This window comes from Coffea arabica, chromosome 5c (genome assembly GCF_036785885.1).
Source record: "Coffea arabica cultivar ET-39 chromosome 5c, Coffea Arabica ET-39 HiFi, whole genome shotgun sequence".
NCBI lineage: Eukaryota > Viridiplantae > Streptophyta > Magnoliopsida > Gentianales > Rubiaceae > Coffea > Coffea arabica.
In genome coordinates, this window is record NC_092319.1 from 42,052,575 (window position 1) to 42,122,752 (window position 70,178).

At 37.4% G+C, this 70,178-nt stretch overlaps 8 protein-coding genes and 1 long non-coding RNA gene across 13 annotated transcripts; 3 read left to right on the forward strand and 6 right to left on the reverse strand.

Moving 5' to 3' along the window:
- Positions 1–5,610: 5,610 nt before the first annotated feature.
- On the forward strand, positions 5,611–8,089 carry LOC113690223 (pentatricopeptide repeat-containing protein At1g03540-like). The gene has a single exon (XM_027208056.2). The coding sequence runs from the start codon at positions 5,709–5,711 to the stop codon at positions 7,632–7,634; it is 1,926 nt and encodes a 641-aa protein (XP_027063857.1). The 5' UTR covers positions 5,611–5,708; the 3' UTR covers positions 7,635–8,089.
- A 438-nt stretch (positions 8,090–8,527) lies between these two features.
- On the reverse strand, positions 8,528–14,231 carry LOC113689484 (pentatricopeptide repeat-containing protein At1g73710-like). Of its 2 annotated transcripts, none has more exons than XM_072050957.1 (2): positions 10,415–14,231; positions 8,528–8,805 (listed from the first exon to the last, which is right to left on the reverse strand). In XM_072050957.1, exon 1 carries the CDS (start codon positions 14,103–14,105, stop codon positions 10,977–10,979), a length of 3,129 nt encoding a protein of 1,042 aa, XP_071907058.1. In that variant the 5' UTR covers positions 14,106–14,231; the 3' UTR covers positions 8,528–8,805; positions 10,415–10,976. The 2 variants fall into 2 exon arrangements, with proteins under 2 accessions (XP_071907058.1, XP_071907057.1); XM_072050956.1 differs by having other exon boundaries at positions 10,263–14,231.
- Positions 14,232–15,189: 958 nt separating this feature from the next.
- Positions 15,190–18,650, reverse strand: LOC113689485 (secretory carrier-associated membrane protein 1-like). Its single transcript, XM_072050958.1, has 9 exons — positions 18,528–18,650; positions 18,302–18,424; positions 17,064–17,126; positions 16,875–16,968; positions 16,371–16,416; positions 16,212–16,279; positions 15,927–15,975; positions 15,652–15,717; positions 15,190–15,565 (listed from the first exon to the last, which is right to left on the reverse strand). The coding sequence occupies exons 3-9, from the start codon at positions 17,095–17,097 to the stop codon at positions 15,479–15,481; spliced, it is 444 nt and encodes a 147-aa protein (XP_071907059.1). The 5' UTR covers positions 17,098–17,126; positions 18,302–18,424; positions 18,528–18,650; the 3' UTR covers positions 15,190–15,478.
- Positions 18,651–19,793: 1,143 nt separating this feature from the next.
- Positions 19,794–20,775, reverse strand: LOC140007758 (uncharacterized). Its single transcript, XR_011815155.1, has 2 exons — positions 20,444–20,775; positions 19,794–20,303 (listed from the first exon to the last, which is right to left on the reverse strand). It is a non-coding gene; the product is annotated as an uncharacterized lncRNA (long non-coding RNA).
- A 1,712-nt stretch (positions 20,776–22,487) lies between these two features.
- Positions 22,488–23,132, reverse strand: LOC113689486 (putative F-box/LRR-repeat protein At3g58880). Its single transcript, XM_027207256.2, has one exon. The coding sequence runs from the start codon at positions 23,130–23,132 to the stop codon at positions 22,488–22,490; it is 645 nt and encodes a 214-aa protein (XP_027063057.2).
- Positions 23,133–26,071: 2,939 nt separating this feature from the next.
- Positions 26,072–31,239, reverse strand: LOC113690402 (putative disease resistance protein RGA3). Of its 2 annotated transcripts, XR_003448434.2 has the most exons (3): positions 27,173–31,239; positions 26,849–26,938; positions 26,072–26,358 (listed from the first exon to the last, which is right to left on the reverse strand). XR_003448434.2 is itself a non-coding variant. In XM_027208284.2 (2 exons), exon 1 carries the CDS (start codon positions 30,985–30,987, stop codon positions 27,175–27,177), a length of 3,813 nt encoding a protein of 1,270 aa, XP_027064085.1. In that variant the 5' UTR covers positions 30,988–31,234; the 3' UTR covers positions 26,072–26,358; positions 27,173–27,174. The 2 variants fall into 2 exon arrangements, 1 of the variants encoding a protein (XP_027064085.1); XM_027208284.2 differs by lacking the exon at positions 26,849–26,938 and having other exon boundaries at positions 27,173–31,234.
- A 3,582-nt stretch (positions 31,240–34,821) lies between these two features.
- LOC113690404 (protein STRUBBELIG-RECEPTOR FAMILY 3-like) lies at positions 34,822–45,095 on the reverse strand. 3 transcript variants are annotated; one of them, XM_027208286.2, is made up of 17 exons: positions 44,919–45,095; positions 44,313–44,506; positions 43,622–43,754; positions 43,473–43,544; positions 43,305–43,370; positions 43,098–43,169; positions 42,943–43,014; positions 42,776–42,847; positions 42,634–42,702; positions 42,466–42,531; positions 41,534–41,952; positions 40,975–41,438; positions 39,611–39,882; positions 38,948–39,086; positions 37,243–37,379; positions 37,000–37,156; positions 34,822–35,423 (listed from the first exon to the last, which is right to left on the reverse strand). In XM_027208286.2, the coding sequence occupies exons 2-17, from the start codon at positions 44,419–44,421 to the stop codon at positions 35,328–35,330; spliced, it is 2,415 nt and encodes an 804-aa protein (XP_027064087.2). In that variant the 5' UTR covers positions 44,422–44,506; positions 44,919–45,095; the 3' UTR covers positions 34,822–35,327. The 3 variants fall into 3 exon arrangements, with proteins under 3 accessions (XP_027064087.2, XP_027064088.2, XP_071907060.1); XM_027208287.2 differs by having other exon boundaries at positions 43,098–43,158; positions 44,919–45,030; XM_072050959.1 differs by lacking the exons at positions 43,622–43,754; positions 44,919–45,095 and having other exon boundaries at positions 44,313–44,448.
- Positions 45,096–53,483: 8,388 nt separating this feature from the next.
- LOC113688985 (lipoyl synthase, mitochondrial-like) lies at positions 53,484–56,782 on the forward strand. Its single transcript, XM_027206814.2, has 4 exons — positions 53,484–54,057; positions 54,352–54,563; positions 54,834–55,213; positions 56,235–56,782. The coding sequence occupies exons 1-4, from the start codon at positions 53,624–53,626 to the stop codon at positions 56,340–56,342; spliced, it is 1,134 nt and encodes a 377-aa protein (XP_027062615.1). The 5' UTR covers positions 53,484–53,623; the 3' UTR covers positions 56,343–56,782.
- A 3,937-nt stretch (positions 56,783–60,719) lies between these two features.
- On the forward strand, positions 60,720–62,249 carry LOC113689850 (small ribosomal subunit protein eS30z/eS30y/eS30x). The gene is made up of 3 exons (XM_027207642.2): positions 60,720–60,854; positions 60,990–61,127; positions 61,978–62,249. Exons 1-3 carry the CDS (start codon positions 60,851–60,853, stop codon positions 62,022–62,024), a joined length of 189 nt encoding a protein of 62 aa, XP_027063443.1. The 5' UTR covers positions 60,720–60,850; the 3' UTR covers positions 62,025–62,249.
- The last annotated feature ends 7,929 nt before the right edge of the window (positions 62,250–70,178 follow it).

A 70,178-nucleotide genomic window follows, 5' to 3' on the forward strand; every position in this document is an offset into this window, starting at 1 on the left:
ATCCAGGGCCATTTGCGAGAGGTTTGGAGGAGGAACACCAGAAGAGACCATAGAAGAATTCAACAAGCTGGCTCAGACTGGTAGTGTGATTGACTACCTGGAAAAATTTGAACTACTCAAATCCCTGGTAATGCCTCTACTACCCAACCAACCTGACTCTTATTATAAATCCTATTTTCTGAGTGGCTTGAAGGGGGAAATTGTAAACATGGTGAGGATGGCTAGACCCCGCGCTTTGGCAGATACTATAGAAGCTGCTAAGCTGCAAGAGAAGAATTTAGAAGTTATAAGGAAGGCACAGAGGGCACTACCCCACGGGGCCCCATACCATTCCAACTCCCTAGGAGGCAACAGGCCAAACCCTGTCCCACAAATGAGGAACAAATGGCACCATGAAGGCTCTAGGGTACTCAGGGACAATGACCACAGGGGGCCCAAGGCAGGGGGAAACACAACAGACAATTTCAAGAAAATCTCTCCCACAGAATTCAACTACAGGAGGGAGAAGGGATTATGCTACAAGTGTGCAGAACCTTACACTCTAGGCCACATCTGCAAGCAAGCTAATTGAAGATGAACCAACTGAGCTAATTGAAGTAGCTGAAGGGGAAGTGGATGAAGGAGAAGAGTTTTGTGACTGTATTGAGGGAGGAATCAGTAATGAAAGGATAGAGGTTTCAATCCACACATTGTCTGGAGGAAATGGACACAGCACCTTTAAGCTAAAGGGGGTACTGGCAGGAAGGGAACTCTTAATTCTGGTTGACAGTGGCAGCACCCATTGTTTTTTGGATGAAAGGGTGGCTTCCCACCTACAACTGCAGGTCCCCTGGTAGTTAGAGTGGCTAATGGGGAAAGGTTGGAGTCCAGACAGCTCAGCAGACCACTAAACTGGAAGGTACAGGGACATGAGTTTCAGCACCACTTCAACACTTTGCAACTAGGGAGTTGTGATATGGTGCTGGGGGTGGACTGGCTGGCCAGATATAGCCCCATCGAATTTAACTTCAACCAGTTGAGCATGAAGTTCACAAGAGGGAAGGAGGAAGTGGAGCTGAAGGGTGAATCTAATAAGCTTAAGCTGACAGCCATTAAAGGAAGCAAGTTGATGAAGTGGAGGAGGAAGCAAGAGTATGGAGTAACTGCACTTCTCACCATACTGGAGGAAGGACAGGAAGAGGTGCCAACAGGAGTGAAACAGATGCTAAACCAGTACCAGGATATATTTGCTGAACCACAGGGCCTACCTCCTCCTAGGAGCCATGACCATGGGATACCACTCAAAGAAGGTGCCAGACCATTCCAAATCAGACCCCACAGATGTCTTTATGTGCAGAAGTCAGAAATAGAAAGGCTGGTCAGGGAAATGCTACAAATGGGAATTATACAGCCTAGCAACAGCTCCTTTGCCTCTCCAGTCCTGTTAGTCAAAAAGAAGGATGGGAGCTGGAGGTTTTGTATGGACTACAGGCAACTCAATGAGCTCACAGTGAAGGATAAATTCCCAATGCCTCTGATTGATGAGCTGATTGAGGAATTACATGGATCCAGGTACTTCACTAAAATTGATCTAAGGGCAGGTTACCATCAGATCAGGGTCAAGCTGGAGGACAGACATAAGACTGCATTCAGGACTCATCAGGGACTATACGAATTCAAGGTGATGCCATTTGGCCTAACTAATGCCCCTGCTACTTTTCAGAGCTTAATGAACCAGGTTTTCAAGGAGCAACTGAGGAAATTTGTGATAGTGTTCTTTGATGACATCTTGGTGTACAGCCCCACACTGGAAACTCATCTCCAACACGTGACAGTAGTTTTGGACCTGTTAAGACAGCACCAACTGTTTGCAAAGCAGAGCAAATACTGCTTTCCACAGACTCAAATGGAGTACTTGGGCCATATAATCACTGCTGAAGGAGTGCAGGCAGACCCTAAGAAAATTGAAGGGATGATGAACTGGCCACGGCCTGGAAATGTGAAACAACTAAATGGATTTCTAGGATTGACAGGCTACTACAGGAAATTTGTAAGGGGTTATGGTTCCATTGCCAAACCTCTAACAACACTGCTGAAAAAGGGGGGATTCCAATGGAATGAGGAGGCTGAGGAGGCATTCCAGAGGCTTAAGATGGCAATGTGCAGCACACCTGTGCTAGCCTTGCCAGATTTCAATAAGACATTCATCATAGAAACAGATGCATGCTATGGAGGAATTGGAGTAGTGCTCATGCAAGACAGGAGGCCTATTGCTTATTTGAGTCAGAGCTTAGGAGCAAAGAACTTAGGACTATCCATTTATGAGAAAGAGCTTTTGGCACTGGTTATTGCAGTTACCAAGTGGAAACATTACTTGGAAGGACGTCACTTCACCATCAGGACAGATCACCAGAGCCTCAAATATTTGCTTGATCAAAGGGTCACTACTCCACTCCAACAGAAGTGGCTTACTAAGCTATTGGGATTACACTATGACATTCAATACAAAAAGGGCAGGGAGAATGTTGTTGCAGATGCACTATCCAGAAGAAGCAGCAAGGAGGAAGGGGAGATTGCAGAAACGACATGTGTCATTCCTGAGTGGGTCAAAGAGGTGGAGGAAAGCTATCAAGGAGATGCAGAAGTTCAGGAGATGATCAGGAGTCTGATCCTCACACCAGGGTCTCTACAGGACTACTCCTGTCAAAATGGGATACTCAAATACAAGGGAAGGGTGGTAGTAGGAAATGGAGGTCAAATCAGGAGGAAAATCATCACTGCCCTCCATGATTCACAGCTAGGAGGCCACTCTGGTGTACAAGCTAGCTATCTGAGAGCCAAGCAGTTCTTCCACTGGCCAGGGATGTATAAGGAGGTCAAGGATACAATGTTGCAGTGTAACACCTGTAGGAGATGCAAGGACGAACATGTTGCCTATCCTGATCTCCTGCAACCACTACCCATACCTCAGTACTCCTGGAGTCATGTCACCATGGATTTTATTGAGGGGTTGCCTACTTCAGAAAGGAAAGATACAATCCTGGTCACAGTGGATAGGTTCACTAAGTATGCTCACTTCACCAATCTAACTTATCCTTTTGATGCCCCAACAGTGGCCAGAGTCTTCCTGGATCAGGTCTGTAGGCTACATGGCATGCCACTAAGCATGCTGTCAGACAGAGATAAGATATTTACCAGTCAGTTCTGGACAGAATTATTCTCACTAATGGGGACTGAACTATGCTTAAGTACAGTTTATCACCCTCAGACCGATGGTCAGTCTGAGAGGGTGAATCAGGTACTGGAAATGTACCTACGATGCATGACACACTAGGAGCCCAAGAGGTGGAATGCCTGGCTATCAATGGCAGAATGGTGGTATAACACCACTTATTACACTGCCATACAGATGAGCCCCTTTGAAGCACTATATGGAATGAAACCACCTCAACTAGCTTTGGGTGTATACTCACATTCTAAGGTAGCCACAGTGGCAGAACACCTACAGGAAAGGGAGAGAATTGAAGGATTAATTAAGAAGAACCTAGAGGAGGCCAAAAACAGAATGAAGGTCTATGCTGATAGAAGGAGGACTGAAAGGGAATTTGAGGTTGGAAATTGGGTATATCTTAGGTTGCAACCCTACAGGCAAAATTCTGTGGAGATGAGAAGCAACACCAAACTATCAGCAAGGTACTTTTGGCCTTATCAAGTAATCCAAAAGATAGGAAAGGTAGCCTACAAACTTCAGCTCCCAGCTTCATCACGAATACACCCAGTTTTTCATGTTTCACTGCTAAAGAGGAAGATAGGACAGAAGGTGGTTCCAGTACTACAATTACCAGACACAAATGAGAAGGGTCACTTCAGGATAGAGCCAATAGCTGTGCTAGATCGAAGGATTGTTAAGAAAAAGAATGCAGCAGCAGTCCAATGGTTGATTCAGTGGTAGGGAACCTCTCCTGCAGAAGCAAAGTGGGAAGATGCAGAAGAGATAGAACGCAAATTTCCAGAATTCCAATCTTGAGGTCAAGATTGAATTGCAGGGGAAGCTATTGTCATGAAGCCAAACTGAAGGCGTGAAGACAGAGTAAGGGAAGGCGCAAAATAGGTAGAAGGAGCAAAGGAAAGCGTGGTTTCAAGACCACGCCTTTAGATGGAAGATGATTCTGCAACAGACGCACATGAAGAAATAACAAACTTTCAAATCAGCTGCAACGGTCTCTCAGCCACTTGGTCACGCCAATTGGAAGCTACGAAGTTAGTTATCAGCTGATTATCTATAAATAGGATAGATGGAATGTATTAGGCAAGAAAATCTTTCGTGTAATAGCAACAGAGATTGGGCTGAGCCTTTTCTGTTCCTTTTCCCCAATTCCTGCAATCTTGTTCATCTTCTTAACTTTTCCCGCCCTTTCTGTATCTCTTAATCCTTACACCAATTGCAGCTATCTGAGTTAATTCCACATCTTAGCTTTTCAATTGATTGATTATTATCCAGTCGAATTGTTCATTTCTGTTATTGGATTCAAGGTTTCCACATAGCTCAGTCTGGTACCATTACAGAGATCACTTTGGAATGGATTTAGATTGATCCCATCCAATACTCAAATCTATTTCATGCATTCTTTTTTATTGAATTCTTCTTTTAGGCTTTGATTGAATTAAGAAATTTGATGAAGGATTTAAACTCCATCCAAGTTGCTTTAGTTGCATAGATTATTTAAGAGACATTTGAGTTTATAATTAATCAATTATTAAAATATATTGTAAACACTATAATAATTTACAATTTACAAAATTCAAATATCTCGTAAATAATCTAAATAATTAAAGGAATTTGAGAGAGTTTCAAATCATTCGTCAAATCTCTCAGTCCAAATGCAACGTTATTGTTTTTCATATATAACTTATAATACATATATATATTTTTTATTTTTGATTTCCAATGTTTCTAAATTTTAGTTGAGAAAAAAAATTCCTATGAAACTGTAAAAAGACTTGTACTTATGATTATTATAGATATTATCAGATTTCTTAATTTCTTAAATATTATGAGACAAAAATACTAGTACTTATGAAAATTGTAGCTGTGCATTCTTCTTCTATTAGGTCTCTAGAGGTGTATTTTTGGTTTGCAAATTGTTTAGATAGGAGTTTTTTTGGACAAGAATTAAATTTCTCATGAGATGTTTGGATCCCAATGAGAACTCAAGTATTTTTCCAAAAATTTTCATTAATTGATAGGTATAGATGGGATTAGTCCCATGTTAGGCCAAGTTTCAAAATCACTAAACCCGTCCCACTCAAAGTTCAGGTGGACATGGGTAGCCCATTGAGACTTAGGACAAGTTACCATCTCCACAACTGATATTTTATTAACATTAATAATTTATATAATACTTCAAGAACTAGTTCACTATGATGTTTGGATAGGAGATCATTTAGAAAAATTATTTGAATGACACTTTAACATTTTTTATGATATGATATATTTGAGATAAAAAGGTGGCCGATAATATAAGAAATTGATTGAAAAATATACTTATAATGCAAGCTAAATAATATTTGGAAATAAAATCCATATCCAAACAGACCATAATGTTCTATGTTATTTTTGTGATTCTCAGAGCCTTTGATCTCAACCAGCCAAAGAGCCGCCAAATTTTCAAAAATTAGTTAGTATCACACTAGCTTGCAATTACCTTTCCTTCCTCCCATGACTATTGATGAAGAAATTCTTGCAACGACATTACAGCTCCTTTCTTCTCCCCAAGTCCCCCAGACCTACCTCAATCCCACCTCCTACAACCTCCCAAATCATCCATCTCTGCAGGTCTGGTTATCTTTCTGATGCAATTCACCTCCTAAACTGCACACATTCAGACTTCTGCAAAGTCTCCTCACGACCCCCAATACTCTACGCAACTTTAATTCAAGCATGCACCAAGTTATCTTCCTTCGCACAGGGCCTTCAATTCCATGCCCATGTCATCAAATCAGGCCTGGAAACAGACCGTTTCGTAGGAAACAGTCTGCTGGCTCTGTACTTCAAACTGTGTCCGAATTTCCGGGACACCCGGAAGGTGTTTGATGGATTGTTTTACAAGGATGTTGTGTCTTGGAGTTCAATAATATCAGGGTATATTCGCATGGGAAAGCCCGGGTTTTCGATTGATTTGTATATGGAAATGGTGGGTTGTGGAGTTGAGCCAAACGGGTTTACGTTGTCTGCTGTTATTAAAGCGTGTGCAGAACTTGGAGAGTTGAGATTGGGGAAATGCTTTCATGGGGTTGTGATAAAGTGTGGGTTTCAGTTTAATCATGTCATTGCTAGTGCTTTGATTGATATGTATGGGAGAAATTATGAGTCAGGTGATTCGCGGAAATTGTTTGATGAGTTGATTGAACCGGATGCAATCTGTTGGACTTCGGTGATTTCTGCTTATACAAGGAATGACTTGTATGAGAAAGCTCTTGGATTTTTTTACAGGATGCATAGGAAGGGTGGGTTATTTCCCGATGGCTTTACGTTTGGGAGCCTTTTGACTGCTTTGGGAAATTTAGGATGGTTGAAGCATAGTAGACAAGTTCATGCTAAGGCAATTGCAGCTGGATTCTCTGGAAATGTGTTCATTGAGAGTAGTTTGGTGGATACGTATGCGAAGTGTGGATTGGTTAATGAATCTCAGCTTGTTTTTGATAGAATGATAGAGAAGAATGCAGTTTCATGGTGTGCATTGCTTGGAGGTTATTGCCAAAAGGGTGATTTTGAAAAGGTTGTCGAGCTTTTTAGGCACATGGAAGAGGTTGACCTTTATAGTTTTGGAACAGTTCTCCGTGCCTGTGCAGGTTTGGCTGCTGTCCGCCCAGGGAAGGAAGTCCATTGCCAGTATCTAAGAAGGGGTGGCTGGAGAGATGTTATTGTAGAATCAGCCTTGGTTGATTTGTATGCAAAATGTGGCTGTGTTGATTTTGCTTTCAGAATTTTTTCACAGATGCCAGTCAGGAATTTGATAACGTGGAACTCAATGATCTCTGGATTTGCTCAGAATGGAAGGGGAGGAGAAGCTATTAAAATGTTTAATGAGATGATTAAACTGGGGGTCAAGCCTGATCGTATTAGTTTTGTAAGTGTTCTTTTTGCTTGTAGTCATAGTGGGTTGTTAGATCAAGGTCGTCAATACTTTGTATCGATGAAAGATAATTACGGAATCAAAGCTGAAATTTCACACTATAGTTGCATGGTAGACCTTTTAGGTAGGGCAGGCAAGATAGAAGATGCTGAAGATTTGATAAATAGTTCAGAATTTAGAAATGATTCATCTTTGTGGGCAGCTCTTCTTGGTTCTTGTACTACAGGTACAGATCCTACTGTTGCAGAACGTATTGCTAAGAAAATGATGGAACTGAAACCTGATTATCATTTAAGTTATGTTCTTTTGGCCAACGTCTATAGAGAAATTGGCCGGTGGAACGATGCTCTTGAGCTCAGGAGGCAAATGCAGGATAAAAAGGTTAACAAGATGCCTGGGATGAGTTGGGTTGAAACTAACTCCGGCATCAGTTTTTTGTCTTATGAGAATCCTTTGGAAATGCCTGCAAGAGATCTTGTTGAAGAGGAAAGGGGTTCAATTTTGTCGGTGGAATCATAGAATTAGTCATGAAATATTATTTTATCTCTTTCAACCTTCATGAAGCCAAGATATAGTGATTCAAGATATATGGTGATATCAATCATCGCAGTCTTGACTTTCTTGTATTTGTATGACATTACGATCAAGGTGATAGTCTTGCTCCTCAAGGTGATTTAGAGCAACTGCCTGAATAGCTACTTTAAGCATCCTCCGCACCCAGATTGAGCAGCAAGGTGGGAATGTTCTCCCATGCTGTGAAGTTTGCCGAGATTGTTTACTCATAACTGAACAAATGTTAAGCTAATCTAATCTGATGCTGTTTTAACATAGCAACCTTTGTTAGAATTACACTAATGTAATATGGCAACCGGCTTCCTTTTTTTTTTTTTTTTTTGGCAATTTGTATTCTTAATACACGTGCTGATTCCGCTGCTACATATGATGATAATAAAATATACAAAGTTTATGCTGGCTCTTCCAGGTCTCAAATATGCAGAAATGCACCTCTTGTATGCATGTTGATGCAAATCTGCTTACCACGCTTGCCCTGATTTAACTAAGAATGCAAAAGCCAAGTCGCCAAATCATTCAAATATCTTTCTTCTTTTAGTTTTTCCGGTCTAATTATGGAAATTCGTTTTAGAATTGTGTAGATACTCTACATCAAAACTCGGCCTTCTTTCAATTCATGCTGTTGCTGGCACCGTATATAAAGATTACACAACCATTTCGGGGCCCTAAATAACTGGTTTTTGTTTTCCTATTGCCTCGTGCATACATATTTTCATTTCATTAAGATCTTCGTCACAATTCTTGATATTAGAAGTCCATTTTTTTATCCATTTCTCAAGGAGAAATACAACTACACAACATGGATTTTTCTTTCCGGTGCAATCAAGCCAAGTACCTGATTAGGAACTGAACTAATCTTCTGATTGAGAACCTTGGAAGTGTCATTTCGCCATCCCATTCTTGAATTATCAAGTCAGAACACATATATTTCAAATTACAAAGCCTGAAATATCGGTGAGCTGTGAGTGATCCACCAGCCGGTGAGAGAAAATCATAGTCTATGTCACGCAGCTTCGAAGAGCAACCTCAGAAATAGCAGTTTACTTGGCCATGATTTCCAAATGCTGCCAGCATGAAGCACAGTCCATCTCACAGTCTCTGTCTCCATCTTTGTTGCCTGCCAAGGTAAAGCATCAAAGACTGTTCAGACGAGACCTATATACAATGAGAAGCTGTAGGACAGTAGAAAGGAGTGCACAAGCACAACCAACCCGAATAATCCATAAGAATTAAAACTGTATCAAGCACATTCAAGCTTCTCTTGAAATGACTGTACATTTATCGTTCTGAAGTGAACTATCAGACAACAAACAAGCAAATCATGAATCAGGCATATCCATTCTCCGTTTATCATTCTGATCATTTTGCTTTCTATCTGCTTGACACGAACAAGAATTCATACCGGTCAGATTTCACATGCTAGTTCAAAATCGATGGATGATGTTATTAAACTTCTTTGAACGAATAATGGAGAGTTCTATCTCTTGCTCTCATATCCCCATGAAAGCAGTAGCAATATAATCTAACATTCTTACCCTCAGTAAAGAATTAAGACATAGAAGATCAATAGTAAGGCGAAATTTTTCTGTACCATAAACATGAGGCCACACATGCCCTTTAGTAGAAAGCAAGCTTACAAGGCAAATCATCAGGCATGTGCATCATTTATCTAACTGGTTTGTGGCATCATGCTTAGAAACGTTTCATTCAAAGTTCAAAGTTCTCTGAAAATGGAAAATGGTATCCCATCATTAAAGAAACTATACTCGTGGAGCTATCTTTTCTGGAAGCACATGCACAAACAAATATATTGGGCTATTATATTGCTATTTTTGTTCTGAATTATATAAAGATCTATAGTATTATCCATGGATTACTCAAAAACTAACTTCGAATTCCAACATATCTCACTTTAAAGTCAAGAAATCAAAATCACATATGAGATCAAACACACATTGCATTCATGTTGGAAACCAGAAATCCACCATATGTGATCCCAAAGAGTAATTATTGACACCAATGTTTTCCAGCAAAATTCCAACACAAACAGTTCAGAAAACTTCAGACATTTCATTAGAATTGGTTGTTGTGAAGAATATGAGGTAAGAAGTGTATGTTTATTTCATGCAGGCGCACTTGAATTACTGTAGGTGTCATTGCCATGCACAGGTTGGTCCAAAACCATGAATTCGGATTAAAAAAGGTTTGCAGGTGGAAAAGGCTTTGGGTTTCGCACCCCAAAAGTGCATTTGGTTTGACTGTCAGTTGTTTATTATGTAAAAGGTTAAACTGACAATGGAGATGCATCATTGAATCTTCATATGCATTTGAAATATAGTGTCTGACGATGCTGATGATGTCTTGATGCGTCTGAGAGTGTATTGGTGTGACTTGGAAAAAGAAGAGGAACAAAAGTAACGAGATAATCAGAGAAAGAGAAGTCCATTTCTTGAAATCTCTACATTTACAGAAACCTAATAAAAGCATCAGTATTTTTAATTTTAATTTCAAATTCAGAGTAAATATAGCAATGTTATTGAAACTAACCCCACATAACTTTACCACTTAAGTTACCTGCCAATATATTTCTTTGGTTCTTTTATTCTTTCTGCTTCATAGTTACCTCACTGAATGGAAACATATTCTACAAAGGAAGATAGCAAGATCCAGAAGATAGCTTGCTGTCAAATTCAATTAGGATTAGATTGTACGGAAGCTGTACTAACACTGATATCTTGTCTGACTCAGGTCTATGAATTTTTTGCTAAAGAGGTAAGTACAACTGTTCTGTCCAGTCATCCAAGCATGTTTGCATCCTCTCTAGGTTTAAAACAGCTTCATATCCCAATGTCAGACAGTTACAGCAATGAATCCTCAAAAAGCTTTTTTCGGCCTCAGCTTTAACTTACAACATGGTGAACTTAAATTGTTGTTGCCGACAACAGCTCCTTCAAAAATATTTGGAAGAGAAGGGCATATAGTACAGCAATTCATGCATCAAACAACTTGAAACCTATGTAATTTTTTCCTTTTGCTTTTCCTTGTAGCCTTCTCTTTCAGCTCTTACACCACCACATAATGCAGCAATTGATGCCGTTCCAGGTTAATTAAAGACGGTCAAACCAATCCTCTTATATTCAAACTCTCCAAACAAAAAGCCCCATGACTCATAATCACACTGGTCATATGTTGAAGTATACTAACATTAATAGTAGCAAAAATGCTTTACTAATTGTATAGCTTTAAGAGCCAGCATATGAAGTATTCACTTTCTGTATCCATAACAGATTATGCGTGGCCAAAATTACTATATGCATCTCTGGCTTCCTCTTCTGACGCTTGTGGACTGAAAGAACTTTCTTCAGAGACATCCTCAGTGTCAAAATCAAAGCATGGTTTTACATCAAAAGCAAATTTAATCTCTTGATTCACCAGCTCAGCAAGGTCATTCCTGTTGGTGTTTCTGTATGCACTTATAATAGCCTCATATAGTGATTCACTGGGCTCAATGTCTCCATATTTCAATTGGCTGTGAATTCGTTTTATGCCTTCAACCATGCCAGTCTTCCCATAACAACTTACAAGATGAATGAGGGTGACAACGTCAGGTTCTACTCCCTTATCTTGCATTCTCATGAACACATTCAATGCCTCATCAGTGTTCCCTGAAGCCCCATAAGCATATATTGCTGCATTATAAGCAAAGGAACCAAGGGCTATCTCTGCTTTCACAAGGATTTGACAGGATTCAAGTGCAAAAGCATGCAAACCAACTACAGAAAAAACGCAGGTTATCACAGCTTGCCTTGCAAAAGGTTTTCCTTCCTGATAAGATGACTCAAGTTGTCTAACCGCTTCAGTTGGAAGACCTCCCTTCTTCATTACTGTAAATAATACTTTGAAGGTCCCTGTGTCTGGCAAAAGCTTTTGCTCACCCATTTCATGCAACAACTGGCCGCAGGCAACTAGCTGGCCATTTGTAGCATAACATGCCATCACCTTATTAAATGCAGCACAATCCCTCAACAAACCAGAAGCTTTCATCTCCTCAGCAACAGCAATAGCTTCATCAAGCATGCCCATGTTCTTATAAACATACATCATGGTAGCAAATGTGACTCCATCTGCCCAACCTTTTTCTTTCAAATGATCAAACATCAGTTTTGCTTCAGAGACCATTCCTAATTCGGCATAAAGATTAAGCATACTGTTGGATGCCACTATATCAGGACCACCTTCCATGTTCTTCATCTTCTCATACAGTCGTTTTGCTCCTTCAGCACATCCAACTTTACTAAATGCCTTAATCATGGAGGTTAAAATTATTTGGTTTGCTGGAAACCCAGATGCTTCCATATCGTGGAAATGGTAAACTGCTTCTTCAAATTTTCCAGCTTCTGCAAACCCATTTATCAAAGATCCATAAACAACTTCATTTGGTCTTACACCTGCTTTTGACATCTCTTGGAAGACACTAATTGCATCAGAAAATCTCCCAATTCGGGCATAATTTGCAATCACTGATGAGAAAGTCAGACAGGATGGTTTAAATCCTGCTTCTCTCATGTCAGCCAGTAAGTCCCTTGCTTGGTCCACTAGATCACTCCCAGCAAACATTTGGATAAGAGAATTAAAAGTACATTCATCTGGCCATGTCCCATGATTTTTCATTCCCTTGAAAAGTGAAAAAGCTTTGTCATACAGCCTTGCCTTACCATAAGCCTTGACCATGACATTGTACTCTAGAACTTCCTTCTTTTGTCCAGATATGTCCCTCTTACTGAAGAACACAGCCTCAGCTTCAGCCCAAAGTCCCTTTTCAGCATAAACATCCATAATTGCAGCATATGACCTTGATGTCAGTCTACCAGTCAATTGTCCCTTCTCAAACAGTGCATTTGCCATTTCATTCAATCCTTCATCGACATACATCTTCATAACAACAGGAAGAGAGTGTTCATCAATATGCTTGCCTGATTTCTCCATTTCTTCAATGACAGCCTCTACCTCTTGAACCATATTCCTCTTGCATAGTAGCTGAAGAACTGCCCTAAAGGTTACTTCATCGGGAAAAAGACCAACCTCCCTTATCTTGCGATAATACTGAAGAGCAGTATCTACATTTCCCTGATCTGCATACAAAGATAAGAAAATATTGTAGGTCTTTGTATCAGGATTTATTCCCTTCTTTTCCATCTCATCAAGCAAAGCCTCTGCCTCTGACAAATGACCATGACTTCCACAAATGAAAATCATGGTGTTAAAAGTAATTGTATCCATAGCCACCCCAGAACTTAACATGTCTGCAAACACATCTCCAGCATCTTTCAACCGCCCTGCCTTTCCATACAAATCAATCAAAGTATTATAAGTAGCTGTAAGCCTTGGTTTTTGAACAGACATTTCTCCATCAGTTGAACCCCAATCACCAGAAAGACTGTTTCTACTGCCTGTCCTGAAAAGTTCAGTTAATAGAAAATGCTTCAAACTAACAGGTCCCAACCCATCCTTGGATTGCACATCATCCATCGAATCAAGATCATCCAGTTCAATTTTCCCAGCACACCAATCCTTATAAAACCTATCCCCTCTATCATATTCCCCTGCATCCTTCAATACCCTCACCACGGTATTCATTGTCACCTCATCTGGGAATAGCCCCCTCAACTTCATATGCCTAATCCACAGCAGTGCCTCTTTCACGAGACCTGCTTTCCCATACACATCAACCAGCATCCCATACGTATTATTTGTTGGCAAAACACCTTTTTTTGCCATTTCAATCCAACAAAGCCTCAATTGATCCCATTTTTTCGCCCTCCCCAACGACCTAAGCACAACATTATAATGAATCACATTAGGGACATACTCTTTCTGTGACTTCATCCACTCAAACACCCTCAAAACCTTCTCCCACCTACCTTGCTCTTTGAGAATAACAGTCAACTCCTTAGCATTAAGCTTCCCATAATGCAGCTCAAGAACCTTTTCAACATCATTTTCGCTTTCTAGAGACCGTAAAATTGAAGGCAAAATGCCCCCGTACCTTCTTTTCTTAGTACTACCTACACTTCTTGTTGGTAAAGTTGCAGCCTTTGAACAGCACTGCAGCTTAAACCCTACTAAAACCCCATTTTCTTTAAAGTTTTGCTTCTGGGCTTGTGGGATTTTCACTGTTCTGTAAAGGGTCTGATTAGTTCGCGAATTTGAGCTTAGTTCCCATCTTTGCTTTTTGGATGAAAAGTTTTTTGTTTGGAAGCTAAACCCCATAAAAACCCTGAAACTGAAAGGAGAATTGAAGTTTTGAAGCTTACTTGGTGGGGAAAAGATGTGGCTTTGGATTGAGTTTTGGAGATTTTCTTGATTTCCCACTGGTGAAAGCTCTATGCATCTGCAAGTATTCGTCAGGAGCATCATAATTTTTCTTACTTTTCTTGCATAAATTGTTCTCTGTTCCTTGAAACGTGGAAGTTGTTTTCAGTTTTTGGCAATAGGAGGCATAAAAAGCATTTTATACATACAAGTGAAGGCAAAATGGGGAAACCGGGGGAGGGGGGGGGGGGGGGAAACAAGAAGAAAAATGCCGTGTCCTAAATAATTTCAATTGCACACTATTGCTGTATGTCCATCTTTTAAATAAAAAATTTTAGTTATATCGTTTTTCAAAAATTGAAAAATATAAAAAAAGTATAAAGCTCTATATAATAAATCATTAATTGCCAAAAAGGATTATTAATTGGTTGTTGGTTTATAACCTTTTTGTGTTTTTGCTTATCAAGCAAGTTTTCTTAAACCAGTAATTGCTCTAATTCTATAATTTTTCCTATTGGCATATGTTTTAGTACCATACTAGAAACAAGAAAGAAACCAGACTGAATCTGTTACTCCTACTGGCATATAATGAATCGACTGGAAAATATCTAATTGGAAAAGTTGTAATTGGAATATCTAATTGCAATCCACATTCAAGTCATTCGGCTCCCCCACTTTCCATTTCCTTGACGATTTAACACAGTTTAAACAAGATATATTTCACGATAAATTGCATGTACAATTTTAGAACAAAGATATTATATTTTGTTACTTTTTATATGAGTTCGTCTATAATAGTTGTGTCACAATTACATAACATTCTCTATATCTTATATTTTAAAACTATGCTTTATTGACATATTTTGGACCGTGTTAACGGTTAAGAACAGTTTTCTTACCCAAAATTGAAAGGAAAAATGTTACTACTTGTACAATTTGATAAGAAATATTTTATATTTTGTTATTGTTGTATGAAAATTGTGTAACATTCTCTAAATTGTACATTTTAAAATTATTCTTTGTTAGCATATTTTGGGCCATAAACAGTAAAAGCGGTTTTCCTTACCAAAAATCAGAAGGGGGAAACAAAAAAAACTGCCTTTGTCTTCTCTATCCTTACCCTTTGTGTAATGTCAAAACAGTTTTAAAAAGTTTCCTGTATAGAGACTCTCCAAAATATATCATTAAACAGGAGGATATGTAGTAGAACTGAACCAAGTTACAGAAACACAGAAAAACAGAAGTTACTGCATCAGTAATACAGGTACTAAGAAATGTTTGTTCCTCACCTACTCTAAATTTTGAGCATCAACTACTATGTGTCAATATATCTAAGAAATTACATTTGAATCGGTAAAACAAGCCATCCAATCGATGATGATGCGAACAAATATCGATCAAAAAATTTTCAGAACTCTGTCAAAAATTCTGGAATGGCAAAACATGAAACACAGGGACCTCCCTAGACATGAGGAGTATCATAATGCTGCCATCACGGTTGACCTTGCAGCTTCCTTCCTCATCTCCGCAGCTTTGCCACTTCCTCGGAAATACTCGTACACTTGCTGTATTTCATATTAAAGCAACAAAACAATTCCTCAGATGATACCAACCTACACAGAGAAGCTGCAAACAGGAGCAATCAACTAACCTGAATGACCCATATGCTGATCAGTGATTCAATTGCGAAAAAGGCAAATCCAATAAAGTAAAATATCTGCACGGAAATCTCAGAAGGCGTCAAATAATCTCTCTAGATGGTCAGCTCTTTCTACTTCATCAAAGCTCAGCATCTAACAACAGCAAACTCAATTTGATGAATGCATGGAACAAAAATCTATCAACTAATAATGATTTTTATTGTTCTTTCCTTCAGATATGATGACCATTTTCTGCACTCAAGACAAATGAAATCAGAATACATACCCCCACCAACACATTCGAACTTAAAACTTCAATAGCAGGCAAGATTCCACTGTATACACAAAGCAAACAGGAGACAAGAGCATTAGTAGCGGAATAGAAACTGTTAACCAACATGTATAAACAAAGAAAATAGCTAGAAAAGAATTTATGCAGTTTCTGCCCATTGGTCAAATCACGTACACAGATATCTTAATCCGACTCCCCCATCAGCCAAATAATGTGTTTGCTAATGAAATATAATGATGATAAAAATGTAATTCAAACCAAATAAGATGAGAAACTTACGTCAGAGATTTCCCCTTAAAAAAAAGTGGAGGCGCAACAGCAGCAACAATGCAGAAGCCAATGTGGAACTGATTTAAAGAAAACAAAGCTTAAAATGAGAATATATGAGATAAAGCCAAAGTAGAATACATAAGATGAAGTCAAATTGAGGATACATACCGCGTAACACAAGAAAAACCATCCAAACTTCAGTGCACTATCTGTCCTGCAAAGACAAACAAATGAAATTCCGTAGAGCATGTCACATGGAAAAAACATAAAAAGACAGCAGAAAAAAATTGATCACAGAAGAACATAAACCGTGCACATGCATTTTCTAAATACAAAACCAAACAAAATATGCATATCTGTTTAAATCAGCTCCTCTACAAGAGCTTAGACAAAATAATGGACCATATTTAGGACACATGTTACTATAACCACATAATCAATATTATTATATTTTTATTTTGACAAATCCATGCACCACTTTGCTCAAGGAGGACAAGATAGAACCATAAAAAAAAATTGAAAAAAAATCAATACTTAATCAGTAATCTTCAAATGAAAATGCTTGTTTGTGGTGCTAAGATTATATTGTCTAACTAAGCAGTTGTACCAGATTCTGTCATTGAGTAAAAACCACTGGGCAGTGCAGATTAGAGAAAAAAGAGTGCAGAGTACCTCATTGCACGATAGAGAGGACGATACCACAACACATAGGCTCCTGGAACGCCGGAGATAAAATATATAATAGCAAGAAACCAGATTGTCGGACCTAATACAGAAAGAGGATAAAAAGTAAGAAAGGTGATATAGTATTGAAAAGATTTACTAAGGTATGAGGCTGCAAAATTTTTTTTAAGCACCAACCTTCGCCTTTGATCCAAGCTAAGGTAACTGCCATGATGTTCCATAGAAGACAGCCAACCAAACCTGCAAATGATAAATTCCAACAATTTTATCCATCAAAAACTATTACAAATACGTCCACATCATGCTATTCAATTGGCATAAGACAAAGAACAAATTTCTTTAAACAATCTTTATACAAATAATCTAGAAAATGTATTCTTTATTCAAATTAAAAAGTGATCATCAATACCCTGTAATAACTTTGTAGTGTGCAAAAAATAAAATCCTGACCAACTTTCAATTTCGTACTCTTTCTTGAGCAAAAACTATCATGACAACTGCAGTAACCTTTACTCCAAGAGGAAAATGGGGGATGATTGATGCAAAAAGGGGAAAAAAAAGTTTCTGTAAGTGTTGGCGCGTTAATCACAATACTCCTCTAACTGGTAACACAAAGCTATGAAGTTTCACATGCAAAAGCGAACTTTATTTCTAAAGATGAATATCCAAGCAAATTTAAAGAGGCTATTCACTAAGGTAAAATATCATCTGAGAGACATCTACAGTTGGTATTCCCTTTGAAGTATATCCTACTAATGACTTATATAAAACCTTAACATTCTAGCTGGATAATTATTATACTGCCCAATAAGCAATGGCTTGAGGACAAACTAATTTCCAAGTAAACAGAACCACAACAATTTTACAGTTCAGTTATTTGCATAGATGGGGATAGAAGATTTACTTTTGGGGGCCATAATATTTTTGTCTAGCATGCTACAAAATTTTTAATGAATATTTGAGGGGCGGGGGCACCTTTATATTCTCAATGACTTCTTTAAGAATTTTCAACAATTAAGCGAGAAAGTATAATTTTCTGCATCTTGGGGAGCCTGGGTGGAGAGGTCTGTATGTCAGTTTTCCAGCATCCAAACGGATCTTGAGCATCGAAGTCTTTAATTCTGATGTTGGTGACCAACAAAATGCACAGAAATTTACTCAATATTCAGAGAACCCTGCTGAGCTTTCTAAGAACACCACTACAAAATTACAATATGAGCATACCTATATGGTCTAAAACTGCAGATATAATAGTGAAATAATCTATCAAAAGCAGAGCTATAAGTGCGACAAGTATAGAATACAACATTTGGAAATAAAAACATAAAATCCTAATATAGGAGGAGCAATCCCAGAGGTTTGAATCAGAAGAAGGCATGAGTGAAAAGCCAAAAATTTGGACCCTGTGGACATACCCAGGAATGTTGTAAATGCAACATATTGCAATTTCTGAAGATGGATAGGAATTTCATTTGCAATGTCATGATGAATAATAGGAAAAAATGGTGGCCAGTTCTTTTCTTCTATAACCACTCCGGCTGCCAAAAGCAAATTTAGACATTGTCAAATGCTTGCTGTCTGGTACAGAATAAATCAATCATTCTGCTGCTAAAGAAGAAAAATATGAATGATGAGAAGTACCTCGAGCTACAGCATCTTCCCTCCTTTTCAATTCCTACAAATGATAAAAAATACTAAATTTTAATGTATTAAAATGATGAAATGCCAGAAAGCATGCAGAGTTAACCACATTTCCGAAACAGAGTTGGACGGGAATATGGAATTAATCAATGCTACTAATAATGTCTAAAATCCACCAAATAGAGTTGGGGAATGTTTAGATCTTCCACATAAGTTACAAGTAGGTGCTGCAATGCTATAGTACAAAATAGAGATGTTCCAATTTCTCTTCAGCACATGCAAATATTATCACATACAAGAAGCTAGTGTTGAATATAGGGCCAGGAGTTTGCTTCAATCCAATTGAAAGCAATCGGGCTCAACGAACCATCAGGAACGCCAAGAGAGCTGACCAAGAAAAGTGCACGTGGTCTCAGTTGCCCTCAAAGCTTGCAACTTCTTTTCCCACAGCTGCAGCATTTTCTATTGAAAGGTAGCCGTATTGGAGGAAATCTGAGTCTTCTTCCAAATTCCAAGGTAGACCTAATGTGCTCTGCAAGAAGATTCATAACCAACTAGTCATGCGCTGTAAGTTGACATTTAACCGACTGTGGAAATTGTTCATTTTATTTGTCAACAATCAATTATCAAGATATGAACACTCTCTGCTCCTCATGTTTTTCATATACAAAGGGTCACCCTGGAAATTTATCAGCAATGGGTATCATTAGTTGCTTCTAACTTCTGGTCCTGCAAGATCTACACCAAAGAGTCAGATAACAGCGAAGTCTGTAGCCCACGATGAAAGCCAACATCACAACTAAGTTACTTTATTTTTGTGACTCTTCTATGCCTAGATTTCTCAAGAATGCATCACCATGCATCAAACATCCCGCTTCAACACCTTCTACACATTTCCCTCGGCCTCTGTATCCTCCAAACTCATTTAGTACAAAGCATTCAAGAGGATACTTCATCAACCTCAAGTAGTGCATGAAGAGCCAATACTTGGGTATTTCTTTGTTAGATATGAAGTACCCCGAGAAAAAAGAAGAACGCACCCATGATGCCTGCAATCAAAGACATTCCTGATATGAATGCAGCTGCAAAAGAATTTCCCTTTGAGAGAACCATCCAAGCCACCAGACAGAAATAAAGGAATCCATCGATTTTGCGTCTCAGTCCAACTAGCCAGTGAAGTGGAGTAGTAAAGAGGAGATAGTTGCCAAAGGAATGCAACAAAATTATAAGAGATCTTTACAATCCAATAATACAATCCAACTCAGCTCAGTGAATGTGATCTTTACACGGAAAACCTTAGTTGAGAGAAATGTCTTGTACCTAGGGGTAGTCAGCTACAGCCAATACAGCAACGGGACAACCAAGAAAAAGAAAGAAGAAAAGGGAGAGAAAGGAGAACCTTTACAGTGACTGCCACAAAGTGAAGAATACAGAGGTACCAGTGACCTCATAGGAATTTTATTGTACGAGGCCAAAAAGCTCACTAAATACATTCAAGTGCTTAGCAATTCACACTGAACAAATCATCTACATCAAGCCTGCAAAATCACCCAAAAACCAAACCTTGCTAGCTAGGTACAGCAGGGGGGGAACTCTTAGAATGCCAATTGAACCATAGGCACTTATCCTTCACTGCTTCAGCTTCACTGATGTACTCTTTGAATCCATTGGGAGATATTCCCCTCTTTGCTATAACATATGAAGATATTCTGTAGGATCTGCTTGAGGTCTCTCTCATCAAAATTATCCTCTCTTGCAAGAATATTGGGAGAGCACCTGTAGTAAATGGCAACAAGAAGGTCAGGATAAACGCGGAATTGGAGTAAGAGAGGTGCTTTTCTTGAATATTGGTCAAAATGGAAGTTCTGATAACATGCAGAGCTGAAGTGTCAAGCACTGAATCTGAGGTTGCTAACGTTGTATTGGTTACAGGCATCATTATTGTATCATCTCTTGTTGCATCTCCATGATCATGTTCACATTCAAGCATTTTTCTGGCTTTTCTATTGGTTGGATTGGCCTCAACTCCCATAGTAATGCTCTAAGAAGGCACAAATACTGCAAGAAATACATATTATCGTCAGCAGAAGTAGTATTGCTAGCAAGTAACTAATGTGCCTAGGAAGAGGTAGTAGAAATTATATGTTACTTCCCACTTCAGATTGAATATATATGTGTTGCTTTGAATGTAATTTATGCATCAAGAAAAATGGATTTTCAAAAGTATATAACGTTCTGGCTTTGAATGAGTTTGTGTATGCAGCAAAATGGAATTAAAAGTTTAATAATGTTGAAAATTCTGTGGATTTATATCATGGTTAGTTGGGATTCAAAGACATTAATTCATACCAATTGTTTATTGGGATATAAAAATGGTACATGGCACGGCACGTTATCGTACTTTTATATTATGGCTGCCTGTACTTAATTTTAAATAATCGAAATTAGTATTCTATATGAATATAATACATGATATATGGTCGTCGTAACTCACAAGTTTTAATTAAAGCTTGAACAAAACCTTGGTTTGTGGAAACAAATCATAATTTTAAGTCCAGGCAACTTGTCCGACCCTATTCTTTCATGGTGGATTTAATTTGAAAGGATCTAGTTAAATATTTTTTGACTCTCTTGTGGTTTCGCACATTACCGCATTACCTTTATAGTTTTTTTGAATCAATTGCTATAACTGAAGGTACTCTTTATCCACTTTTCACTCTACACAAATTTATAGAGTGATTATAAAGATATTTTAAAACATTAAGGGATCATGTGACAATACACAAATTTTTTAGAAGATTATTAGTAACTTACCCAATTAAAAGTCCAGAAGTAACTATTTGGTTGGTTTCTAGAATGGGCGCAAAACAAACTATTTGGTTGGTAAGAGTGCTATAATGGATACAAACTAGGCGCCATGCTTCTAACCAAAATCTGCAATTTCAACATCTGTAATTTATCTAGAGAAATGATGGGAATAGTCCCTCACTTATTGCATTTGTATTTATTTAATTTCTCACTTCCAAATTTATGTAAATTTGTCAATCATATATACAAATCGCACTATTTTAATTTTAAAAACTATTTTGGGAGATTTTTAATCTTAAAACATCACCTGACCACCACATGATTCCGATTTTAGGAGCCCAAAAAGTATCACATACTTTTAATTTGTTATTATTCTTTTATTTGCTTTTTCACCTTTGTTTCTCCTTTGGCCTAGTCTAATTGGTACTCTTGGTATTCTTTATCGTTGTTATTGGTTTTTAGTTTAAATATGTTTGGAACAATTTGCGAATCTCCTTGCTAGATTATTTTTTAAATTAATTTTTTCTTCATTGACAGTGTCGGATTAATGACAATTATGCAAAATTTGAATTTGAAATTCAACTTTTGTACACATGTCACGAAGCGGTAGCATTTTGATTACTTGCAGTGGTATGAGAGCATTGGAGAAGGGCAGAGGTAAGTTTACTGAAGAGAGGTCCATTCTATTCTACTTTAATTTTGGGTCTAAACTACAGCACGGTCTGGTCCATTCTGCGTTACCTCGATCATCAGTGAAAGGATGTCTGTTGGATGGGAGTGGAATCCCCAGCAATCATCAGAAAAATTGCAGGAGAAGGGCACATCAGGGAGATGCTGCTACAAATAATGAGAATTTTCTGTGGCTTATATTACATAGTGGAAAATACCCCACAAAAGTTGAAGGACTCGTGGATGAACAATACTCATTTGTAGACGCGGGTGCTGTATCAATCAGTTTACATGCTATGCTGTATTTGGATTTTGGACCAATCAGTGTGTGTGAAGATATGAGCCTATGACTACAGTTTTTGCTCCTATAATAGCAATTCAGTTGAGTTCTCCTTGAACGAGCAATGGTGATCTGCACTTGGCAATCCTAATTGCATCATCCACATATCTTCTTCAGGACTTACTTACGAGACTGATGAATAACTAAGCAAACAGACTAATTTGCCAGCCCAGTCTCAAAGAAACTAGTGTTTTGTATCTAAATATTTCCAAGACAGCTAACTCATGACTCAAATAGGTCGGAGATTCCACAATATCTAAATATAGCTCTTCTAGCAAAGGGCAACCTCGAATAAGCATATCAAGAGAATCTTTGCCTACCATTGACAAACATTCCAGGCGCAGCACCTTCAAATCTGGTAAAGCAACCGAATTGGGTATATCCAAATCAACTTGTCTATCCATTTTCAGAACAACTAGTGTTTTGCATGTAAATATTCCCAATAGATTTGATCGCTCAGCATCATTTTCAAACAGAAAAATCTCAAGTTCTTGAACATTGCACAACGGTAAAGCAGATATCAAGGAGTCCATTTGCAACTGAAACCGTTCACATAGCCACGGTGGGAAGATTGTGAGCCCAAATTTTCTTATGGGAGCTGTGTTACGTTGCCGTATCAAGTTAATACAAAAATCAATATATCTAGAGAACTTCAGATGAGAATTTTCACGTTGAATAGGATCTAATTCGTCTGAAGTGTCATTAAATACGAGATTAATAACTGGAATAGAAGTGAGAAGGTATCGCCATCCAGGAGATAAAATTGAGGTGGCTGCGGCTTCTTTCATGGGGAGAAATGACAAAATTTGGCAAAGGAGAAGGGCACTAATTCTATCAATCCTATTTGAAGAATTGGCGATGGGATCTTGATCCAATGATATCTTCCCAGCCAAAAAAAAGGGTGTTTCCACTGATCAACAAGAAGGGCAAGAAATGGGAAAACAGGATGCTAAGTTGCATAAAAGAAATAACCATAAACATAAAAGAAATGGGGAACCTCATCGGTGTATTAAGAATTTCCTTGACTGCACTGGAATATATTTCATCTGTAGTCGATCGGTATCTAAAATTTCAACACAATGGCTGAGGCATATGATATAATTATTTGCTCAGAATTTGATTATCTATGGCTGATGCATATGATATAATTGCGCACTCCTTACTCAAGGTGTCCATTTTGGCACTAATTCCCTGATTACCTAACGAGAAAATACGTACTCTGTGTGACCTTTGCCTACGAGTACAATCAGCTCCCTCCCCACAAAACAAAACAAATAATAATAATAATAAAAGGCATCTTTTTAAAAAGAAAAATTAAAAAAATGCTTTGAGATTATCAATTAATGCTGCTAGCTCCGCTCCAATCAGCTCAAAACTCAACTAATTGATCCTTTATAAACTTGTAATTTGAGCACTTAATTTAGTGGCTTGCTGCTTTAATTATTTTACCTGCGGCAGGTATCACTTAAAGGATGCGGTTCTTGACGGAGGAATCCCTTTCAACAAGGCCTACGGAATGACTGCATTCGAATATCACGGAACCGATCCCAGATTCAACAAGGTGTTTAACCAGGGAATGTCTAATCACTCCACCATTACCATGAAGAAGATTTTGGAAGTTGACAGAGGGTTTGAGGGACTGAAGACCGTCGTCGACGTGGGGGGTGGAACTGGGGCTACGCTCAATATCATCATCAGCAAATAATTCTAGCAGACAAAACAAGAAAAGCTTTCAATCTTATTATCAGAAAACCATCAAACTTTTCGATTCTTCATCAAAGCATATAACAAGTTTTGACAAGACAACAAGAGCATGCATTACAAAAAAAAAACACTGAATGCACACACACACTTTCGAACATTTGAGACATTTAAAAAATACTCCTCTAAAATTGTTAAAAGACGAAGGAGAAGAAGAATGGGAATTTACCGCAAAAGGGTTCACTTCTTCTTCAGCAAACGGATTGGAATCGTAACGGCCAGCCATTATCAGAAGAACCCTTAATGAAAATGTACAGTGCAAAAAAGAAAGTATGATATTATCGTTTAAAAATGTTCAAGAAAATTACACAAAAATTCGGATCTGGGGAGAATATAAAACGGGTTTGAAGATTTTGTATGATATTGTTGCCAAAATGGGAACGTATGGAATCAAGAATCGGACGTGGTTTTTCTTTTGTTAATATTTTTTTAAATGACTCAGTTTTAATATGTTTATCGATATGGGGTTGTACTTATACATCGTTTGGGGTTCCCGCGAAAATTGAGGGGCAAAATCAGGGAAACTACCAAAGTTGGCGCTGGTGGCTTTGGTGCTGAAAATAGGCGGGGTATGGGGTTTATATAGGTTGGGGAAACATTGGTGCCTTGGACCCGCCATTTGGTTGACTGACTCGGTAACTCAGTTGCCTTTTGCATATTGGTCTTTTAGTAATGTGCTGCATTAGCCACATTTGCAATTCATTATTATGAACCATAGATTTTTGCCGTACCAATTTTGCACCTTTTAAGTAATTCTTGGTACTATAACACAACAATTGCAGCAATGTCCAAAACGACCGTTTCCTCTTTTTTTTTTTTTTTTTTTTTCCATCCAGAGGGTATCTTGAAATCACCCAGATTAATTCCCCTTGAGCTATGCAGAGCTCACCCCAGGTTGGGTATCCAAAACACCATTTCAACTACTTAATTCATAGTTGTATAAAAAATGGGATGACCAGAGACCTAATAAATTAAGTTTTGTCCAATTCAAACTGGTTCGTGTAATTCTTATTATATTTGGCGTAGTTTGTATAGTTTGATATAATCATTAACTTTTTGTATGAATTGTCAAATTCGGATTTACATTCAACCTGTAATTGTATGAATTTACAACAAAAGTTACAAAAATTAAAAGAATCGATTTGAATTAAAAGTAACGCCCTAGGCTCAAGAGCTAACCTGAGGAACTGTTGAGTTGAAACCGCAAATTTAAAATGATTAATCTAAATTCTGGTCAAAAAACTTTTGAGTTAAAACTATAGATTCAAAATGATTAACTCAAGTTATTAAGTAGTCCATGGACCTAGAAATAACATATTGGCCAAGACTCAACCCACGCAAAAACTATGCAAAATCTGTTTTGATGCCATTTGTATTGGATCCAGGAGCATTTAAATTGAAATCACGGGTTCAAAACAATTAAACCAAATTGCTAAATAACCAATGGGTATGGAGTCATGTATCAATCCAGTCAGCTAGTTTGGCTGGCATTCATATTTATTTGATAAGCTAATTTCTTTCAAGAAATATGTCGGACCGCTTTCCTACTTTTCTTCCCTAGTGTTTAATTAGAGTTTGCTGCATCAGTTTCAAGAAGAAACAAGTTATATTTGCAGCCCGTAAATGGCAAATCTGTCTTCATACTTTTCATCCATACGGGCCGGTATTTGTCTAAAAGAAAAAAAATAAAACTAATTTGGCAAAGTATTTTTGTTGGTTATAAAAGCATGATAAGCCCACATCAAACCTTGGCTCAACCAACTTTAATTGCCTCTATGGGCTAACTTTTTTTTTTTTTGTTGGAAAGATATGGGCTAATTTGTATGAAAGAAAAATATATACGAATATTTTTTGGTTGATCATAAGGTACAATATGCCCACATCACCTTAACCTTAAGTTTCACATTACAATAGAGTTGGACATTGAGAAACAGCAATAAAGAAATACACTATGAGGTACAACACGTTTTCTCGTTAACAAACAATCCCTTTATATGCTCTTCAACATTATAAGGGGTGTTTGGACAGTCATTTTTCATTGAAAAAATTACAACGTTTTCTCGTGAACACATTTTCCTGTTATTTTTTTACTTCACATACATCAAATCGCTATAGTAATTTTTCTACAAAAAAATTCAAAAAAATGTAATCCAAACACAATAGTTAGTTAGAACAGGATTCATCAAAATCCCCCAAACATTTGAACGTGGTCTCAGCTCCTGGAAATAGTTTGGTCGTTCATGGTTGTTGTCCCTGCAGCATAACAGACACGAGCTCAAGAAATAGATAGGCAGTCATTTGCTGAATCAGGAAAAAAGGAAAATAGTAGAACGTGCAAGAATTAGCTTAGCAAGCCATTATTAAATGCCACAACCAAAATCAAGCTATTAAAAGTGACCGCAGCTAAATTATATGAGTCGTTCATAAAGGTGCAGGTCAGAGCCGTTAGATTTTATTGGCCCGAAAATGCCACGAAGTTTGATTACATAAAAGAGAACAAAAGTCAATTTGTAATTTTTCTTTTAAAATACATGCGCATGTCTGTTCTAGCAATTCGATAGTAGTATTCATCCAAAAAAAAAAAGATGTAAATTTTCAGAGTCTTTCAGACAAAACAATCCCTGGTGCATTGAAGTCTTTCAGACAATATAATGAATCTTTTTTATTTAAAAAGGAAAATGTCTATCAATACTTTAATCCGTCTTTTAAGTTACAGCTTGAAACAAAAACAGAGAAGATGCACCTCAAAGGAGAGAATACTGGAATCAATAATAAGGCAGTTTGAGAAAACTGCTTTTTTTGTGACGATGGATGAGTTGCCTTGATTCTGACCCTTTAAAAAACAAAAGGAATGACTGATAAGGAGGAGGAGGACGAAAGAATCTACGGAAAAGAAAATGTAAAGAGCAATTGAAGGATATGGCAATTTAAAAGGAAGCAGTAGCGTTTTTAATTTCCTTTTTCCTTCCGGGGATTATATATAAGAAAAAAAAAAGTACTAATAGAATTCTAAACAAACCGAATAAGCAGAGATTAAAACAGAACATTGGAAGCATTAACTACTTACAGTTACAGGGGGTTTGTTTCCACTGTTCTTCCATCGATATAAACATGGGGAATGCGTGCAATCTTGGGCCACTCTGCGCCACTTCCTTTGGTGCATCTCTCTGCTAAAAGAGGACAGCTGGTGATACTTAGACGATTTAAATTGGTGAGGTGTCGTATTGCTTCTGCGGAGGGCAACTGTCTGAGGTTAGAGCAATCACCAATCCACAAATCTCGAAGATTCCGAAGGCTATCCATCCACTCTGGAAGAACTTCCAACCCCTCAAACGTCCATATCCATAGAGATGTCAAGGTAGAGAGATGCTGAATTTGGTGTGGGAGAGCCGTGATTTTTGGCCATCCATGCAATACAAGACGCTCCAGAGAGACGAGATTGGTGATGGAGTGTGGCCACGGGAAATTATCAAGGTTGTCAGAGAAGCCACCGAGAGTCAACGATCTGAGGTTGGCCTGATGGTGGAGAACCGTAATTGGCCAAGAACCAGGGTCATGAGAGCGGATATCCAACCGCTCGAGCGACGGGAACTTCTCAAGATTATTACTCAACCAAGGATTCAACTGATCACATCTTGAGATTCTTAGATCACGTAGGGATTGGGGGTTTAACATATCTAGAGAAGCATCTAATAAAGCAGGGCAGTCATCTAAATCCAAGGATTCAAGAGATGTGAGGCTATTCAAATTCCTTATACAAGCCAAACTTCCGCATCTCCGTATTCCCAACCTCGCAAGAGACGTCAAGCTCTCCAAGCATAAGCATTCAAGAGCAGGGCAGTCACCTAAATATAAGGATTTAAGAGATGTGAGGCTATTCAAATTCTTTATACAAGCCAAACTTCCGCATTGCAATATCCTTAACTCCGCAAGAGATGTCAAGCTCTCCAAGCATAAGGATTCAAGAGCAGGTAAGTCATCTAAATATAAGGATTCGAGAGATGTAAGGCTATTCAAATTCCTTATACAAGTCAAACTTCCGCATTTCTCCATCCTTAACTCCTCAAGAGACGTCAAGTTCTCCATATCTGGTAAAACAGCCAACTTGGGAAGCCTATAGATTCGCAAGTACCGGAGATTAGGAAATACCTTAATTGATGAAGAAGAATCCGAGGGAACCATTGCATCTGACCACTCCTCTAGACTTCCCATGTCCAGCAGCTCAAAATGCGACAGTTTCGGAAACAGAGTGACTGCTTTCACCTCTCTGCTACTGGTGATGCTACTACAAGAAGCGCTGCTCCTTGCATTAATATCGAGACCATAGAATTCAGCCCCAATGCGCTTCACATTGTGTAAGGAGACTATCACTAAGTACTCGAGACAAGGCAAGTCCCCTAGTGGTGGTACTTGTTCACACTTACCCAATCCTCCCAACGTGAGCTGTACCAGATTCCGAAGGAGTACCATCAAGCCATCCTTTGCCACCATCCACGACGGCAACCTTGAACCTTCGAAACCCTCAATGGCTAAACTTTTCAAGTGTGGGTGAGGTTGGAGACCATCCATGACACTGTTGATATTGTTGTCGTCGCAACCTTCTTTCGTGCCACACCATGAAAGTTCTAAACTTTGAATGCCTGATTTTTCGGACAACTTTGCTTTTGCTGCGGATTCAAAGCTGCTCACATTTTCAAGTCCAGAAATTCTTAACTCGCCTCGGAGGTTGCGCAAGTGTTCCAACTCCTCAAGTTGACATCCCTTGTCTTGACTTACCCTGAAGTACGGCAACGTCCGAAGATTAGCCAGCTGCCCGATTCCAGGGAACAAACATCTGAACCCAACGAAACCAAGCTCGAAAAACTCGAGATGCCTTAAGTTAACTAAATTGCCAAACTTCTTAGGTATCTCTTTCAAGTAATGTACTTTCAAGGTCATCAAATTGTAGAGCTTTGTGACCGAATCTGGCAGAGCGGTGATACGAGTTCCACTGATATCAAGATGTCTTAAGTGTTTCATATCACCCACTGCATTCGGGAGATGAGTCATATGCCAGTAGTCTACTATTAACACAGAAAGGTATTTAGACCTTTCCAAGATGTCTTCGAGCATAATACCATCACCCCCACGATAATAAAGCGTTTGCAAATTTGGAAGAATCCCTTCGATATTCTTTAACACCTTCCCTTGACTCCCAATGATGGTCAAATGCATAACTTCATTTTCATGACGGACTTCCATGCCACCCTCTGTATTTAAGAAACAATTATTTGACACTTGCAGTGAAAGATCATGCACAAGGTCGTGCATCCGGCAGCTCACAATTCCGTTAATGGAATTCTTATAACCAGCTTGCAACAAAGAACTCCGAAGCAATACGTTGAAATACTCACTGCCTATATCCTCCATTTGCAAATGACCTCCTCCTACCTTGGCATCATTTATCAATCCCTGGGCCATCCAAATCTGTATCAACCTTTGTTTTTGCATGACAGCGTCCTTCGGGAAGATGGAACTACTTGCGAAGCATTGTTTCACTGACCATGAAGGTAAGTTCTCGTAACTCAGCTTCAGGGCAGACATGACTCGTTTTCCAATATTGGTCGACTCGTTCCATATTTCACTCCTCTCGAGCTTCGACCATTCCGAGGCATCCTTTTTGGAATACAACAAAACCCCGATCACTTTGATCGCTAATGGCACGCCGCCGCACTTTTTCAGTATCCTTCTGCCAATGTCCACCAGATTTTGAGTCTTTATTGCACCACCGTCTGCAAATGCTAGTTTTTCAAACAACATCCAGCTATGATCTTCTGAGAGGATGCCTAGACGATGCAAGCCAGATGTTTGCATTGCTGAGGCTACCTCATCGCTACGTGTGGTAGCCAATATTTTGCTTCCTGGAGCACCTCCAATTGCCAACAAACGTCTCCTCATGCCATCCCATTTCAGTGGATCATCATTCCAAATATCATCAAGGACAAGCAAGTAACTTTTTCCTTTCAGATTTTCTTGAAGCTTCCTCACCAATGCTTCCGTGTTTGTCGTGTCAGCACTTTTTGCCTCAGGGGAAGGTAGCATCTTATTCAACAGCCTTTCCACTTTGAAATCATCAGACACACAAACCCATATTATTTTATCAAAGTGCTTCACTACACACTCATTTTTCAGCACCAGCTGTGCGAGGGTTGTTTTACCCTGGCCACCCATCCCAACTATTGAGATGACGGGTAAATCCTTCTTACAGTCTGAGCTAATTAACCTGCTCACAACTTCAGATACGTCAGCCTCCCTTCCCACCGTTTCTGACTCGTACACAAAAGGATCAGTCGACCGATCCACTTTGTGATCAGTAGATGCCATGGGTAGTTGAGCTGGATGAAGCCCCATCTGTTTTGCTTCTTTGTAAGCTTCCTCCAGAGATGCCATAACTTCCTTGATCTTGTCAGCCATCCCTAGACGAAAGGAAATAGGATTTGAGGAAGAAAAGAAGTTGCGTACCTTGTCGCGCTTCCGATTCTTAACCTTCTGCCGCAGAACTTCATATCCGAAGTCATCCAACACGATCTCAGCATCACGTGCTATGGACCGGAGCGTTTTCAGCCAGAGCTGCGCGGTTTTGGTTGTTGATTGCTTGCATTCAGCATCAAAAATCAAAGCTTCCATCTTCCGTACACTGTCGGCAAGCTTCTGAAGGTCTTTCTCTACACCCCATGCCCGGCTGATCTCGGCGGCAGCAAGTGGAAGTATCTTATCCAAGATCACACTAAGCACGGTGTCAGCCATCTTCAAGGGAAACTCTTTAACAGATGAAGGTAAAATGCGTTGTTTGAAGTTGAATAGTTGGACTATATATTTTTTGCAGGCAGAGATGAGCAACATTCAACAGCTAGCGTTACAAAGCAGGGAATCCATTACTTATCTTCCATTTCATATTTTTTCAAAACGAAATTTCCTACCAAGTTGGAAAACTAATAAAAAAGTACTGCACCAAGAAAAGACTTGAGATAATTCAGGACCACACGGCTTGTGGGCACCATTGCCCCGAAATAATTGAATCTATAGACGTTAATTGAGGTAGGACCAAACCAACCTTTTGCCTTCGGGGCAACCTTTTGTTTTTTGGGTAAAGTGGCTACACTTGTAATGCATTTTCAATCATCTTTGCACATGTGACAAAATGTTCTCATAATTCATTGCCCAACGCTGGAGAGAAGTATTAAAAACATTAAAAAGAAAAGGAAAAAAAAAGCCTTTGATTGTTTCTTGAACAAAGCAAAGTAGCAGCATGTAGTCTCCGGCGAAAGAATTGCCATTATCTTCTGGCCGTACATTTTTTTCCTCCCTGGCTCTTTATATTTAATAACAATTTAATTAGAATAGTATAAAAGTGTCGGATGCAAATGTGTTAACTAACTTAAAGAAGGGATGAGTAAAAGATTCCTCGAGAAAGGGTGTGAAAACTAAATTTCAACCTCTAGATGCTCATAATGGTCAATAGATGAAATTTCAACCTCTAGATTGCATTATTCTTTCTCATTGCTTTTACGAGGAAGGCCTGGCCCGACGAGTCAATGATTTGTTGCTCTTTAAAATCGTAAATATAACTTAATATAAATCCCATTCTCATTATAAACAAATTAGTTAAGATTCCAATCCCTCACTTTAAATAATTCTAATAGAAAAGAAATTCCATTCTCATTATCAGACAAGCATTAAAAAAAATGTCCAATTTTTCTAAAAGGCATATAGCAAGTTGACAAGATGATGAGTACGTGCACTCTAACAATAGTTTGAAATTCATACTGGTAAATGAACCAGATTAGCTTATGGATCACAGTTCAACTAGTTTGATACCAAAATTGCCATGAAAGCAAAATTGTCAGATCTCAAACTCATAAAAACAAAAACAATTGCAACTTGACCAATTTCCATTTCTGAAGTTGCTTAAAAATCTATTACCTATGTTTGTGAACTTGGAACACCAACAGATCATGACTGGCCATTGGCAGTAACAAGCACTGAATCTGAGGTTGCTAACGTTGTATTGGTTACAGGCATCATTATTGTATCATCGATCTCTTGCTGCATCTCCAAGATCATGTTCACATTCATGCATTTTTCTGGCCTTTCTATTGGTTGGATTGGCCTCAACTCCCATAGTAATGCTCTAAGAAGCCACAATTACCGCAAGAAACATACTCTATATTGTTGTCAGTACAAGTTAGCATTGCTAGCAAGTAACTAATGTGCCTAGGAAGAGGTAGTAGAAATTATCTGTTACTTCCCACTTCAGATTGAATATATATGTGTTGCTTTGAATGTAATTTATGCATCAAGAAAAATGGATTTTCAAAAGTATATAACGTTCTGGATTTGAATGAGTTTGTGTATGCAGCAAAATGGAATTAAAAGTTTTATAATGTTGAAAATTATGTGGATTTATATTATGGTTAGTTGGGATTCAAAGACATTAATTCATACCAATTGTTTATTGGGATATAAAAATGGTACATGGCGTGGTACGTTTTCGTGCTTTTTATATTATGGCTGCCTGTACTTAATTTTAAATAATCGAAATTAGCATTCTATGTGAATATAATAACACAACATTCAAGATTTACACCCCATGACCGGCTGATCTCGTCGGCAGCAAGGGGAAGTATCTTATTCAAGATTTACACTAACACAACTGAGTGCAGCTTCAGCCATCTTGGTTGAAGTTGAATAGTTGAACTGTATTTTTTTGCAGGCAAAGATGGTCAACATACAACAGCTAGCGTTACAAAGCAGGGAATCCATTACTTATCTTCCATTTCATCTTTTTCCAAAACGAAATTTCCTAACAAGTTGAAAAACTAATAAAAAAGTACTGCACCAAGAAAAGAAAAGACTTGAGATAATTCAGGACCACACGGCTTGTGGGTACCATTGCCTCGAAATAATTGAATCTATAGACGTCAGTTCAAAGTTGAAACACTACAAGTTGGGTACAAAAGTATTCTTAGGCGTGCCCAGACCTGGGCTCCAGTTATCAGACAAGATAATGCAATATCTTCGAATGCCTAGTCATACATCCAAATCGTGGTCTCCACCAGCACACGTTCATAAAGAAGCTACTGACTCACGGCACCGCCCCCGAATGCGGAGGGCCTGGGAATCAAATTATTCCAAGCTACTGAATTGATGGAAATAAATCAGCTTGATAAGAGAATCAAAAAGGAGCAAGAATATAAATTCTTTCAGAAGATTAACGGATCAAGAGAATTAACCCAGACGTCAGTAAACAAATGCATACAGCGACTCACGGCTAAAGTCCCAAATGACAGCAACCGACTTCCATAGTTTGGGAAAGATCTATCGACAAACAACATATTTGCTAACTACAGACAGATTGACGCTTACACTATGTTACGATGAGGCCAGAAGGCCAGAATATGGCCACAGTCAATTTGGCCTGAAAAGACTGCCAGAGAGACGGAGACAGAGAAATCTATCCACAAAGCGTTACAATTTGCATTACAAAAACTCTGCCTTCCTGATCAGGAAAGATATCAATTTGAGTTAATTTCAGAATCTGCAAAATTTAGAAATAGTAGAGAGTCTAGAGACCAAAACAGTTCCCTTCCCTATGGATTCATTCCTGTGTATGTGATACCTCTTTCCTACCTTTCTTCTCTACTACGTCAGTGCCAAGAAGAGAACAAGTTATCTTTGCAGCCCATAAATTTGTCCTGCTCGGTTCAGATGCTTGAAGCTGTTCTACATGTTGTCACGGCTGAGAATAGCGGCCCTGATTAATTTCTTGAAAATTTTTGAAGAAAAAGAAGAGGAGAAAGAAGTTGCACTTGAAGATTTGGAGAAGACTGTCATGAATTCGACAACTTTTGCCTTGTAAAAACTACCTAATTAACTCCCCAGTTAAGAAAGGGAGATAGTTCCTGCCATGGTTTTTTACCCCTCAAAAATCAAAATCAATAGACGGGTTTTCCACGTAGAAGTTGTAGTGTTCTTGGTTGTTCAAATTTCTTTTACTAGCTTAATTTACTTTGGTTATTGTGTGTTTTAACGTAATTTTTCTTTTAAGTTTCTTAATTTCTTTCCACACACGAACTAATAAATGGGTAATCCAATTTACTAGCTAGCAAATTTTTTGGGGTACATCTTTAAAGTTTCTTCTTGTCCCACAATTCAAGAATGGTATTACAATTTCTTCTTGGGAGAGTACGGATTAAACTCTTCTCCCATTGGAGAGAATCTCTCTCCATTACTGATTACACCTCAATCAAATTAATTTTAAAAATTATTTTTGAAAATCAACTTTCATCATAATATGTTTCATTACTTGTGCTAGTTACACACAGAACTTCACATGAAATTGACCAAGTTTTGCCATCTAATTAATCATTATTAATTTTATCCTAATGTTATCCATTTTTCACCGCTCAAATGTTCCATGTAAATCAAATATTCTCAAAAAATATTGATCTAGAGATCAAAAGAAAAATAATGACACAATTACATAATTTTATAGCATTATATAAATTTATATATGAATAAATGGAGAGACCAATGGACACTAACACTAGTCATGGATGATGGATCCAATTTTTGGGTCACATGACTTACTTGCAAGTTTGAAGGAATATCTGACAACAGCTTTTTCTTCTCATAGTAGTAGTTTTTGCCCTTTTCAGCACACTTTGCACAACCACCTTTTAACATAATTGCAAAAGTTTTCATTCTCAGATGAACAAAATTTGGTATCATCATCAAAATACACTATAACTAAGGGCCCTAATTATTGTACAATGTAGGGCTTTTCAACACTGCCCCCAGACACCCATACAAAATAATGGGCGTAGCCCAGCAATAACAAGATACAGCTAAATGATTTTCACTATCAACAATTAATGTTAAATAATACCTATCAAACAATTGGATTAAGTGGATCTACACACTGCAAAAGTCATACTAGAATGTCGATAGTTAACCAATTCCAAGAATCAGGATTACCAGACAACCAAATGGTTGTTGAACTACTCATTAGCAACCTTCTTCCAGGCGCCCCCTTGATGAAAGAATTGAGAGTAGTGTTAGCAGGCGAATCGAGTTCATGGTTGGTTCCTGATCATTTATCCCAAGTCAATTTCCAAAAAAAATGTTGTCTGTTTTGCAGCTTCAGAGAAACTGATTCACCATTTCTTGTTTGATAATCTCAGTCAGTTGCCATCTGATCTGTTTGGAGATTCCCTCCGTATCATTTCTATGAGATCCTGCACAACTTCAGACATTGGAGGCCTAAACTCTGGCTCCGGCTGCATGAAAAACTCACGATGTTAGAACTTATTCATTGAAGCCAAGGAAGAAATGATAAGAGGACATCACCAATGGGAGTATCCCAATAACACAGTACTCAAGAGACTTCCTGGAAAGAAAGTTATATTCTCTTTTATGTATGTTTTCTATACAAGAAAGTAGAGGTTTGATTCCTTTGCAGGATAAAGACATAATTTTGATATGTACCTATTCAGTATTCACCACTACCTTTTTTAAGTTTTTTAGTCATATGGAGGAAAATACTTCTTTTTCCTTTCAACTCTTCCTCTCTTCTTTTTTTTTTTTTTCCTCTTTGGGTGTAAGTGGGAGGTCTCGAACCTGGGATCTCTCACTTACACTCCCTCCCCCTCCCCCCACATACCACCCAACCCATCCCTCCCCCCAATTTTTCCTTTTCCTTCATTTTCCAACGAAACAACAATGATTTTGCATACAACTTTCTAAGAAATGAACTCGGATGCCCAATGTGCTTTATTCGCATTCATCCATTAACTTGGCCTTGTAGTAAGAACTACCAAAACCATTCGCCACACCTGCCTACAACTACATGGGAAAATTTCTTTCACCGTACTATGCTATATGCAAGTGCAAAGCAAATTCTTGCATTCAGGTAATTCCGAGGTTTCTTCATGTGCCAGCATACTGTTATACAAACGCAGCATTGCATCTTTAATTTTGAAGAACTGATATCTATGTATATTTAGGTTAAACTAGGGCTAAGGGGGGACCAGAGTTATAGGCAGAAAGATAATTGAATGTCTGGACTTCTACTTGCTTAATACTACAACAAGAGCATGCATCTCCATGTTCCAATCTAAAACATTAATAATTCTCTCAGGTGGAGTGTTGGAGTTATGTAACCTTAGGTAATTCATAAACCAATTGAGTTAAGAAACAATTAGTTCGTTATCCTAAGTGCACAGAAACTTGGGCATATAAGCTGCTTGTAATTATGTGTTTCCTAACAATCTGGTAAGTCTAGCACTAAAGTTTGAGTACTAAAAGTAAAGGGGATGTTTTTTAAGTCCAATTTGATCAAAGGTAACTTTTATCTGTCATGTGATATTTGGACCTGTAAAAGGATGGACCCAACCACTTTAAACACTCAGATTCTCAAGACTTGCTCTTAAGTGTTACTTTTTATTACTAAACCCCCCTCATCTTCGCTCTTCCAACCATTAAGGGAGCCAGGGATTGAACCATGGGAAGTTGGGAACCAATCTAAGGCCATTCATCCTGATCATAACAAATCCTTGAACTTGATCACAAATCTGAAAGCAAGCCAATATTTTACTCAAATTTATGGTGGGTTTGGTAAGTCAGTGAGGTAGATTCCCCTCACTGAATACAGGCCATCCTAATGTCAAGGGTTAGCCCAATAATAGAGGAACATGAGCTATTATTTCGGATTTTATAGCTTGGATATCATTATTCATCTTTGCTAGCTTGGCCATATAGCATTCATCTTTCCTAGTGCAATAATCAACAGCTAAAACAGACAGAATATTGAAGTCCTGCACTTCTTGGTCCAAAGAAGGACAACATTTAACTCACCTGGACACAGCGTGCAATAATGTCAGCAAAGTGAGATAAAGATTTAACAGGATATCTTCCATTCAGAGAAGGATCAACCATCCTTGATAAGGCATCAATATCATGAAGCTGTGGAATAGACCATCTGACCAAAAATTGTTCTCCTCGAGCCCTTGTCCTACATTTGATTAAAGAGATAAGTATTGGATTAGATCATGAGAAAAGGTGAATTTATAGTATTAGGACGACTGTGCAGTTGTATACCTGTCATATGACATTCGACCAGTCAAGAGTTCCAGCATCACAACCCCGAAGCTGTAAACATCGCTTTTGGAAGTATAAACTCCTGACTCAAACTCTGGGGCACCGTATCCATATGTAGTAAGAAGTTGTCCTGACAACTGAAATTCAAATAGAAATCGCTGTCAGACTTACAAAGAGTTGCAAGTTATTGCCTGATGTAAATATTATGCAAAGGGCTTGAAGAGTCCTCTTGCCATTCTGCCCCATGGTTTTTTGCTACTGTTACATATTTTATGTTTGGTAGTAGCATAGCATAAGCGGTTACAAGTCAGTTATCCAATGTCTCTCGACTCCAAAAAGAACAACTACACATCTACTGACTAAATAAAATTGTTGGTTTACCAAAAAAATAAAGGAGTCAACCCTTGCTAAATCCAGCAACTCTAACAGATGCTTGCCAACTGGTCTTCAAGAATGCCACTGTAGGCAGGAGAATAAATATTTTTCAGTTTATTCATCTTAAGCTGTCAATGTTGTTTTTGACTGTTTGGAGAGCCCAAAAAAAAAAAGTACTTGGTTGTGGCAATTTCTTCAGAATCTAAACATAACAAAATAGTGGCCTTGCAGGTCTTAATAGCTTTACCTTTCAGATTCTATATATATATTCTCAACTCTCATAGCCATTTTAAGTTGGAAAGAAAACCCCATACTGTCAAGTGCATATACAGTTAATATCTCAGTATAAAGGCCACCAAGCTTGCGCATGACTTGTCATGGAAATGTTTGAAATGGACAAATACAAAATATGCATGTGTCCAGGGAAGTCATGGAAATGTTTGAAATAGACAAATACAAAGTATGCATGTGTCCAGGGGGTATGCATGTGTCCAGGGGTGGGCCCCACAGTCCCCCAAGTTGTATAAAATTTAAATTTTTTTTCTTACGAAATTAAAAAGGTTTCAAAACTTTCTTCATAAATTAAAATTTTTGCCTCCGCAATTAACTTATACATTTGAGTTTACACATAGAGAAATTTGCCCCCTCAAGATATATTTTCTAATTCCATCCACCCATGTGTCTCTCTAAATCGTTTGCATTTTTTACAGCCAGCAGCAGGGGTTGCACTGTCGGAGAATACACCGATAGCAAAGTAAAGAAAACTTGACCAACGTGTGTGTATATTTGACACAGTTGGGCAAACACATATAAGAAATTGCCACCAAAATTCCAAACATCTCCAGCTAACCTTTAAATGGTTCTGCCCACAGAGAGAGTCTTTCACAAGATGCTATAATCTAACCTCCAATTCTGATGATAATACAACCAAGATCTAATGAGGCAGATTCATTTAATCAGAAGATATATTCATCTAAGGAGATGCTTATCCAAGCTGCTACTAAATCCTCTTAATCTTTCTCACTCATAGCAGACTACTCTCTCTTCCTATATCACGAGGATCAAATTCATTTTGTTTCTAGTTTGCTGCTTCAGAGGAGGTTTGTCTAATTTTTGCCCACACTATCATCCATGGACCTGTTGGTCTTAAGTATCAACTGATGAACCATCTGACCATCATCATAATTCATGGATCTTCTTTTAGCTACATTACGCTCTCATTTTACAGTATTGCAAGCATCAAGTCAGTACAAATGTGTACCAAAAGCATCTTCATTCCTAAATTTGTATACAAATTGCAAGTGCTTTGGCAAGGGATCATAATATTTACCTGACTAACAGCGCCCGATGTAATTAAAGAAGCCAAACCACATTCGGAAACATGCACAGCTAGCTCCTCGTCAAGAAGAACATTGGCAGACTTGAAGTTCCTGTGAATGATAGGTGGCTCACAGATCTCATGCAGATACCTTATTAATATAAAGCAGATGTTAGTAGTATAGATGTTACATAAGTTTGAGTTACATATCAAGCACGTAATGCAGAATACTTGTTGAAAAATCATAAGACAAAGATCATTGAATAGAAAGAGAAGAATTCCACTGCCTGTGGACAACCAGATAATGACATGGACATGTGCTTCTGGTAAACATTTCAGTGCTTTTACAAAGTGATATTAACTATTTCAAAAATTAAAGACATAAAATATTTTGAGATGTTAGAACCCAAATCCCCCTTCTTTAAGCTTCTTACTATAGCCACTCTGTGGGAGAGGGGGAAGATTGAAATGTAAGAAAGGAAGGGAGATGTAGGATGATGACGAAGCCTAAATTACTAAGTGGACAGTGAGTAAATGGAACCTTATTAATATAAGCACGCTGCAACAGATAGACTTACTTTAGCTGCATTATGAAGCAGCCTAAATTACTAAGTACATGAAAAGCAAATAGAACCTCTTTAATATAAGCACCTTGGAAGAGATAGTAATACTTACTCTAGAGCTCTTGCAGCACCAAGAGCCATTCTGATCCGGGCATTCCATGAAAGTTGATTTCTAATATCATCATCAGAGTGCAAAGCTTCCTGCAGTGATCCATTGCAGCAGTACTCATAAACCAGAAGTCTTTGACCATGTTCCGCACAGTAACCCATGAGTTCAACAACATTAGCATGACGAATTCTGTCAAGATTGTTAACCAGGTCCAAAAACTCATCATCCTTTTGTTGATTAGAAACCCTTTTGTCCAGTTTCTTGACAGCAAGCAACTGCAGGAGGATTGACAATCTTTAATTATTAGGCCAGTATATTCTTTCAAATTCATAGACTGCTTTACAAATAAAGGAAAAGGAGACCGAAAGAGAAATTTAATATCAGGACGCCACTAGATTAAAAGCTGAAAATCATATAGAAATGTAACATGCTCAAAATAAGAGAGAGGCAAATGATAAAATCTGCTCATGTTTCCAAAATGTTAAAAAAAAAGGACTTTTGACAACTAAAGAATGCACATTGGAAAATAAAGAGAGAATTGTTTTTCATCTCTTCTTGTCTTCTTTCTTTTCCCCCAGAGGAAGGAGGCTATGCAAAACCAAGTCTTTGCAAGGACAGTTCTTCCCATGTTTCAAAATGCCAACATTGCATCCAATAACACTAACTGAAAACAATAAGAGTTGATGTTGACCAGGCTAACTAGATTCCTTCTTGCACAAAAGCACTTTATGAAACATATTTTGGGAAATAGAAACTAGCTGTTGACTGCTCAACATTATCTAACTTGTAATCCATTTTGATTCATAGCAAATATGTTTAGTACTTCCTCAAAAAGGGGCTTTAATGTGCATAAACAAGACATTCAGTCCATTCTGTCAGAGTCTCCAACTCTATGTGCTCAACCATCCATACAAAATAAATAGAAGAGAAACCTATCATCACAAAAGGATGCATTTACTGTACAATGCTTACGGCATCACAGAAAACTCAACTGACTGCAACCTCTAAAGACCTTAGCAGCTCACCCACACTTTTCAATATTCATCTAGCTCAGCTATCAGAATCAAATTCTGACAAATTTACTCAACAGTTAGTGAGCCGTGTTGATAAGCTTAAGCCATAAAACGAAATCATATTATCATAGATAAGAAGACAACGATGAATCACTGCATAACATGCATGATAAATGAAGAAAATCCTGTCTGAAGTAGTTAGAAAATGAAGTAATGAAGTAGAACCACTGGCTTAAAGTAATGTTATTAGAAAACAACCCAGGCAAAATGAGCAAAATTATTGAAAGGCAAAGAAGGCAGAGCTAGAAGAAAAGTCAGAATGTTGGAATTGAAGAAATTTAACTGAAACCATACCTTCCCATTAGGAAGCTCAGCCTTATACACAGTCCCCAGCATTCCAGCTCCAATGAGATTTTCTTGAGAAAAACTATTTGTATATTGCTGAAGAGCTGCGATTGTATATGACCTCACGGAAGTTCGTGGAAGATGTCTGGCAGTAGGCTTCACTGTTGTATCTTCAGTTGTGTTAAGCGGCTTTACAACAACCTTCTCCTGAACAAGAGGCAGTGGTGGCGGAGGTGGAGGTGGAGGTGGAGGTGGAGGTGGAGGTGGAGGTGGAGGTGGTGGAGGTGGTGGGGGCGGTGGTGACATCAAGTCAATATCAAATCTACTCATGTCTATCTCATGATCATTTCTCTTTGGAATTGCACTCATCTTTTTTGAATCTGCCTCCACATTTTGTGGCTTTGGAATGAAACCTCCTGTTCTTTTGCCCGTTTGAAGCTCTTCCTTTGGCATTTCAACTGGCACCCGCGAATCTGCTTTGACAAATTAAGGGAACCGAGGACATGAAGATTCTTCAATAAAGATAAGTAATTTACACAGATCAACAAATAACCATAACTAGCCTTACCTTTCTCTTGACGATGACCAGGTTGGTCCAAGGAACTGTTGTCTCTAGGATTCTCTCTGTTTCCTACATATGGAGCTATTTCATGAGGCTTGGGGATTCTGTGCGTTTCATGCCTCTGTCTAAAGCGCCTTGGCAGACATAAGAGGAGCACCAATACCAATATTAAAAATGATAACACGGCTGCAATGGAAATCCAGACAACCCTTTTGGTGGTTAAACTTTTTTTCTTTGTTGTTTTATTGTTTGATTCTGCAGTTGCAGATGGTCCATCAGCCTGCTTTCCAGGGGTTCGTCCAGAAGTTGGTGGTGCCTGCACAGAAGTTGGTGCCCCAAAAAATGGCGGTGCAGGAGGTGGTTTTGCTGAGGATGCAGGTGGAGGGGACTGAGCAATGCTGTTGTTAAATGGATTTCCATCTTTTCTGCATGATCAAACCTATTAGCTAAGTAGAAGCTAAAACTTTAAGATTGAAATCAGAATCAGATACCAGAAATAAAAGGAAAAACTGGAAAAATACATAGGAACCAACTGAACTATAAAAATAGTACAGTTCTTGTCAATCAACTACAAAGAGCTGCTCTACTTGTAATTTGTGAAATTAATGGCCATTCTAATTTCCAACCATTTAATCTGTCAAGCAACCTGAGATATTTTAATTCAGGGACTTCTATTTCCATATCTAAAAGGACACACAGGAAAGGAAAAGGAGAAGGGAAAGCCTATCAACCACCTTAAAACCTGCTAGAGAAAAGCAAGGGAAGAAAGAGAGGAAACTGGGGGAAAAACTAGTTTTTTCTTTTTAGTTGAACGATATGAATGCCCTCAATTTCATGGAATTAAATAGACTTAACAGCTTTTGTAAGATATTTCTGGTAAAACTAAAACTCCTTCACAATAAAACGGCATTTAACAACTTTCAGTATTTGGAACTTACTTAAATTTTGGAATGTTCAACAACTGTTCGGGTATAGGTCCTGAAAATTGATTATTCTCTACATTTCTGTAACACACAAGGAGGGAGTGGTGAGAGATCAGTGAAAAATGCAATAGTCATTCTCGGGAAAAATGAATTAAACTTATACGTAATGGTTAAGAAGAGTACAAATCTGTTAGTTGATGAAGATCCTGTAAAACATTTAGAGTTCCAGAAAGCTGATTGTTTTGCAAATGGCTGCATCAAGAAGTAAAGTTTAGTTGTATAGATAGAGTACCATCTAAATGCCCATATTTAGTTGAATACTTACAGAGTGCTTAGGGCAGATAAGTTTTGTACTGATGATGGCAGTTGCCCACTCAAACTGTTACTCGACAAATCTCTATACAAAAATTAAAAAACAAAAACAATTAGTTCTTCTTAAAGTCAACCACCTTCTTATGCCAAACATAGAGAGCTTCAGCAATGGGGACCTACAGGTTGACCAAAACAGCAAGTCCTTGGAAAGCATCAGGTATTTCTCCAGTTAACTGGTTGTCGTTCAGAGACCTGAAATAACAAGCAGAAATGTGGCTCAGGAAAATAACCTTCATACACCTAAAAGTAACTTGAAGCACTGTTTACAAACTTACATAGCTGACAACTGTGTTAGACTGGATATAGAATCAGGAATATTTCCGGAAAACTTGTTATCTGAAAGAAAACTGCCAAAGGTAAAGACTATCATATGTTTCGCTTAAGCAGGCGCTTAGCATAAAGCTAGAAATTTAATCTCCCAGCAAAAGTTTAAACAAATTTGGCAAATACAACATTTTGCATTCAAGGAGTGTAGGACTCACAAGTTCTGCATGGTAACTGGTAGATTGGATGGAATACTACCTCCAATGTTATTGTTGCTCAGATCTCTGGCAAATACATTTTCAACATTATTAAATCAAATGCATATATCTACAGGATAGAGTCCATAGAATATATATCACACTTTTCAGACAGAGATATGCACTTACATTGTAGTAATTGTAGTAAATGCTCCTAAGTTATCACCCAGTTCTCCTCCCAAATTAGCACCATTGAGTTTTCTGCAAGAGAACACAGCTTTGAGAACAAATAAATTAATTTAAGATATTTACCAAAGAAGAAAGTGCAGAATCCATACACTGAAACTATGTTGTTCATGTTGTCACAGGAGACGCCTTGCCAAGCTTCACCACATGGGTCTCCACCACTAGCAACCCATCCGGGAAGAGTGGGTGATCCCATTGCAATGTATAGACTATTAATTGCCGCAACTACAATAATAGGTTAACGGCAAAAGCAATGTGAGCACGTTGATTCATGAAGTTGCAACTTACAGTAAATGTGACATACATGATGGAGAAGGATAAATGACAATGAAACTGTTCGACAGTATAGATGAAGCTCTGACGAGGCATAAACCAAAATGGTTAATGAACATCAAATGAAATTGCTGAAAAACAGAGCATGTCAATACATTTGACTTCAACTGATTAGTGTACTATTATGTCTTGGTAATACATCTACATTCTCATCTCATAGTCAAGGAACAGTTAGTTTGCTTCAAAAATCAGGGCCTGGGGGAACGGAACAAAAAGTTCCAGATTCAACCGGGTAAAGTCCAGAACAGTTAAATTTGGAAAAGCAAGAAGCTTCAATTAACCAATCCAAACTGACAAACTAATGAAGTTATCCCGACTTCATAAATCCAATGTCCAACCACAGAAACCAAATTAACATTATACAATTCATTCCACTGTTTCTAGCAAAGCAACCAAAGCAATTAACCCCGTCACAAAAAAAAAAAAAAAAAAAAATTTTTGAAACCTTACCATCCCCAGGGTTGGTGTATGCATCTGAATTTCTGACAGCAAATATCAAAATCAACCCCAGAAAAATCTCTATCCCCCAGGAAGCAGCACTAGATCTCTTCCTACTCATTGATCCAAAACAAAATTTTCTTCTTCAATCTACCCTTTCTCTGTAAAATCACTCTGTATAACCAATACATAAAACACTCCAAAACCTGCAAACAACATATTAAAAAAATTATAATCAAAAGCAAATAATGTCCATGATCCTAATAAAGTTCAAAATTCAACAAATCTGTCTTCCTCCCAGAAAACACAATCCCAGATGAAGAAAATTGTCAATTCCTCATAGCTGCATAAGAAATGCACTTCATAGAGACCAAAAAAAGTTCTTGAACAACAATTTAGCTTCATCCTTAAGCAATTGTGAAGGTTTTGACAAAAATAGAGATACAAGAAACTTTTTTGACATGCCAACTGTTAAGTAAATTATTAGCAAATAATGCCATTAAAAAGTTGCCAAAAGCATTGATTAGCTAACATAAAGCAGAGAACTTTATGCTAAATTGTGCTAAAATAAAAGCATCCCAAAACATAAAAATAGAAATTAAAACATGGGCCTTGTACCTCACTGTTCAAAGATTGAAGAGTGCAAATCTAATGAGAAACAAGTTCTCAGCTTTGTTAGAGGAAGAGAAGCTGGAAGGAAATAGATAAAGGAAAAAGAATGGCAAAAGGGCAGAATGTAGAAAGTTGCAAAGAGAAGCTATTGATAAATTCCCCTCTCTCTCCCCCCCTCGCCTTAAAAAGAACAAAAGCTCAGCAAAATGACCTACTTAAGTCTTGAGTGGGAGTCATACATGCATATCTATCTGCTTTGAGTCACAAGGAGGAAGGTGCACAGAAAGTCCCAGACTCACTCCAGGCGCGTGAAGGTACCCTCTAAGTACAAGAAGTCAAGAACCAACAAGCGAATCTAAGAATATATATTATTGGTAGGCATCAGAGAGTGATGGAGAGTGTGGTCTAAATACGCGTGAGGCGGTGTTCTTGACGAGCTGTAGTTAATTTAGGATTTTAACAGACAATTATGAGTAAATAACAGCCGCCACTGTTAAAATTAGACACTTGGGGTTGGGGTGGTAAAATATCAGTGGGCTGCGAGCCGGAGGATACATCTCACCTGATCTTCTAGATTTTCTGTGTGCATGTTTTTTTGTGTATTCAGTTTATTAGCGTGAGGGAATTGGGGATTTAGAACTCTACTAGAATCCAAGACGGCTAATTTTCATGCTCCTTTTTGCTTTACTTTACTAGTTTGTTGTAGATTGAGAATGCTTCAAAGTTTGGTTCATGCTAGTGGCATAGAGTATCAAAGTTACCAACTCTGGCTAATGGTATTACAGCATATAGAGAATTTTATGCTGGACAGGCTAATGGTATTACGGCATAAAATTCCCTATACCAACTATGTCTCTCATGAGAATAGGCTCAATTTTTTTTTTTGTGATTGTCTCAAATTATATAGATCTATTTTCTTTTTTAAAGAGTAGTTAGTTTATTATTTTACTAAATATCCATATTTAATGTACATAATTATTAAAAATTTTTGAATATATTAGTTGCCTTCTAATGGCTTCGAACCGAAAAAAGTTCGATTGTTGGACAATTTTAATTTTGTTGTTCATTTTAATTAAACATGTAACATTAATTAGATTGACTCTTATATTGAAAAACTAAAATACTTTAAGTTTCAAGAACAATATATATATATATATATATAGTAATATGTCTCTTACTTTGCATTAGTGATGAAATATTAATAAGAGACATTTGAGGAAATATGAAAAAAAAAGTAATTGTTATAATTACATTAACTAAACTTTTTAATCTGTGTAAAAAAAAATAGACGGGAGGGATATTTTCTATCCTTCGAGCCGTTTTTTTCAAGATTCCATGACAAACAAAAGAGTCATTTCGGTCTATCAATTTTCACGTAAAAGGAGGACGGTTCTCCTTCAGAAGTAATGAGTACACCACAAATGGCCCCCACTTCCTGAGAATTCCATGTCATATGAAAGCCCTGTACATGTGTAATCGACAGACCATGTACAATATATCTGCCGGTGGGATTTCTAGCTTCTGGACAGGGGGATTTTTAATTTACTCATATTGGTTGGCACATTGGAATCTAGTCGACCATGTATCCAAAATGTACTTTTTCTCTCTTTTAGTAGTAGATTGTAGCTATGCATGATACTAGAGAAGCAATTATTTAAATCGAACATGTTGTTGTGAGGATTTTATCTCTGTGGTAGGAGCAAGTGGTTTTGAATACCTCTACCGAACATAATACCGTTAATAAGTGATCTGTATGAACTATTGTAAGTCATTTAATGTATTAGTGACATATTTTGATCGCAAAATAAATTTTATGTGTTTTTATCTTAAACTTGTTACTATTAAAAGAAAAAAACTCAAGTGCAAAGGAGATGAAAGTAATTTTTGAATTCCTCTGTCGAACATAACGCTATTAATAGATGATCTGTATGAATTATTGTAAGTCGTTTGATGCATTAGTGACATATTTCGATCAGAAAATAAGTTTTATGTCTTCTTGTCTTAAACTTGTTACTATTAAAAGAAAAAACTCAGGGTGCAAAAGAGATGAAAGCAACTCAGCTATGTCACTAATAGCTCTAAAACTTGTAGGTAAGAGCGAGTGCCTCAAGTAGACAAGGGTTACTCTTAATTGTGTTCATGCACATTTTGATCTTCAAAAGAAAACGATTTTTACGTAATCTTTCAAGAACAATCTTGAAGGCTTGAACAAATTCAATTCGACTTGTCAAACTTTTCACGTTCCTAATTGTAAGGTAGTGATCAAATAAGTGGTTTGAAGGACCTAGACGCCAAAGAACCAATAATGTCCCGTTCCCATTTGAGAATCAAACTTCTACCTATTGACCTATGCCTACTTTTGACCTCAAAAAACAGTAAAAAAAAGACCTCTGGCTATGAATAAGAGTTTGATAAGAACGGAAAATTTGGTATCGTTGTCTATTCAGGAGCTGCTACTTTTCTCAGTTCTATATTAATGTCCTTTGCTTGGAAGTTTATGGTTGAGAGGTTGAATTTGTCAGCTGCTCAAGAGCAATATTTTCTAGAGAGTTCATCCGCATTTCTCCAGATAAGAAGTCTATCCTCAGTCATCGGCATCTCTCCTGGCTCTCCTGTACTTTAAGAAAAATATTCCAATCATGTCAAGGACACAGAGATTGCTTGCTGTTGGATTAAATTTAAATTTAGACCAATGTTAGATATAATTCGTCTTAAAAGTACTTGTTTGATATGAAATTTCATAATTTGCTACGTCTAAATACCTACTGGATTTAAGTTCACCTAAACCCAAAATCTATCTATTTTTTTTTTCTTCTTTTTTTGTGTATAAATGAGAAATCTCGAAACCAGAACATCTCACTCGTCTTCCATCCTGCCATATCATTAAACAATCTAAAACGATCTTGACCAATGCCCACTAAGCATTCTTAGACAAATTATTATTTAATTATAAATTCTTTACAAAATATAATGGAACAAGAATAGGTTATCCATATTGGATAATAAATTATAATTTGAATTACATAAATTGACATTTGATAGGTAAATGAAGATCTATTATTTTGGTCTTTTTTTTTATTATTCGAATTCTAAACCTGACAACGAGGAACACGGCATTGAGCTATCAACCCTAGCACTTGAAATGAGCAAACTGGTTAACATCAACCACTAAAAATACAGAAACATATGGTACAAGACTACTATGTTGAAGTTAATGCTTATTGTTGGGTTTTAAGCGTCAGATTGGAACATGTTGGCTATTGCGTGTAAACATAAGCTTCAAAATTCTATGGAAGGGAAAGCCACTTTTGACAAAGCTAATTAATTTTTTCTCAAACCTTTTCAACGGACAGAAAGAGAAATGTATTCAATAAACAAAGAAAATGAGGTTGAAAGGATAAACGTCTTTATCCCCTGAGAGAGGTCCACTCCTGTCCTTTATCATGGAATCCATCTGATGTATCTTTCCTTGCATAGGATGTGAGATGAGGCTCCATACTTCTTGATTAAGCTAATCCATTTCACTTAATTGACATTTTAGACCCTATAGTACAATGGGGTTTTCTTTTTCCAAACTTACATTAATTGAGATTACTATTATTGTTTTCTTAACTAATAAATTCTTTGTAAATTGGATTGTAATTGCATTTGATGGATGAAAATGGGATTCTTAAAAGAATTATTTTCATTAGTTTGTGAAATCCGAAAATTACTTGATTTCGGATTAATAACTTGAAAAGAAATGTCTAGTACAATAATTTATGACAATTTACTGCTGACAGGATCGACCGATGAATCTATTCTTTCTGGAAGGGAACAATAATGTGATTTACAGAAATAATCTGTACAATGCTTTGTAATTTTTTTTTTAATATTCTTCTCAACCTCGATCTTGGCAAAACAATGTAGAAAAAAGCCAATATCATCGTGCAGTAAAGAACAAATTGGAAAGGGGTCTTTGAAAATAGGGAAAATTTCCAACTGGAAAGGTGAAAATGTTAAGCACAGTAGGTCCAAAAGTGTAACCTCTGCCGTGTTGTTTTCGGGACTTTTCTGAACTTTTTAGTCTTTTTATTGCTACCTTTTGAGATGACCAAATTTTGACAAATATGAGCAATACAACCTTGAAAAGTATCAAGCCATCATTTTACTTCTTCAAAGAAATCAAACTAAATGATTGAGGCATTGAAAATATGTCGGAGTATCAATTTAGCATGACCACGTATTTTACCTAACGAACTAGTCTAGTCATAAGCCTATAATTTTTTCACAAAAGTTTATCAAATTTGAAATATGATCCACGAAGTAAATCATGAGTTTCATTAGAACAAAGCATATTCTAGGTACATACTTTATAGGGTTTATGCAAGTTATATGCTCTCTATCTTTTACCTCCATATTTTACTCAAATAATTTAATATCGCAAATTGCAATAACTCAAAAGTATTAAACAAGAAAATTTCGAAAAAGAATCCAATTGAGAACTCTAATGAGCACAATCTAGTTCCAAAAGCATGTGATTTTTAATTAGAACTAACGGCAAATTTTCGAGAATGTTGTTTCTTGCCATTTTTAATGTTTTATAAGATATACGTGAAAAGATATTCATTTTTTTCTTGTAGTGTAACTGGGAGGGATCGAATTTATCAAAACAAATAATAGCAGGAAAAAGGAAAAATGCAAAGGGATTTATAATTATACTACAAACATGGAAACTATAAGGACAAAGTTGGCAAGTGAAAATGAAATAAAGACTTGCCAACATCATCCTTTTTTTATTTTTTGAAGGACCAACATCATCCTTTCACAGTTGAGTTTAGGTAATGCAATAGCAAAAGGTGGTTATGTCACATTCATTGTTACAATAAATTTGGACTACTTTGGGATAATGGATTGAACCTTTGGATTTGTGAGCAGCCAAGGACTTTTATTCTCTTTTTTTCTCGAGTTTGATTTCCAGCCAATAAGCAATCCCAAATTTCAGTCCCTACTCCCTGGTACCCATATACGACAACGTTTGATTAGATATGGTGGAGCCCTTCACAGTTTAGATGTTTTACTTTCTGATGCCGAAAGACTCCACAGAAGGGAAGCGTATTACATCAAACAAACATGCACCCAATTGTTTACCAACACGAAATCATCAAGAGTAAATAATTGCCAGCATTTTTTCTTTTCTCTATTTTGCTGAGGAAAGAAATTTTAACTCACACGTCAAGCTATGGTACTTGGATTAACAAACTGCAGTTTCTTGCACCATACAAAATTGGGTTTGCTCCTTCTGTTCTTGGCAGTTGGCGCCAAACAAAAAAAAAAATACACCGGAAGCAATTTTAACACATATGTGGGAAGATAAGGAGTATTAAAATCCAACAATTACAATATCAAGTCGTAAAATTTTGTTCACGACAACTCACAAATTTTAATTATGAGACCTTCTCTTGAACTCACTCTCAAAATTCGACTCGATTTAACTCAACTTTTTCTGAAATTCACTATTATGATTCGACTTGACTCGAGTCGAGTCGACTCTTTAAAACTGTACTTTGTTAACTCTCTCTTCAAAGAAATAATAAACGCTAGCGTCCAATTTATAATTTACCAAACGGACTCAACCCACCAGCAAAAGAAAATTTGCAAAATCAAATATTAATAGGACTAGACACAAGACACAACTACGCTGTCAACAGGTCGGAATTCATTATTCTGAACCCGGATCTGGCATACTATATCAAATTCGAATCCGACCAGTTTCCCGACGGGCCTTCTACTCAATATTTCGGATTCGGATCCGACGGGTCTTGGATCTGGTTCGGATCTACCTAGGAAAAAACCTATCAAAGCTTATTTTGCAACAATTTAAAAACGAAACCTATTTTGCCAAAAAATAAAAACGAACTATGTTTTGCAGCAAATTACAAAGATATTCAAAGTTAATCACAAATTACAAAGTTAAATGACAAATAACTCACAATAGTCATTTCAAAGTGAACCACAAATCTATCCACAAAAGTCATTCCAAAATGACAAAGTCAATATGAAATCCAACAAATTACAACTTCTAAACAGTCCATTCAAATATTAACTAGCAAATACATCATTTCAAGTTTCACAATTTTCTACAACAAATATGAGAAAAAAAATATATTTGTAAACTAATTTCTAACTAATACAAAAAAAAAATCAAATAAGAAAAGAAATCAAATTGACCTTACTCAAATACATCACTCTAATCAAATTATATTGATAAATATATTTTTTAAAATTATATTACAAAAAGCATTCTAGTGTAATTCTAAATCATCTTTTTTTCAAAGAATCTCCTATCCAACAAAACTAAATGCCAAATCCCATAAACCTTTTTAATCACTAGTCATTAAACACTACGAACCAAAACGAATGGGCGTGGTTGTTATTAGTATAATTTAATTGTCTCCTTCGTCAAGTCGTCAAACACGAGTGCCCGTTTATCTAACAAACCTATTTATAAGACTTAACACCCGACAATCTGTAAACATGCAAGTGGGCCTCGTACGACATGTGATACAAATATGTCCAACTGCGTAAAAATGTTGCTGCCTTGCGTTTGCCAGTGTTAGGATCCAATTTGGTTTTTAACACAACATCAACTTGGGTTTAGATTTCGTCGCAATGATAGTTGTACATTGGGCTTGTGAGAGCTCAATTTAGTTTTAGTTCACTTGAGTCAGAGTTCAAGTTCGTTGGGATCTAGCTTAATCGAATTCAGTGGAACCTAATCGAGCTTAGGTGGTACATAGATGAGCATTTGAACTTCGTATATCAGATTCGAGTTTTGATCAAGCAGTCTCACACTATTAGCTCGGACGGACTTGATTCGATTGCAATCCTACTTTGCATGGTTAAAGTTTGAATTGAATTCAAGTAGCTTATATGTGTTAATTTATAGAGCTGCAACATGTATGTGTGAGGCTAAAAAACTAGTCGAGCTTAATTGAGTCTCTTATGTATTTTTATTTTATCTATTTATTATTATTCAATGTCAATTGTACCTTTTTAAAAATACAAAAATTAATTTCAATTAAATTCGATTGAATTAAGTTTTTTTTTTTTTTGGAACTCAAGTAGGCCAAAATAACTATGGAACCCAAATCTTAAGAGCTCGATAGCCGAACCTCACATATTTTACAAATTCAAGTTTCTGATCATTTTTATCTTGAAATCACTACGTGATCCATGTGTAGTCTTTTTTTATGTAGAAACAAATTAGATTCCACTTTGTTTATGTAAAAATGAATATAAATTGGGCCAGATCTCATTTGTTCAAGAAAAAATGAACATAGTTCAGGTCAAATCCTATTTTTTTAAAGACAAAAATGAATATGATTGGATCATTTGCTTAAACTCCGAATGGAATCTAATATTTTTGCCTCTAAAAAATAACCACATGTAACTTACATGATGAAATCAAGATAAAAATGGTCGAAAACTCATGTTGAGATCAAATTTTACAGGCCATGTTTGATAAATCAATTCAATACTTAAATTTAATGGTTTCAGATCTTAACGTATTGAGACTGTTTAACAACAAAAAATTAAACATCTGAATTAATTAAATGATACTAAATTTTCTAGACAAAATTTGCTCCAAAAATGAAGTGATAAACTATTCACTTATCACTAAATATGACATATATTTAAATATATTAGATTTAATACTTAATAATTCAATAACTTAATGGATTCATACTTCAGATTTCAATTTTCAATTTTCAGTTTTATCAAATGCACCCTGACTTGATTTTGTAAGTGATATAAAATTATCATTTTAATAAAAGGACAAAAAAAAAAACCAATTGGTAAAATATGAGAAATATTTTGAATATTTTTTTCCTAATTAAAAGTAGAGGCACAGGGTAAGTTGAAATGCTTGCGAATTGCTCGTGAGCGATTCTATCAAATGTTTGGTTTAAACTCAAATTACTCGTTGTAAGTCTCAATTCAAACTCTCTTATACACTACTCGAGTGCTCATCAAGCCTAATCGAGTAATTCTATTATTTATTTAATAGATTTATTTGAGTTATGAAATGATCATTATGAATTTATGTTTTAACAAAGTTTGAGTTTTTGTTTAAGTAGTCAAACTCAATAAAACTCAAGAACTAGATTGAGACTTATCGAAACGTGTTCTTTTACTCGATGAAGTGGAGTTCGAATTCAACTCGATTCGACTCAATTAGTTGGCAGTTGGCACCCTTAACTAAAAGTTAATTCAGCTAAAAACAAATGTGCTTTTGACACGACACAGTTTTGATTGAGTAACAATATGAACGACGTGGTTTCGTCCCAGAAAAAATATAGTATTATCGTTGAGTAGATGTGCAATTCGTTGAGTAACAAATTGGGGGGTTTAGTAGTTAAGTGCTGCGGAGCACTTCAAAAGTTGCCGGCTTTTGAAGTGTCTTCGCAGAGTCCATTTATCGAAACACTCATATAAAAAACTGTGAGTTATGAAAGGGTTGAAAATCTGGTGAAATGACCTTTTCTCCTCCTCAGCATCTGACAGCCATCCATCAACCACCCACCGATCCCTTAACAAAATCCCCAGAAAGTTTTTACAAATCTTTGAATCGTCCCAGAAAAAATCGAACCCACATATCCTCAAAAATCCCCGAAATCAACACAGGGGAAAGGGGAATACAAGAAGAATTCCAATAGCCAGTAATAACAATGGCAATGAATTCCCGCCTAACAGGCCTCTTCACAAGATCCCTCAAAGCCACAAAATTCTTCTCAACCCTCAATCCATCCTTACCACCTCAGCCATCACCCCAATTTGCTCAGACTCTAGAAGGATTAAGGCAGCGTTTGGCTGAGGAGTCCCCAACCTTAGCAGATTTCATAAAGCTCCAGTCAGAAAATGAGTATTCTGTGGAAGTTGGCACCAAGAAAAAGCCATTGCCAAAGCCTAAATGGATGAAGGAGTCCATCCCTGGCGGAGAAAAATATACCCATATTAAGAAAAAGTTGAGGGAGTTAAAGCTTCATACTGTTTGTGAAGAGGCTAAATGTCCTAATTTAGGAGAGTGTTGGTCTGGTGGAGAGACTGGGACTGCCACGGCTACCATCATGATTCTTGGTGATACTTGTACTAGGGGATGCAGGTGAGGAATTTAATTTCTGGGTTTTGTTTTTTTGGACACTTTATGGGTGGGTTTTTGTTATTGGGATTTGTTTTTGTGTAAAGTTGGATACTTTGGATGTGAATGATACAATCTAATTAAGGTAGAACATGTTAAAAATGGAATTTTTATTGAAAATAGTCGGAAGAGAAGTTGTTTTTTGCTTGATATTCTGTTTGTTGAATGGTCAATAAATGTGGGACTAAGTGAGGTTGAGTGGACAACAAAGATTCACCTCCAATGGAGTCATTTGCTGAATGTTTTAAATGTCATCAGATTTTGCAATGTGAAGACCTCACGCACTCCACCTCCTCCTGATCCAAACGAACCAACAAATGTGGCTGAAGCAATAGCTTCATGGGGTTTGGATTATGTGGTTATTACTAGCGTTGATCGTGATGATTTACCTGATCAAGGAAGTGGTCACTTTGCTGAAACTGTGCAGAAGTTGAAGGCACTGAAGCCAAATATGCTCATAGAAGCATTAGGTATGAACTCTTGTGCTTCTAAGGTTTAATTAATCATGTGAGTATGGAGAAGTAGATGGAAAATTATATCTGCTGAAATGATTAAATACAGAGGACGCCCATCGTGGCTTATGACTTGGCACAGATAGGCCTCTTACAACAATGCAAATGCCAAATTTTTGGTCTAATGTGCCAAGTTAGATCATCACCAATAATGGACTCTGAGAAAATGGTTACTACATTTTTCAGTTTCTTATTCTGATTTATACGTCTTTCATTACTTATCTGCAGTTCCTGATTTTCGAGGAGATCCTAGCTGTGTAGAGAAAGTAGCAACATCTGGACTAGACGTCTTTGCTCACAACATAGAAACTGTTGAAGAGCTTCAGAGTGTAGTACGAGATCATCGTGCCAATTTTGAGCAATCCATGGATGTTCTAATGAAGGCCAAGGATTATGCTCCTGCTGGTACACTCACCAAGACTTCAATCATGTTAGGGTGTGGAGAAACACCTGACCAAGTGGTGAAAACAATGGAGAAGGTCAGGGCGGCAGGTGTTGATGTGATGACATTTGGTCAGTACATGAGACCCTCAAAACGCCACATGTCAGTCTCTGAGTACATTACTCCTGAGGCCTTTGAGAAATACCGAGTTCTCGGCATGGAAATGGTTCGTGTCACTACTCCATAGTTATTAATTCCTTCAGTAGAAAAGTATGCTGGTACTTTGTTTGTTTAAATGCTTAATTTTGTTTTTGATGCTATTGCTATGCATTATGGCACTGACAAGTACAATGTAGACCTCAGAAATTTCTTTTTGCCACTAGTTTCTTGTCTTTGTTGTTTGACTCTTGCTTTTGAAATTTGGGTTTTGATCACTTTTTCCCCAAATCTCTCAGATTTTTGAATAATCTTCGCCTTTTCTGTACAGTTAAATTAATATATTTGTGAAATCTTTTTCATTGTCACCAAAAGTCGTGCAAAGAAGAAAGTGCTCAAAGACTGCTATTTCATCTAAAGACTTTCTTCATTGCTATGCCCCAATATTGCCTTCGAAAATATGCTTTTGGGCTGCTTGTGTGCATAGCGAAAGTCTGGATTAGACTTGAGTTTTCTTTCTGCTTTCTATAGCATACTAGCTTCTGTCTAGTAATCAAGTGCTTGAAAGCTGTGGCTTACCTTTATTACCATCCATCTTGTCCTTTTCAAAAATTGGCCATAAATATTTTATTGTCATCTTGTTCTTACCTGTGTAGTTGGAGCAAACAAAATTTTGCGTGTCTGCTGGACCAGTATAACAGTATTTATTGTACTTTCAAGCTCTTTTGCTGCTTTTCTGAATTAGTTGTCTCTTTTGAATCCTATTAGCACTTCTGGTTGAATCCAAGTCATTAAAGTTTGGGGACTTACCCAGTTATCTGTAACAATTGTGATTGTATGTACAGCTAGCTACCTTACTGCAAGTGTTTCAGTAAAATATGTGCTACGTGCTGTAACAGTTGACCTGAGATTGAATTTGTGATGCCAAGGATGATTGTTTTTCATTCCTATGTTAGCATAAGTACACTTCTTTATGCCAGGAATTGGGTGCTCAAAGTATTAGGATAGTGATTTTTAACTTGCAATGGCTTGTTAGCCTATCTATGTCAATCAAGCTGTTAATTTTGCCCGAATGTCTCATTTATGAACAGGGTTTTAGATATGTAGCATCTGGTCCCATGGTTAGGTCCTCCTACAAGGCTGGCGAGTACTATATCAAATCCATGATTCAGTCAGACCGTGCTGCATCATCTTCATAGATTCCATACCTGGAAGCAACTGAGTTGTGCCGTAAAACAGGATTCATATTTACAGTACATTGACTTACTATCAGTTTTGCCATGGAATATTAGTCAGCATTTTTTGGATTCAAACTGGGAAGATGTTACCGGCAAGGCAGCCACATAACATATGCAGTCTTCCAAGCCATCAAGTTCACGTATTTGTGCAATCATACTGTATCTGAAAGAATCTCATGTGTTATCAAATGCAGATAATTGTACGTATTAGATTCCAGTTACTGCCTCTATGTGAGTACTCCACATTTGAGGCTTTGTGGTTTATTTTATGGATGGTCATCCATAATATTTTTTTCCCTGTACAATTATTGATTCCCTTATCTTCAAAGGATATTCTTGATTAGATTCATTGTGTAACATAATTGAGAGGCATCTGTTGTATATAATTGTTCACCGGATGATCTGTGCTGTTTATTTTGTTTTATTTTCTCTTGTTGCTTGACTGTCCAAATTGCAGGGCTGTAAATGCTGTTGAAAACTTGCCCAGGGCGTGAATTCTTGAATGGCCAAGAAACTATGCCTTCATTGATCTCATTGAATAGATTTAAGCTGGTTACATATTGACTTCAGATATCCTTGAGATAGATTTACGTCACATCCTACGAGAAAGAAGAAACGACTGTCTATTTCTAGCTTCTTCATTATTGCTGCTTTTAGATATTGTGGACACCAATGGCTTCATAAACTTTTGCTTCTTTTGAGATGTTAGTCAATTGATTTTGTTACACGTTTAATCTTTTCTGTTAGTTCAAGAACACAAATCCGAATGATGAAAGTGAAAGAAATAAACAAGACAAATTAAACACAAGGATTTTTACATGGAAAACCCCTCTATTAAATTTGGAGGGTTAATAAACCACGGCAGAATATCTGCATTTTCTTCACTGATTTGTTTGGATATAAGGCTCAAACTCTTGGAAGATTGCTCTTCAAAAAGGAACAACTTCGCACATACGCCTTCTTCTGCAACTTCTTGCTCGCTTTCTTGTTCTTGAATCTTTCTTTTGATACTCCATCGAACTAATGATCAGGTTTGAAATTTAAGAAGCTTAAAGAAATCATATATCAAGGTCGTTTTTTCTCAGCTTTCACAAGATCCAGTATTGCTTCGAACATCTGAGTTGAGCATCGAAGATTGATTGGTTGCAAAGACAGCTGATTGTCTTCCTGGAATTGATGCAACAAACGCTCAAACAATACCGCAGATAAGTATGATATTGGTACACAGGAATATATCCATTGGAGACCTTTTTCGTGCTATCCACAAACACATTGAACATTGCCTTGGGGATGTGTCGACCAATGAAACCACAATGATAGCCCGCCTCACATCCCGCACATTGTCCATCAGAAGTACAATATGCTCCGTCGTCAAAACATTGAAGAAGTTTTCTTAAACGAGTTGCCTTCACCATTTCCACTCCCTTTTCCTTCCATCATTGGCACTGATGAGGTAATCTCTTGATAACAGGTGATTTTAGTTGCCTTTTAATCCTCTTGTGCATTTTCTGACAGCATCTTGCTTTTTCTCTTGGTTTGTTCCCTCAATCTCCATTATCTCATCTGTTGCTCCAGTGTCATCCACTCCCTTGCCAGCACAAGTCTGCTGGCTGTTCGTTCCCTGTTCCTCTATTTCAGTCTGCTCCACAGAGTTACTAGAGTGTATCTTTTCCTGTACTCGAGCCTGATTTTCCTTAACTCCTCCAATGTTCAGTTTGTACATGTTGAGGTTTTCACTTGCTGGGGTTTGGGAGTTCATAAAACTATTACCATCATTTTCCTTTCTTGCCTGCCTCCAATTTCTACTTGATGCTTCAGCCTTTCCAGCACCTGTTTTTTCCTGTCCTTTTCCTTGGATTGGCTCAGGTGTTTTATTTGGCACCAACTCCCCCTCCTTAAACCCCCATACAACTTTATCCTGCCTACCTCTACCTGCATTCTGCCCCTTCCGTGGTGATCCTTTCCCACAATTTGCTCTGAGCCAAGGTCCATATTGATTATCAGATAAACCTTTCTCCGCTGTAATGGGAACCTTACAGTTCCTCTCACTATGCCCTATTATTCCACATCTGTAGCAGAAGTCCGGACATCTTTCATACTTGAAACTTATCCATTTCAATGCTCCTTTCAGCTTAACTGTGGTACCTCTGAGTAAAGGTGATGTTATATCTACTAGGACCAACAGTTTCAGATGTCTTCCTTCTTTCCCTCCCACCTGAGGGACTATAACCTCTTTTACTTCCTGAAAAATGGAACCTATTTTCCACCCAACTTCTTTAGAGATCCAGTGCACTGGTAAGTTCCATGCCTGTACCCATAGGGGGGCCGTCCTAAAGGCTCTTTCGTCCTCCTCCACACCTTCGTACCACTCCTCCATCACTAGAACTCGGCTATCAAATATCCATGGTCCTCCATCCAGAATCCTCTCTCTATCATCTGTTGAGGGGATAATAAATTGGAACATGTTTGGTCCCAGCACCATGACTACCATCCCTCTGGGGTAACCCCATGCCAGGTTAGCAAAGTTTTTCACTCCAACAAAGTTGACTATTTTCTCTCCTACTATCTTCCCCACCAAACTATGCTGACACTCTTTTATACCTTTATCTACATCATCCAGATCCAGAGCAGTCCCTCCTAACTCCTTTTCAGATAATGCAAATTTCTGCATAATATCTGCTAGTTCCTCCGCCATGGTGCTCCACAGGAATACTCCAGGATACCACACACGATTATTAACTAGAAGAAAACTAAACCAGAAAACCACACACCCTCAGATGGAACAAAATGCTAACTGGAAGACTTAACTATAGTCAGCAAGCTAATATAGAAAACTGAAACATCTATTAGGAAATAAAGTCTAAGGTATAAATACAGGCAGATATACAAGGCGCATTGCCATGTACAAATCCTCTTTAAGGAGCCAAAAGATCCTCTTACTCCAAAGTCATCGATGTGTCTGAAGATAAGCTGGTTACTGACTACAAGATCCAAGGGGACCAAGACATTAGAGCTCCTTAATTTTATCTCTAGATTCTTGGCTTAATGGTTTGTGGCGGGCAGAAGTTTGGAAAATCAAGGTACGAAATTTTGAAAGTTTGAACTTTCACAATCGGGTAGACAGGCTCGACTCTCGAGAGAAAGAAAGTGGACTCTCAGAAAGAGAGAAAGACTGTTCAAAACATGATCAACTTGGTTAAATTTATACATGCGTGCCTGTTTACTTTTGTATGGTTCAGAAATAAAAGACGAGTGTTCAATGGCAGAATACATGAAAGGGGTGACTCGTACGTGAATGTTGAATGGACATTGAATTTTTTTCTATAAAGCAAAAGTGAATGGAGGGCAAATATATGGTATCAGATCAATATTTCAGGAGGGCAAGAGAAGGACTTCGTCCACAAATTATAAAATTTCATAGGCTTATTTGCATCCAAAATTTGCCTTCTTCTCCATTTCAATGTCTTCAGTTTCTAAACAAGAAACAAAAATGACCACCTCCACTGCAGGCAAATGCATGTGGATGCAGATGGAACCTCTCAAGTGCCGCATCTCATTCTCCTTCGATACACAAGGAATAACAGATGCATTACTATTAAGGAATAAAGTCTAAGGTATAAATACAGGCAGATATATACCTTACAAATCACAATCAGGTTCTGTATAAACTTATAGAAGATGTTAAAGCTATAAGGAATTGATCCTTGTGGATGCTTGTTTTTTATATCCAAAAAGTAAAACTTTTAATTGAATAATGTCACGTTTAACTTGAAAAAAAAAAATTTAAATTCTTAGTCTTGATTGATCCAAACAGTGAATTCACAAATGAATTTGAAACCATTTTCTCAAAAAAAAAAATTTTTTTTTACTTGTCCAAACAACGTAATTCGCATACAAAAGATTTTGAATAAATGGATTTGAAATGTATGCATAACAAATCCATGAATCCAAACACAGCTTATGATAAATATGTTTTCACCGGAGTACATGCTGACAAATTTAATCTAATGCAAAAGTTTCTAGTATTGGTCTCAAAATACGCATTTTCAACCAATTTTTTTATCTTTTCGACTCTCTTTTTATTGTACATACATAAAATGAAAATAAACTACAAGAGAGAAAACAATAAAAATAACATTTGCTCGATAATTGTAATTTGTTCACCCATGTGACTTTTTCAGGAGAAACGTTACATGGGTACCAAAAAATCCAGTGAATTTATGGGTACCAAAAAAGCCAGTGAATTTATGGATTTGGGCCTCCAGCGTTCAGTTTAACAGAATGAGCCCAAATTATTGCACGAAATTGAAATTGTTAGGCCCAAAACCAGACGGTCCGCGTTCCTACTCGTCCCTTTATTATGTCGAATTCAGAAACCCTAGAATTTGAGAAAGCTGTTCATCTTCCCGGCACGATTCGCTCGTAGCAGACCTCTCGGCAGCAGCAGAAGCAGAAGCAGACCTCTAGCCATGGGTAATGTCCACAACCTTCAAGTTATCGATCGATTCATATGTTAATTGTACTAGGATTCTGTAGTAAGCTAGCTATTGAATCGAATTTGTTAAGGTTTTGGCAGTATTAGTTATTGATTTTTTGGAACGACGGCAGGTAAGGTTCACGGTTCATTAGCTCGTGCCGGTAAGGTGAGAGGTCAAACTCCCAAGGTGGCAAAGCAGGATAAGAAGAAGAAGCCCCGTGGCCGCGCCCACAAGCGGATGCAATACAACCGCCGCTTCGTCACTGCCGGTAACTTTATCGTTTCTCTTTTTCTTTATTTATTATGCTTCATATCATTTGTACATGGCAATTACTAGGGCATAAATTAGAAATTAGAGGATGAATTTGTTATTTCTGCTAAGTTTATTGAGAATTTTGTTGCGAATGGCTGAGATAATATGCCTACTAGTAGAATAATGAACTCCAGTTTCAACAATGCGGGTAAAAAAAAAATATCCTCATGAATCTAGACTCACTTGTGTAAAAGCTATTTACCTCGGAAATATTAGTTTTTTTACTATAGGGATTTATTTATCATGTTAGTCCTTTTTCATTTCCATTTGCTTACTTATTCTAGTGCTTTATGCTATCCAAAGTTTCTTAATTCAATGATTATATTAGAGAAATATGTTGCAGGATGGTTAAACATTTTTGTTTCTTACTGAACTTTGTATTACTAAGGCTAATGTCGATGCCGTAATCGTTGCGAAGCAATGCTTTTGATTTAATGTGATTGCATTAGTATTTTGTGCTAGTATTGGTATACCTTGCTTAGCTAGCTGGATGGACATCTATGCTTTTAGTTTAGTTCAGCTGTTTATTATAGGGTTTGTTTGGATTGAGCATTATTTCTCCAATTTTATTTGCTTACATCATCATTATAGTTTCCAATACACCTTTTTATTTTCCCGATTACCTTTTTATCTTCTCGATTACCTTTTTATTTCACATACATCACATCACAAAAAGTGCTACAGTAAAAAATATCCCAAATAACTTACAATCCAAACAAACCCTATGATGTTGTTACCTAGATTTTGTACTAGTATCATGCAGAAAATGCACATTAAGTCTTGTTTAAATTTGTGATTGCCCGCAGTTGTCGGCTTTGGAAAGAAGAGGGGGCCAAACTCATCAGAGAAGTAAACATGAGGATTGATGCAGAGTAGTTTTAGTAGGTGGAATTCTGTTTTCAGCTTCCTGGGTTTTGTTATTTTGATAATGTTATAATACTGAGTTCAGTTACAGACTTTAGACTACTTACTCTCAAAGACTTCATTTTTGCTCAATGTCCAATTCTGGTTTTATCATTGTAAAAGCAGGTTTGTTAAACGCCTTAACATGAGATTGAAGGAAGGTTAACTTGGTTAATATGTGATTGGTTATCATTGTATTGTTGTAGCATAAGCGAATGGGGTGCTTAAATTCGATTGAGTTCTCGACGACCCTTTTGTTCTGCTGCACTTGGATTACCTGCGATGGCTTTCCTTTAAACGCCAATAGAAAGGGGAAGGAAAAATCCATTTGATAATGGATGAAGGAATCTACAATGTTCCTTTTTTTTGTCTGGGGTTTAATAATGCTATGTCATCTACAGAACAGGGAGCGAATGCAATGGACATCTGAACTTCATTGTGCGGTTGTAGAGTTGCCAATTGAAATATGTCTCTAGTTGTCCAAATACTTTGCATGTCTAATCAGATAGCCTTTGTTCATGCAATGGCCTTGAATTTATGATCTTTGTGCCAAAGTAGATTTCATTTGGTTATTTTGTGCTTGAAGGGCTGAAGCACAAAAATCCTCTGCACGACATTGTATTCTTAGGGTTCTTATTTATGAAAGATTTTTGTATTTAACCGGACTGTTGCCTCGATGAGAGAGTTCAAACGTCCAAATTACTATTTGGGTGGATATTACGTGATTGTTACCTGTATGGTAATTTTGGGTGATTATTATCTACCATGACTTAGTTGAAAACTCTGCCCAAAAAAAAAAAAAAAAGAAAGGTTCCAACCACTGCTCGCTAACTCAATTTTTTTTTAAAAAATTGCAAACATAATATATGGGATTCAAATCTTTTCTTCATTCTTTATGAAGTATCACGTATGTTGTGTGCCTCTATGCCTAAGTATTAAAGATGTGATGATGGAATTTCTTATATTAAATTACTTTTTATTATTTTTTCGTGAACACATTTTTCAATTATTTTTTTTATTTCATATATATTAAATTGTTACAGTAATTTTTATATAAAAAAATTCAAAAAAATGCAGTCCAAACAAAAAGTTGAGGACTTACCTTTTGAAATTGAAGAGGAAGGTAAGTTTTTCTTTTTTAAAGACGATAATTATTGTATAATCTAATCTATTCTATACTAGGGGAAGAAAATGGATCTAAAGAGATCCAGAAGTAATTTGAAGGGGACTGAACCACCACCAGAGCAAACGAATGCACTACGCATCCGTTTGAATTTTTTTCAAGCAAAGTCACTTTTAAGCAAACCCGAAGGAGAAGGTAAGTTATTGTGGCATCTCTTTTCTCGTCAAAATAAGTGTGGATTCAACTTTTGTTGGCGTCACGAGAATAATCCTTCCAGTCCATGACTAAAAACGTGAACGGCGAAACGAGGAAATGTGACAGTTTTACTATTGAAATGGAGCCTCGTGGTTACGACTTACGAATACCAAGAAAATATGAAATTGGAAAGGTAACTGTAATCATTTGGCAAATAGGTGTAACCCATCATTTTAAGTATGTGTATTTTTTCTCCATATTTTTTTGAAAAAATGGTCAATTTAGTCCCTAAATTTTCTTTTACTATCAATTTGATCCTTACTTAATTTTTTTGATCAATTTAATTCCTGTACTTATTTATCTGTTTCAATTGAGGAACGGCATAGCGGCGCCACCTTGTAATTTCGATCAGAGCACTTAAGCAAGGGTATTTTGGGTACTTCACTGATGATTGATAAACCATTGTTAGCATTTCGGGTATTTCGAGTATTTCGGTTACTTCACCGGAACGGCACTCAAGCTTTCATTGTTAGCATAAACCCTTATCTCACCATCGGAATAACTACTCCGCTTCTTCCCACTCTCGCTCCCAGCAAGTGAGCTACCATCCCTCGAGTACCTCCCGCAACAATAGGCTATCAGGAAGGAAGCTATCAAACACTTTTAACCTAGTTTAGCAACTAATTTGGTACGTGTGGCATATTGCAGAAGCATTTGGTCACTGTCTAATTAACTTCTAATATACCTGGTTCAGAAAAGCAAGGAGCAAATGCTTGAAGTTAGTTGCAATGACAGCCGTTTTGGCCTCGTTGGTATGATCTGTGCTTCTGCACTTATATTAGCCAGTTGTTTTGTGGACTTCCATTTTTTTTCTTTTTCTTTCTGGGTATTGCAGAAGCCTTTTGGTTAAGATTGTTGAGCTTCAAAAATTGGTACCCCGATAACAAAAGGTGTTGTTGGAAAAAATGGGACAATTTGCTTAAAAACAAAAAGGGGCGGGGGGACGATAAAGAAAAGAAAAGGATAGTTCATTTTTTTTTTTTGAAAGAACCTTGACTGTTTCAAACTGGGATGCTATTTGGTCGTGATAAAATGTGAGCACCTAATTGTTGTTTCAAACTGGGAAGTGATCTTTGCAAGAAACGAGCATTCATCTTCCGATTATTTTCAACATTTTCCGTTTTTACATGTCCTCTCACTTTAGGCTAAAAGTTGCAGGGCTCACCCCACCGACAAGGCAAAAGGCAGCAACAGATGGATCGTGGCAAAAGCATGAGGGAAATTACCGAATATTGGGCTTTTTCTTTCTGTTGATGGGAGTTCCGATGGGATTTCGCCGAAGATTTCGTAGCTAGAGAGATAAAGGAGCTTGAGGTTGAGACAACGGGTGAGAGGGTTGAGGGTGCCGTTAAGGCGGTTGTCGTGGAGGTTAGGGAAGCGGAGCTGGTCAAGGGAGGAGAGGGAGTTGGAATTACCATCAGAAATACCCGAAATACCCCTATTTAAGTGCTCACTTAGAAGTTTGATCGAAATTACAAGGTGGCGCTGCTGTAACGTTCCTCAATTGAAATCGATAAATAAATATAGGGATTAAATTGGTCAAAAAAAATTAAATAGGGATCAAATTAACAGTAAAAAAAAATTTAAGAACAAAATTGACCATTTTCCCTATTCTTTTATCATTTGCTCCGACTTCTTCGCAAAATAGGAAGAGAATGGGAAAAGAAGAAAAAGAAAAAAAAAATACACATTAAGTTGCCCAGACTTTTTGTCACTTGGAAATTGGCATAGATAGCCTTTTGAGCTGTTGTGTTGCCTCGTGGTTTTGGTGAGTAGAGTATATTATATACTGTGGGGACTCAGGAGCCGTGAAATTTCCTAAAGAACAGACAAACACTCCTCAGTCTTCATGGCTGTTGCTTTGAGGATTAGCATAATGATACACTTATGTCGTTAATCGCAAGACCGTTGAATCGAACTCCGCAGCCCGCTGATTTAGGAACATGCAATTTCCTTTTCCCTTCTATTGAAGTCAAGGTATCCTAATGAAGTGGTGCAAAGTTAACAACTGTAATTTCCAAGAGAGGGAAAACAATTGTTTATTTGCGTATGATTATTATTTTATTTTTTTTATGTGTCCTCTGCATTTTATCTTTGAACCATTGAGCTTTTGCCCAACGGTTAAATGTGATGGATAATCATGCTTAAATTGCTCAAAACAACTGGCCTCGTTTGACTTATGATTTTTTACAAAAAATATTTGTGTTTTTCGTAAATATATTTTTTAATTATCTTTTTACATTATATATATGAATTCGTTAATGTACATTTTTTTTTAATAAAAATTCTTAAAAATAGAAATTCGAACGAGTCCATTATTGAGTTTAATTCTATTGCAGCACCAAACATGGGCTTGATGCTCTAAGAACAGTCGGCAAAATTTGTCTTGTTTGATTTGAGAGTTTGAAATGTTTCCACGGACAATTTGGATTATTCCAGCCGTCTTTTAGTAATAACAAGACAAACAGTAAATACTTTTGGCAGTGGAAATTTTTATCCTTTTAATATAAGGTATTTACATTTGCGCAAGATGGAGCTATCAAGCTGCATTGAATGCAGTCTTTCGTGGTCTCGCTGCAAAGTTCAAAATTGTGGACAAAAGATTTTGGAAGAAAATAGAGAAGTTGGATTTGGTGGTACAGTAAAATTAGTTAATGCTTGCCAGTAAATCACTAAAACCCCATGACGCAAATTTGTACTATAAATAGTTCACAGCATTAAGCCTGGCACGCAAAGGATTCTGAGCAGAAAATATAATAAGAGCATTTTGGGAATAGTATTTTGAGAGTGCTTTAACAGTTCAAGTTTCAAAAATACAGTAGTAGTTCTACTGTTCTACGCTTGTAGACTTGTATCAGCACAACTATACATTATTAGTTTCAGAATAAAGTAAGAATTCCTCCACCACATTTGTTAACTTTCAAATTATATGTTTAATTTTAGGAGCTGATATTTTGCTTTGATTAGTGTTGTAGCTTATGACAGTTTGGCCAATATTACATAGCATTGAGTAAATCTTATACACATTAACAGTGTATATATTATTATTATTATTAGATTCATGATATATGTATAAAAATTAAATTATATATAATTATTATTCTTTCAACGTTAATACTCAATAGTGTATATATTGTTAAGTGTAGAAAAGATTAATCGTCATGTATTAATATGCAACACTACCATATGAACTTTTTGGAAGTACCATATGCGCATTACTAAGTTGGAAAAAAGCTTCTTTTTTTTTTAAGCTATTAAGTTGGGAAAAAAGATGGTCAGCAAATCTTTACAAAAGATTCAGCCAAAAATGTGAACTTGGAAGTATTCAACAAAAGTAGTACACATTTATTAGTTATACCACCAAATCTACTTTGCTTTTTCAATTCTAATCACAAAACTCAAAGCCTACTATGACCATTAATCCTTTCTTGTGTGTTTCTTGGAGAAAGTTTACTAGAGAAGAAGGTAAATTAGCTCAATTATATACTCACAAATTCACCCATTCTGATCCCATGTAGTAGTGACAAAAGTACATTTGATCCATGGCACCACAATTTAAATGAAGTCTTTTTGAACACAATATTCCATTTCACAGCAAAATTGTACTCCTGGCCCTTTGCTTAGCAACCTTATCAATTCTTTTTCCGAATCCCAATATCAGATAGCACCTCTTTACTCTTCTTCCTCTAGGACCCTACCCCAAAACAAAGGCAAATCCCCCCAAATCCTGTCATTCCAAACAATGCCCATGCCCCCCTCAGTATCCCTGGACACTCGTGTAAACGGTCTTATATTTATTTTCACTAACCCCAGAACCATTGAACTACATAGATAAAGACAATTTTACCATCTCCTAAATTCAATCTCTCCAATTTTGTCTAGCATTGCCAAATGGGTTGCTGTTTGAGCACTCAAAAATCGTCCAAAGATGGTGACAAATGTAGCGGAGCTTCCCCGCCGAAGCCACTGCGGTCACCACCGCGGGCGGAAGAAGAAACTGTGAAAGAAGTCCTTGTCCTCTCTGAAACTCCCATTCCAAAACCTTCTGTCCCAGACGTAGTGGACAAGAAAAATGACCGTTGTAAGCCGCCGGAAAATCAAGAACTGGAGATTCAAATTCAATCAACTGCTGAGATTAAACCAGCCAAAGAATCGACGGTTGTGATTAAGCCAGCTGAAGATATTATCTCTGAAGCGTCTGAGCAGTCGGAGCTGTGTAGTTTCACTGGGAGTTTCTCCACCACGACAACTGCGACAGCAATGGACAAGAGGGACGACGGAGAAGAAGTCAACCAGAAGTCTCCAGTCAGGGTTCGCCGGAAAAGGACAAATGCCGGAGATATAGCTGGAGCTAGGGAGAGGAGTGTCAGATCGCCGGCCAGACGACCTCTGCCGTCTCCGGAGAAGAAGCCTGTTGTATCGTCTAGGCCGGTGCAGGGAAGGGCGATGGCCTCTCATCGCAGGAATGTGGGTGGTGGAATGGGACCACCGAATGGTCTCCGGCGAGACGCCGGTGAAGGTTCAGCTCGACGTTCGAGGTCTCCGGTAACACGTGGCCAAGTGGGTCCTCGTCAGAATGTGAGGTACCGGAGTCCGGGGTTGAGTGAAAATGGTCGGGCTGGTGGCCGGTCGCCGGCGAGGGCTTTAGATAACGTCGTTAAAGTGGAGAAGAGCAGCGACGATGTCGTACTGCCAGAGAACAACAACACTGAGAGACGTAACGACGACGTTTCAGGGGAGGCTGGCGAGTCCCTGGAGAATCCGCTTGTTTCTTTAGAATGTTTCATCTTTCTATAGCTATTAAGCATTATGAAGTTCCATGAAACGCAGTCGTTTAACCTGCTAAAGATTTTATACTCTGTCGTTTCAGTGCTTTTTCTATTTGTCATTCCATCATGCCATGAAAGTCGATTTTTGTAAATATATTTATCTTATGGAGGAGCATAGGATGTCATAATTTTGGAAAATAGACATGAAAATTCGCCCCAAAACTGAAAATTCCTGATATTGATTTTTTTTTTTTTTCAAATTAAGGTCCAAAAGTCAATAGCGTACATTTAGCTGAGGTGATGTACCTACTCCTAGTTCCTCGGTGAGATGTCTGATAGGACAAGGGTTGGAAAAGACTTCTTGTTTTGCCCCCTATTCATTGTGGTGGAAGATTGACTAACGAAAAGGTCATTGCTTTGCTTTATGGGCTTTCATTGCCAAAATATAAATGTGAGGGTAGGCCGCATTTGCCTCAAATTTGGCTCATTACAAATTGAAAATACCAGCTCTTTTCAAGTAATAATTTGTTCTTGAAGAGGCAAAGGTTTAAAAACTCATGTTCCACTTCATTTGATTCAAGAAAGATATAACAAGTTAAAGTAAAATCCCGCTCAATTTCTCTTGATTGAAATCTCCAAAGAATCCCTCTTATTGATGTTTGAGATGTACAAGAAAGTGAACAAAAAGATCAAATTTCATTTGTTGATATTGGAGATGCACATGAAAATCCACCAAAGATGTGAAAATTCTTTTTTGTTGTGGCTGGTTTGGTATTTGAGGACCAGACTCAAAAGCAAGTGATCCCTAATATCCCTAATCACTAATCCTAATTCCCTATTGGGATGTGTGATGGATAGGACAATAGCTTGGGGTGAAACTTCTTGTGTTCCCTATTTGGGTTGACAATACTGTGGTAGGAGGTGAGAGCACAATGTGCCTTTCCTTTGCTTTTTTTTTTTTTTTTGGCTTGAATGCCAAATTGCCATGTGAAGATGGGTTGCATTTGCCCTCACTTTATTCATCACAACTGAAAATACAAGGTGTTAAAGGGGAAAAAAAAAAGAAGAGGTCTTCAAAAATTCCAATTTATTCTTGAAGAGGCAAAGACAAAAAAAAAAAAGTCTAATTCAACTTCATTTGAGTCAAGAATGTGGTAAAAAGTACAAGTAAAACCCCCACCCTTTCCTTTAAGTGTCTCTTGATAAAGGTATCCAAAGAATGGTAATTGTCATGCAACTAGCACAATTCTGGTCTTCAATGTAGAAGAAAGGGTTGTTTGAGAATTATTACTACACATGAAATCATGGGATTGTTAAAAAAGATACAACGTTTTAAGAAACTGGAATCTTGCATCAGTTTACATTCAAGGCATTAAGAAATCCAAGAATTACTAATAGGTAATTGTATCATGCTAGTAGTAGCTTTAATTTTCTTTTTCGGGTTACATTTCATTATCTTGCTTTTTCTTTTTTTCCTGCATAATGTAGAAACACACGAGGCAACAGAAGCCAAATGTTTTTCTAGACCCCAGCTTTGTGGACGCGGGGCTGGAGCGGTTGTCAGAACAACCGCTCCGGAAGGTGTAATACCATTTGTACATGGTGTAACATCATCTGTACAAGGTGTAACAATTGAACAACAGCGAGTAAAATAAAACAACATTTTTGTGGGTCCCACACGGCGTGAAAATCGAGTTACAAGACGTGATCTGAGCCGCACAAATTTTTGAGGCTTCATCCAAGCCGTGAACTGCCTGGAACGGTTGTCTCTGACAACCGTCCAGGCCGAGAGACAACCGTTCCAGGCCCCTCGTCCCAGCTTTGTTGTCTCTTAATAGGGACGCGGGGCTGGAGCGGTTGTTCTGACAACCGCTCCGGAAGGTGTAACACCATTTGTACGTGGTGTAACATTATCTGTACAAGGTGTAACAATAGAACAACAGCGAGTAACATTAGA

Excerpts from the sequence above, each read along its gene's own strand:
- LOC113689484 (XM_072050957.1), bottom strand. The coding sequence starts at position 14,105 with ATGATGCTCCTGACGAATACTTGCAGATGCATAGAGCTTTCACCAGTG.
- LOC113689850 (XM_027207642.2), top strand. Across the intron at positions 61,128-61,977 it reads CCGCCGCTTCGTCACTGCCG|TTGTCGGCTTTGGAAAGAAG; the intron begins GTAACTTTATCG and ends GATTGCCCGCAG.
- LOC113690402 (XM_027208284.2), bottom strand. The coding sequence starts at position 30,987 with ATGTTGCTCATCTCTGCCTGCAAAAAATATATAGTCCAACTATTCAAC.
- LOC113689486 (XM_027207256.2), bottom strand. The coding sequence starts at position 23,132 with ATGAAAGAAGCCGCAGCCACCTCAATTTTATCTCCTGGATGGCGATAC.
- LOC113688985 (XM_027206814.2), top strand. The coding sequence starts at position 53,624 with ATGGCAATGAATTCCCGCCTAACAGGCCTCTTCACAAGATCCCTCAAA. Across the intron at positions 54,058-54,351 it reads ACTTGTACTAGGGGATGCAG|ATTTTGCAATGTGAAGACCT; the intron begins GTGAGGAATTTA and ends AAATGTCATCAG. Across the intron at positions 55,214-56,234 it reads GAGTTCTCGGCATGGAAATG|GGTTTTAGATATGTAGCATC; the intron begins GTTCGTGTCACT and ends ATTTATGAACAG.
- LOC113689485 (XM_072050958.1), bottom strand. The coding sequence starts at position 17,097 with ATGGCAGTTACCTTAGCTTGGATCAAAGGCGAAG. Across the intron at positions 16,280-16,370 it reads GGTTTTTCTTGTGTTACGCG|TTCCACATTGGCTTCTGCAT; the intron begins GTATGTATCCTC and ends TCTTTAAATCAG. Across the intron at positions 15,566-15,651 it reads TCAGCATATGGGTCATTCAG|CAAGTGTACGAGTATTTCCG; the intron begins GTTAGTTGATTG and ends TATGAAATACAG.
- LOC113690223 (XM_027208056.2), top strand. The coding sequence starts at position 5,709 with ATGAAGAAATTCTTGCAACGACATTACAGCTCCTTTCTTCTCCCCAAG.
- LOC113690404 (XM_027208286.2), bottom strand. The coding sequence starts at position 44,421 with ATGAGTAGGAAGAGATCTAGTGCTGCTTCCTGGGGGATAGAGATTTTT. Across the intron at positions 43,371-43,472 it reads TTTACTACAATTACTACAAT|AGATCTGAGCAACAATAACA; the intron begins GTAAGTGCATAT and ends TGTATTTGCCAG. Across the intron at positions 42,848-42,942 it reads CTTGCTGTTTTGGTCAACCT|AGATTTGTCGAGTAACAGTT; the intron begins GTAGGTCCCCAT and ends ATTTTTGTATAG.